Raw genomic sequence first — 62,092 nt, forward strand, 5'->3', positions numbered from 1 at the left:
AGTCGAACGGAAGGAGGCATCGGCACTTCCTATTCAAGTCGAACGGAATGAGGCATCGGCACTTCCGATTCAAGTCGAACGGAAGGAGGCATCGGCACTTCCGATTCAAATCGAACGAAAGGAAGCATCGACACTTCTGATTCAAATCGAACGGATAGATGTATCGTACTTTCGTTTCGAGTGTTCGTCTTTTCATCAAGAAGGTTGAAGAAGTCGGGAGAATATTGGAATATGAAGTCTGGAATACACAAGTATATTCTAGAATATGCAACGTGTGCATGTGCTCCTAATATGAGCATTGTGTGTGTGAGTGAGCTGTTGAAGTCTGTTATGATGGTCGGAGTCTGTTATGAATCTGTTATAGAGGTAGAGTAAACTTGAAGACACAGCTTCTATATAAGCTGGTTGTAATGCAATGTATTTCTTCAATGTTCAATAAAAGCTTCATTCTGTCATCTCTCTAAGTTTCCTCCTTCTTTATTTGTTATCTCAGTCCACCAGCTTTCATCACTCTCAGCCTCCATGGCAACATTCTCACATTCATGTACATGAACTAATGTCTCCGGAAACATGTTTGGTTTATAATTTTGAAGGCTATATCACACCCAAAGGAGCTTATGACCACTGGCTGAGCCAATAACTAATCTCAAGTTACTTTTAGAAATCAATACCATGGGAAAAGATTATTGCTTTCTTAATCATAGTTATGAATCTTAAAATATTCAGAGACATGGATGAAACTCTTGGAAGCTGAAGGCGTGGGTGGTGAAAAACTGGACAATGAATTGATCGTTAATTTGCTAATGGGGTTCTTTTTATCAGGTTATGAACCAGCTGCGCATACTGCATCACGGCTCACCATTAACCTCCACGATCATCCCCAAGTAGAAGAAAATTTTGAAGGCTACATCATACCCAAAGGATGGAAAATGTTGGTCTGGAACCGAGTTATTCATCTGAATCCCGAAACTTAATCGAATCCGATCGATTTCAATCCCTCGAGATGGGATGCAAGTAGAAGAAAACACATGACACCAATTTTATTCAAAGCCTAGAACAGTGATTCTAACGCAGAAAGCTGCCTGGTTTTCACATTGAATGCAGAATCTTAAACCGAAAGCTGGGTCATTTATTCCATTATCAAGAAAATATGCATGGACTCCTGAAGCAACAATATCAAAAAAATATACATTATCATAATTTGATAAAAAAAAAAAGGGAATTAATCAAATTTGAATTCTGAAATATATATTTTTATTTCCAAATGAACAGGAATTAAAATTTTCCAATACTGAAATAGAAATTTGAAATCTAAATGAAACCTAATTCTTAATAATAACCTAAAAGTTGATTAATCTAACATTTCTTTGTTGAACTATGAGATACCAATTCCGGATATATACGAGTTGCAGAGGGACTAGTTTGGTTAATTTTTTCAATAGAGGGACCAAATTACAATTCACCACCTAGTACAGGGACTTCCGTGGCACTTTTACCTAAACATGGTATAACATGTAAAATAGAGCAAATTGACCAACATGGTTTGAGGCAATTACTTTTACCTAAGCAGTTCTGTTGTTTTTACTTTTATTTTAAATAAATCACTCATATTCGATTTATTGATCGACTAATCGGATTTTGTTGAGATTCATTAATCCAATGAATGTAGTATCACTTGAATTCCATGTCCTGGCCTAAGACTGAGATGAACTTGTGGTGAGTGGACATAGGCAGGGGAGAGGCTAATGGTGTAGCGTTGCAGAATCATAGAGAGAGCAATCTTCGCCTCCGTGTATGCGAACGACATACCGACACAAGTCCGAGGTCCCAATCCGAAGGGGAAAAACACTGCCGCGTTGTTTCTCGTAACTTTTGCAATCCCCTCTGCGAATCTATCCGGTTTAAAGAGATGCGCATCGTCTCCCCATAGTTGAGTGTCATGGTGAACCGCAATCGTCGCTAGTCGAAGATCGATATCAGCCGGCAAGACTAGCTCCCCCAACCGAGCTTCCCTTTCGACTTTTCGCATCAGCGGACTCGGCTGACCGTACAATCTCTCGGTTTCGTGAATGATCATGGTGATCTGTATGCAGAACGCGAACAAATCATAATCTATCACAATAACATCTATTATACCGCAAGAGGATCAATTTGCTTACGATTTTGAGCTTGGCAATGCCGTTGGAATCAGGGTTTCGATCGCCGAAGATCTCGATCACCTCCATTCTTGCTTTCTCTTGCCAGTCTTGGTGGATTGATAAAACCATGATCGCCCACGCAATCAAGGAATTAACAGTTGCCTGTGCAGCTAAGAAGAATAATTTGCATTCATCCACCAAATCGTCCATTGAAAGCCTGTTTTTATCGTTCGAATCACGATAAGCACTTACAAGAATTCCCAGAAAATCATCGCCGAAGCTATCGGCTTCACCGTTCACAACTTTCTCTTCTCTTATCTTAACAATCTCCATCACACAATCTTCTATAGCTTTCACAAGTTGTTCAGACTCAACAAAATCAGCACTTTTCCAAATTTTGCTGTAAAAACAAACCAGGAGAAGATAAAATCTGCATTCAAAAAGTGGGATCTGTTAAGCTTAGAGGAAACGTACTCGATTAGGGGAATCTTCTTCTTCATTGCAACCCGACCAACTATTGCCGACAACTTATTCAACATGTCAAACATCTTCTCCCCTTGCAAGTAACTGGTACCGAAAGCTGATCTCGATATCATCTCTGAAGTCAAAACTCGAATTTCTTCGAACACGTCCATCTCTTTGTCTTCTCGTCCTTTCCACTTTTCCAGCATTGCATCAACGCTAGCAATAAATCCCGGTATCATGTTCTGCTCAAACAATGTAAGATTTAGCCAGCAATGTCTTGATCTTTTAGAAGAGTCCCACATTTTTTTGGGTTTACTACACGTTTAATATCTCAAATATCACGGTCACAGACCGCTATTTAAATCCCTTGCTCAAACACCGTAAGATTTCAACATATGTAAAAGGTTTTACTTTTACCTGTAAGCTTTCCCATGAAGAGCATAATTCACCAGCTTCCGACGCCTCGCCCATCGTTCGCCCTCCAAGACCGTAAGCCCATTCCCCTGTAACTTTCTACTAAAAACCGAAGGCTCCCTCTTCGGAAAACCCTTTTCACTGTTTTTTAGAACCTCTTGGATCAGCCTAGGTTCTGAAATCACAAGCTGAGCTCTACCTCCATCCCATGAAACATAATTCTTACCATATTTGTTGATCCAAGTGTAAATATGCGGCTGCACGTAAGGAAACATATTGTCCGTCAAACCCAGAGTTTTGCTCATTGCTTCCCTTTTCATTTTGGCAACTTCTTTGCTGTTTCCATGGATGAATCTGTAAGGAGGTCCTTTGATTCCCTGTGCGTTCAGCATTTGCTGTATACGGAGAGGCTTCCATAAGTAATCATGAAGGAACTTTATTATTGCTATGAAGAAGAAAGAAGATGGGATGAGAATTACGAGCTGCATCAAGACACTCGTTTTAATTCTCTTGACGATGAATTGGAATTCTCGGTTAATATTTTATCAGAGCAAGAGATCTGTACGACTTTTTTTGTATTATTTTTCTGACTTTGACATCTATATAACTATTTTTTTCACAACAAATATTGTATTTTTGATGAATGTTATAAATCGATAATATTTGTTTGTTAAATCTTCGATCTTATGAATTTATTGTTGCTGATTTGGTTGTGTTATGCTTATTTTCGTGCAGGATCTTACTTTCCATAATTAGCAGTAAAACGGGCGCATTCTGCATTTTTTTTATTATTTGGTCACGGCTGGAGACATGGGAACGACTATGGGCATGACACGGTCTGATGTGGCAATTTCTAGAAGGTCCAGTCAGCAACAATCTTCTAGAAGATCTAGTCAGCGACTTCTAGAAGGTGGACGGACAGAGATATCTTAGGAGATTTATTTTTAAATTTTAAGTTTGAATTTAGAAAACATTTGGAATTATCTTTAGGATTTTTTTTTGATAGAAGTTGAAGGTCTCATTAAAAACTCCCTTCATATTCTTCCACATACTTAGAAGTATGTTGAAGAACATTGAAAGGGAGAAAAGAGTGTCTCATATTTTATTGAATATAATACTAAGTACATGAGGTAACACCAAACACACATACGGGAATAAATACCAATACAAACCATATCACCTAGAAATCTTACATCATCAACCAAAAAACCCCTAAATCACCTCAAGATGTAAGATAACATAGCAAAAAAACCAACAATTACAACCACAAACTTAAAAACACCTCTGAATACAGCTGCTTAACAATCACAATCCAATTGGAGGATCAAGTTCTAAAGAAATATCGCAATCTTCAGGAACCCAAGAATTAGGTTTGAATGAAGGATAAACTTCATGCACCAAGATTTTGAATAAATGATCCCCGACCTTCAACTCCAACAACTCATTAATTCTCACTTGAGCGTTTGTGAGTATTTGGATTTTAGCCCGATCAAAAGACGAAGGGAACTCACAACTGTTATCGATTGCTATTAATTTGCCCCACTTAGTAGCTATGTTCTTGAAAGTATCCCAATTCCAAGCGTGAAAAGGAATACCTTCGCAAACTAGCCAAACGCGTTGGCTTTCCACCACAAGGCTCTCAGACCAAGTTTCCACTATGGAAAACCATTCTGCAAGAGTCTCTAACTTTTCATCCTTCACGTATCTCAACGAATTAGAATCTTCAAAAACCATTAGAATTACATTTCCAGCAGCTCTCATAAGCGTGAAACCCGCTAGTCCTTTGACTTGTATTTGGTTAGCAAGATTACCAATCTTGATAAAGTTCTTGCACCACCCCACAAGACAGTTAGACAACACATGAAGTTTATCTTTGTCCACAACACCCTCAACTTCACAGTGTTTAATCGTCGAAAAAACTTTCATCCTCGACTTACTATGAACAACTTTCGAGGACTTTCGCCAGTAAGACTATCGGGGTTTATGTTTAGCCAAAGAGACTCTAATTTTGTTGTCGTAAATATGATAAATTCATCTTAGAAATCGTTGTCTTTGCTTCTTCAATTGTAGCAAAGCGAATAAACCCAAAGCGAACCCCATTCGAGTTTTGTTTTTTGGGAATGAGGACATCAATAACTTGACCATGTGAGCCAAATATGGATCCAAGTTTCTTCCAATGGATCTTCTCTGGAAGGTTCTCGATAAAAATCGTGTAACAATCCTTTCTGGACCCATTGCGGAAATCTGGTTGGCCTTTTTTCGACCGATTATAAAACCCATTTCTTCTTCTTCCCACCACTTCGAAAAATTTTGCATCGGAATACCCTTTCGAATAGATCTCCTTGGCACCACCATGATCAACATTAGCGACTGGAAGCGTTGGTGTTGCGTGAACAAAAGACAACTTTTCGTTCCTATGTTTCCCTTCTTGTGAGCATTTCTTCAAAGGACTAGATGATAGTGGACTTTCACCCGACCTGACCGAAAATGATCCCGAATTTTGCTGATTTTGGGTTGAAGGAGAGTGTATGTAAGTGGTGTCGTCGAGCTCAATTATCCAACCCGCCTCACGTGCCAAGGCTGCCAAAACATCGTTCTTAGCAGCATTCGGTGGAATAGGGAAGTTACCAAGCTACCTCAGTCCGTCCAGCAAGCGTCTGGTAAAAACTCGTCTTTGTGGTTTTCGTAAATTTGTCCTCTCATTTTCATTCTCAATTTTACGATTGTCCTTACCGGAGTAAGATGAAGAGGCTGCACCAGCGGATCCAGAATTCTTGAGAAGACTGCCTCGTGGAACTGCATTTTCCTTCATTTTTAAATCGTTAACCCGCTTATTCAACTCTGTCGCTAATGCTTTAAGAGCCTTCACTTTCGCTTCTAATTCCTTGGCAGACTCCAGGGGGAAATCACCAGCTGCAACACTGCAATCTGGTTCAAACGGGAGATGTGAACTCCTAGACGATGAAGGAGGAACAATAGGAGGCCTCACGGAGGAAGCAGCCACCGCACCAGCTGAGTCAAACCCTCGAAGTTGGCTGGGTTGAGACGTGGGTTGGGGTTCCATGATGAATACTCAGTTGTACACCACTTCTCGACACAAGAGAAGTCGGGATTAGGTCACGTTTAGGCACTGCGTTTGGTGGAGTGGCAGAGGCGAACTCGGACGGCTGGAGGCTTCGAAAATCTGCAGAGGACGAGTGTAGATCTGCGACTAAAGACAGTGTTTTTTGCAAATGCAAGTCCAGATCTGTGTTCACCGTGAGCATACGACCATCATAGGAAAAAGCGGCGTCAAACGGTAGTCAGAGTATGGCGGTGGACGGCAGTGGCGGCAGTGGCCAGCAGGCAACTGACGATGGAGACAACACTTTTAAATTTAAAAACACATGGGCCCTAGAGAGAAGCGGGAGCGAATTATCTTTAGGATTATTTTTATTTTAATTTCTATGTTTATCTCTAGGGTTTTAGAGGGTATAAATATCCTCTTGGGTAAGCCTAAACTCACAATTCATATTTTAATCTTCTTCTTAATTCTAGTTTTATAAAGTTCTTTATTTTATTCTCTTTTCAAGTTTTCATTTTTATTTTAAGTTTTTTTAAATGCTAAGTATGATTTCTATCATACTTAGCTAAGTTTTCCATAGCCAAATGCTAAAGCGATGACTCGATTCTGAATCGTGAGAATCGAAAAGCACCTCATACCCTCTCGGGTTAAATTCTCAATTTTCTGAAAACTAGATTGGCGGATAGTATTTCTTAAAATCAAAACGCTTCCACTTCAAAAATAGATTTTGGCTTGGATGATGTTATGGTTTACCGTTGGGATTATAGAATTAATTGATTTGAATTCCCTTGAACACACTTAGCGAATGGTATGCTAAGGGAAATTGGGATCGAGTTCGACTTTTATAGATAAAACATAATTCGAGTTGGGTTTTTTCCAAGCGCTTTTAAACTGTTTTGAGTTAACAACGAGAAGTTAATCTGAACAAGGATTGTGATTCCTAAAATAGATTTGGGAAAGCCAATCACCAAAGAGGAAAATGAGCTACAAGGATTGAACCTTGCAGACTCAAACCGACATTTAACTGGAGGAAAAATCATATTCAATGATCGATTGGAATTTGAGGCACGCGAAAGGCTAAGGCTAATTTCATCGTATTAGTTTTTAATTTTACTTTCTTCGATTCTTTATCTTCCTTTGAATCATTTTTGCTTATTCAATTTCTCAACAAACCCCCTTTTTACTTTACTTGCAATTTTTTCGCCTAGATCAAAGATCAAGAACAATCGTTTCAGCATCTTCCTTAGTCCATGTGGATCGACCCTTACTCTCTTTATACTATTATATTTATTTTTAATGAGATTAAGGATAAATTTATTTGACAGTAAAAACGACGCGTTATCAATTTTATTAAAAAAAAGATCAGGTACTGTGGATATAAAAGGATTCCAAATAAATGCATACAAGGTCCACACCTAACTATCACTTTTGTTATGTTTTGATCACCTAACTATTTTTTTTTTCAAAATCATATCTAATATTATGTTTTAGTTTCATTTTGGTCACCTGACATTAAGAAAAATAACAAAACTACTAGCATGACATTTTTTTATTTTTAAGGATAAATTACACGTTTAGTAATTAAACTATCAGTTTTGTTTGTTTTAGTACCTAAAATTTTATTATTTTTTTCAAAATCATACATAACATTTAGTTTTTGTTTCATTTTAGTACCTCACCATTAATAACTTAACGAACGAGCTCATCGGCTGCAGCGTCTACAATTGTCAATCGCCGTATCCGTCAGCTGATGAAACCCAAACTTTCTAGCCTAAATCTTTTAAACCCCCTGAATGTGATTTCAGCCTCCATTTCACAAAAATATCTCAATCTTCCCAAATCAACGATGGACTCTTGGACTTATTCATCTTTCGATCTCCGTCGTCAATCATGTGATGGGGTTGAAATTGGACTATATTGGTCGACTCATCATTCTCTCATAGTTCACCATTCATATTGGTCATTCGTCCACTAAAACTATGTCTCGTCAATCTGTCCGTTAAGTTTTTAACAGAAGGGTACTAAAATGAAACAAAAACTAAACGTTAGGTATGGTTTTGAAAAAACTTGAAAGTTTAGATACTAAAATGGACCAAAACTGATAGTTTATGTACTAAAAGTGTAATTTACCCATTTTTAATGGTGACAGTGAATTACCTTATAGTGACACATCATCATCACCACTAATTTTTTAACGTCGGATAACCAAAATTGAAGCAAAACGTGACGTTATGTATGATTTTGAAACAAAAAATAATTGGAGGACCAAAGTTGAATAAAAGTGATAGTTGGCATACTAAACATATAGTTTACCCTAATATAACTTTGTGTACTTTGCTCTTACTTTAATTGGCTGTCTTAAACTTATCAAAAAAATAATATTTGGCTGTCTCAAAAAATTGATATAATTAACAAAAGATACAAAATATAATAAATGAGTAATTGGCAAATGAAAGAGAAAACATTATTATAATACGCAACAGACAATATAATAATGGGATATCAATATCTGTTCAGTTACAAAACGTGGTAGGGCCTTTCCCCCGCCTGTCACATAGCTATGTCCCAAAGACTATAGTAAAGGAGGTTGATGTTATAAAATTTGAGATATTTTTTAAGAAAATAGAAAATTATTTTAGATAACACTTAAGTCGTTTGTAATATTAAACTTTTAATTTTGTCAATTATAATATTAAATTTTAGTTTTATATTTAATTTTATTATTCTGTCGTTAAATCAATAATAAGATAATCATATGATTAATTGTAACGGACATGGCTTGTCACACAAAAATGATGTCATTTTGATACAATTGTTATGATGTCTAAAACGACTAAACATTAAGGGTGTATCGATTTACTACTAAACTTTTAAACAATTTTCTTTTTTAGTATTATACTTTTTGGCGTCTTTGACGGTCAAACATCATCGGTCATCGATCATAGTTTGTGATAAGATCAGTATCAAAACATTCGTATTTCATTACTTATTCTTCTTATAAGATTATTTTTTAATGAAAGTCGTTCAAAATCGCTGAAATATGACCAAAATTTTTAACTCTGGGAAGTGGATAGATCCAATGAATAATATGATAAACTCAATGAGATCTTGTTCTATTATCATAAGCAGGTAAAAAATTTGATTTGAGGTGTCCAATTTAGAAAGGGGAAATTATAAGATTAGTCACTTTGATTAAAGTTTTATAAATTTTTTTCATTGAATTCAGAAAATATAATATTTGACTACTTTTATTTTTATTTAATTATATGAGGTCACTGAGAATTAACTGACGATATGTAACACCCCAATTTAGGGTCTAAAATTTAGAAATTATAAAGTGGTGGATTTAATTGGTAATTTGAAAGAAACAGTGGGTTAAATTGTAAAATTTTAAAGTTGACAGACCGTTTTATGAAGTGTAGGAAGTTCAGTGGCTAAACTCTTGGTTTAACCATTTTTAAATATGAGATGTTATAAACTCAATCCCCCGTATGTTTTCTGAAAATTTTCCAGTTTTCCCTCTCCCTCAACCCAACTTCCAACTCCGATCTACTCGCCGTCCAACCTCCGATCGATGAGCCGAAACCACCATCGTATTCGTTGTCAACCGAGGAACAAAACCCCTCAAACCTTTCGTCATGAATCATCACCGTTCGTCGTGAATTTCAGTCGGAAGTATCGTCGGTAATAACTCAATTTAGTTGGTTTTTCATCGATTCACGACGATCGGGTCATCCGTTTACGACACCTCCCGCACCATCGTGTTCCTTGAGCCGTTCCGAGTCCACCGGTGTCCTCCCTTTTCTCCGGCGGCGGCGGCGCGTGTGGAGGTGAAGCGGTTAAAGTTTCCAATTTGTTGAAATCGAGCTCTCCGCCGTTCAAAATTGTGAACCGAGCTTTGTAAGTATCTCGAAATCGCTCAAAATAATTTTTAGAAATTTTTCCGGGAATTTATCACTGTTCACGCTCCCCCACGCGCCGCCACTGCGCGTGGGGAAGAAAAAAATGACCGGTTTGACCGGTTTTGGTGCATAGTTGACCGGTTTGACCGGTCACAACCCGACCCGTTTACCCGACCCGACCCGTTTACCCGACCCGTTGACCCGACCCGTTGACCGTTGACCGGTGACCTGCGTTGACCACTGTTAACCAAAATTTTGACTAGCTTTGACCAGGCATTAAACGACCTTTGACTTTGACCGAGTATACCTATCCTGACATTTTTCGACGTTCCAAATCCGATTCCGCAGTCCGTTTCTCGAAATTCAAACCCGAAGGCCTCGAAATTGCCGGTCAAACCCGTTGACTTTGATTTTGACCGAAAATTCCAAATTTCCAAAGAGTCATATTTTATGCTTTCGACGTCCTGAATCCGAATCCGAAGTCCGTTTCACTATATTCGAACCCGGTAAGCCTTCTTTCACTGATTTATCACCCGATTCGATCCGTTTATCGTAATTAAGCTTCGTTTCTGATATAATTTATGTTGATATGTTTCTGAGGAATTATTGGAAGCTGAATTGAGGATCAAAGGCATTCGAATGGAATTTTTATGGTCGATCAGTATTGCACGGAAATCGAGGTAATAATTTACTACCTCTTTATGCTTATGGAACATGTTTATATTGATAAATGCATGAACAAGATAATGTTGGACACTTTGGTGGAGTTGAATAATTTATACACTCGATATGATGTGGTAGAAATTCTGTAACTGATTACGGATTGAATGACTAATATAAGAGATTGAGGAATTGTTAGATTAAATTACAAGTTTGTGATTAGTAATAAAGAAATCAGCCCTGTATCTGTAATTTATAATTTATTTCATCAAAGGTTAAATGTTAAAAAGTACTTGGATGAGAAATTGTGAGAATAATCTGGTAGGGTAAAATTACGAAAATACCCTTATGTTGTAAGATGATAAGAATTATCCCTGGAAGTTGGTTAATAACTCTGAAAAGACATATTGATCTGGTAAAAACTATTGATGTGCATAAGAAATGCTAGTTTTGATTAGGAAATGCGGATAACCGGTTTTTAGTCTTATGAGGGTTTGTGAAGGATATTAGAAGTCTGTTAAGGAAACATTTCAAGATCAGAGAGTGTTCACGAAATCAATTAATCATAGGATCTCTAAATTATAATTATTTTCGTTAAGAGCTAATATCGAAATTATCTAGTTAAGAAATTACGGAAATGCCCTTAAGAGATAGAATAGTCTGAGTTGACTCTGAATGAGAAAATACTTAGGGGATTCGTACTTAACTCGATTAAGTACAGATTTAATTGTTAAGATCATGACTTTGTATAGAAAATTCAAGATTTCCGTTTGTAAAATATGAGAAGACACTTGACTCGAAAATATCCGAATAATGAGCAAATACTTGAAGAATAATTTATAGGGGGTATTCTGCTGTCAGAATTATTCGAAAGGACTAAAGTAAATGATAAGATTGAATTAAATAATAAGACCGGATGGAAGTAAAAGATTGAAATACCGTAGATCTGTAAAATGACCAAAATACCCTTGTAATGGAAATGACCCAAGAATATCACCAAGCTCAGGAATGTTTGGATATCCTCGAGCTCTGAAATGAATGGAATAAAACTGGACATCAAGATTACCAAAATACCCTTTTGGCCTAAATTAAGTAAATGTCTTGGATTAATTAAGGAATCCAAGTAAGCATAAGTATTGGACTACCTTTAAAGGTAATGGAAAACAATTTAAGTGAATAGATCAACCTTATAGCTATGTCAATACCTGAATGACATAGATATTTCTAGAACATGTATTCGTCTTCTCAAGTTTGGCTCGATGACAAATTTTGGAAGTATTCAATTCAGCTAAGATCTAGATCGTATTCAGTACTAAGAATTGGACGTTTGTTCGACAAATCAACCACGAAGACCAAATTGAATGGAATGGAAGTACAACATGTATCTGAAATTCAGGAACGTTTAAATTATTCGGGAAAATCCCGAAGTAACTGGATTGGACTTGAATGTTAAATGAACTAAGTAACCTCAATGACTGAGGATTAAGTAAGAGATTGGAATAAGTTTGGAAACTCGGATGAACTTATATGATATATCATCCCTATGGATTTTGAACCACAAATCAAGTACGTCAGCATTTCATGGTATAGTTGAAACATGGAAATAAAATAAAGACCATTAGAATATTTGTTTGTCTCCTTAAGATCTATTCAGTGATGACTCAGATGATGATTTGTGGATAAGAATATTTGGTATTAAAGAGTAAATACCCTGAAAGGTTAATGAATTGACAAGTTGGTAAGTATTGGTTCTAGAAGCTATTCATCTGGAGTTGTTCGATAATCAGATTAATCGTCATAGATTGTAAAGATTCTGAATACCTTCAAATTTCGTAGAGCTTCAGAAAAGTGTACGAATAAGATGATCCCGATGAATCATATCCTAAATAACTGATGATTCTGTCAGTTATTGAACTTTTCCAATAGTATTTCTAATGTCCGGTATTTTATCGGTATACTAAAAATCCGTGTTTCTCTGCCTGCTAAGATTATTTAGCATCTCTGAATAATATCTGTAAACTCTGGTGTGTTCCCTAATCATATAAATATTTTATCTGATTTCCGACTTGAATTCTGTTCTGATAAATGACCTGAATTCTGTTCTGATTTCTGATCTGGATTCTGTTCTGATATCTGTTCTGAATTCTGTTTTGATTTCTGATATCTTCGTTTAATGACGGAAAAATGTTTTAATTGGGGGGTATTGTTGAAGGAAGAATTTCCGCAGGTACCTCGGCTTTGTGCTCAGGGCCTTATATGTTGTGTTGGGTTGGGTGTATGGTTCTGGGGAACCTACACATTATGTTGTGATGGGATGGGGGTATATATATATGTTTTAAAAAGATCTGAAAAGTTACAAGGTTTTTGGGAACACACTAGAAAACCTATTCTGATCTCCTGAACTCAGTCATCCTAAATATTTCTCTGAACTGAAAGCTCATTGTTCGTTACCACCTGAAATATCAGTAGGATCTTTGCTCAGCATAAAAATCTGTACATGTTTGGAAACAATAAGGAAATATATATTTATCTGTGTCTGAACGTTCATCAGTATCATCTGGTAGTTCTGTATTACTGAGCTTTTCGAAGCTCATTCTATTACTCACATTTTCAGGTTAAAAGAATTGTACCAGTGCATCTATCGACTTCAGTAAGGGAGTTCTTTCGGCGTTGTTGCAGAGTATGGTACATGTGATTAGGGGGCATGTAATTGTATTTTGATTTATATATGAGTCTGAAAATCTGTTTTATTTTTAAATAGCGACAAATGATTTTATAAGTTTGCATGTTCTGATAAAAAGTTTTAAATTTTCCACTATTTTTACAGTGGGTCGCTCCGGTGGCCCTAATGTGACACCCCGGATCGGATAGGGCTACCCTTATCGGTATGTGGGGGTTACATTTAGTGGTATCAGAGCTATGGTTTGAGTCAAGATTTTTCAAGTTAGACCGGCCGGTCGAATGTCAAAATATGTCTGATCAATACATGCCCCTAGACTACAATCGTACTTCTCTGAGCCGAAACTCCAGGGCTGAGTCCCTATCTGTAACGAATAAACCGAAGTTTCTATCCGTTAAGGCTATACTTGTACAAAAAGGAATACCAGTAACATCTGTCTTAACGCAGTAAAGTACCTTAGCCATGTGAGAGTTATTCATCTGAGAAATTCTGACTGACTCCAGAAATAAAATTGAGATATGTTGCTGCTCTACGAGCCTATTCACGTAACCAAGGCTGAATTGATTTCACAAGGATAAAGTTGTTTTGATTATTTACTTGGACTGAGGGAGAATTCTGAAGAGATTGATTACTCGAGAAAATTTTCGTTCAGATTCTTTTATTAAAATGAGGAAAAGTTATGATAAGAATGTATGCTCAGCTAGTTAAGGATTAGTGAAGGATTCGTATTTCTATAAGAGCTACATGGAAGATATAAAAGAACTGATAGAAGTTTCATTTCTATAATTATGTGACATAAATGAATTTCGAGGACGAAATTCTTTTAAGGATGGGAGAATTGTAACACCCCAATTTAGGGTCTAAAATTTAGAAATTATAAAGTAGTAGATTTAATTGGTAATTTGAAAGAAACAATGGGTTAAATTGTAAAATTTTAAAGTTGGCAGACCATTTTATGAAGTGTAGGAAGTTAGTGGCTAAACTCTTGGTTTAACCATTTTTAAATATGAGATGTTATAAACCCAATCCCCCGTATGTTTTCTGGAAATTTTCCAGTTTTCCCTCTCCCTCAACCCAACTTCCAACTCCGATCTACTCGCCGTCCGACCTCCGATCGATGAGTCGAAACCACCATCGTATTCGTTGTCAACCGAGGAACAAAACCCCTCAAACCTTTCGTCGTGAATCATCACCGTTCGTCATGAATTTTAGTCGGAAGTATCGTCGGTAATAACTCGATTTTAGTTGGTTTTTCATCGATTCACGACGATCGGGTCATCCGTTTACGACACCTCCCGCACCATCGTGTTCCTTGAGCCGTTCCGAGTCCACCGGTGTCCTCCCTTTTCTCCGGCGGTGGCGGCGCGTGTGGATGTGAAGCGGTTAAAGTTTCCGATTTGTTGAAATCGAGCTCTCTGCCGTTCAAAATTGTGAACCGAGCTTTGTAAGTATCTCGAAATCGCTCAAAATAATTTTTAGAAATTTTTCCGGGATTTTATCACTGTTCACGCTCCCCCACGCGCCGCCACTTCGCGTGGGTAAGAAAAAAATGACCGGTTTGACCGATTTTGGTGTATAGTTGACCGGTTTGACCGGTCACAACCCGACCCGACCCGTTTACCCGACCCGACCCGTTTACCCGACCCGTTGACCCGACCCGTTGACCGTTGACCCGTTGACCGTTGACCGGTGTTGACCACTGTTGACCAAAACTTTGACTGGCTTTGACCGGGCATTAAACGACCTTTGACTTTGACCGAGTATACGTATCCTGACATTTTTCGACGTTCCAAATCCGATTCCACAGTTCGTTTCTCGAAATTCAGACCCGAAGGCCTCGAAATTGCCGGTCAAACCCGTTGACTTTGATTTTGACCGAAAATTCCAAATTTCCGAAGAGTCATATTTTATGCTTTCGACATCCTGAATCCGAATCTGAAGTCTGTTTCACCAAATTCGAACCCGGTAAGCCTTCTTTCACTGATTTATCACCCGATTCGATCCGTTTATCGTAATTAAGCTTCGTTTCTGATATAATTTATGTTGATATGTATCTGAGGAATTATTGGAAGCTGATTTGAGGATCAAAGGCATTCGAATGGAATTTTTATGGTCGATCAGTATTGCACGGAAATCGAGGTAATACTTTACTACCTCTTTATGCTTATGGAACATGTTTATATTGATAAATGCATGAACAAGATAATGTTGGACACTTTGGTGGAGTTGAATAATTTATACACTCGATATGATGTGGTAGAAATTCTGTAACTGATTACGGATTGAATGACTAATATAAGAGATTGAGGAATTGTTAGATTAAATTACAAGTTTGTGATTAGTGATAAAGAAATCAGCCGTGTATCTGCAATTTATAATTTATTTCATCAAATGTTAAATGTTAAAAAGTACTTGGATGAGAAATTGTGAGAATAATCTGGTAGGGTAAAATTACGAAAATACCCTTATGTTGTAAGATGATAAGAATTATCCCTGGAAGTTGGTTAATAACTCTGAAAAGATATATTGATCTGGTAAAAACTATTGATGTGCATAAGAAATGCTAGTTTTGATTAGGAAATGCGGATAACCGGTTTTTAGTCTTATGAGGGTTTGTGAAGGATATTAGAAGTCTGTTAAGGAAATCATTTCAAGATCAGAGTGTTCACGAAATCAATTAATCATAGGATCTCTAAATTATAATTATTTTGTTAAGAGCTAATATCGAAATTATCTGGTTAAGAAATTACGGAAATGCCCTTAAGAGATAGAATAGTCTGAGTTGACTCTGAATGAGAAAATACTTAGGGGATTCGTACTTAACTCGATTAAGTACAGATTTAATTGTTAAGATCATGACTTTGTATAGAAAATTCATGATTTCCGTTTGTAAATATGAGAAGACACTTGACTCGAAAATATTCGAATAATGAGCAAATACTTGAAGAATAATTTATAGGGGGTATTCTGCTGTCAGAATTATTCGAAAGGACTAAAGTAAATGATAAGATTGAATTAAATAATAAGACCGGATGGAAGGAAAAGATTGAAATACCGTAGATCTGTAAAATGACCAAAATACCCCTGTAATGGAAATGACCCAAGAATATCACTAAGCTCAGGAATGATTGGATATCCTCGAGCTCTGAAATAAATGGAATAAAACTGGACATCAAGATTACCAAAATACCCTTTTGGCCTAAATTAAGTAAATGTCTTGGATTAATTAAGGAATCCAAGTAAGCATAAGTATTGGACTACCTTTAAAGGTAATGGAAAACAATTTAAGTGAATAGATCAACCTTAAAGCTATGTCAATACCTGAATGACATAGATATTTCTAGAACATGTGTTCGTCTTCTCAAGTTTGGCTCGATGACAAATTTTGGAAGTATTCAGTTCAGCTAAGATCTAGATCGTATTCAGTACTAAGAATTGGACGTTTGTTCGACAAATCAACCACGAAGACCAAATTGAATGGAATGGAAGTACAACATGTATCTGAAATTCAGGAACGTTTAAATTATTCGGGAAAATCCCGAAGTAACTGGATTGGACTTGAATGTTAAATGAACTAAGTAACCTCAATGACTGAGGATTAAGTAAGAGATTGGAATAAGTTTGGAAACTCGGATGAACTTATATGATATATCATCCCTATGGATTTTGAACCACAAATCAAGTACGTCAGCATTTCATGGTATAGTTGAAACATGGAAATAAAATAAAGACCATTAGAATATTTGTTTGTCTCCTTAAGATCTATTCAGTGATGACTCAGATGATGATTTGTGGATAAGAATATTTGGTATTAAAGAGTAAATACCCTGAAAGGTTAATGAATTGACAAGTTGGTAAGTATTGGTTCTAGAAGCTATTCATCTGGAGTTGTTCGATAATCAGATTAATCGTCATAGATTGTAAAGATTCTGAATACCTTCAAATTTCGTAGAGCTTCAGAAAAGTGTACGACTAAGATGATCCCGATGAATCATATCCTAAATAACTGATGATTCTGTCAGTTATTGAACTTTTCCAATAGTATTTCTAACGTCCGGTATTTTATCGGTATACTAAAAATCCGTGTTTCTCTGCCTGCTAAGATTATTTAGCATCTCTGAATAATATCTGTAAACTCTGGTGTGTTCCCTAATCATATAAATATTTTATCTGATTTCCGACTTGAATTCTGTTCTGATAAATGACCTGAATTCTGTTCTGATTTCTGATCTGGATTCTGTTCTGATATCTGTTCTGAATTCTGTTTTAATTTCTGATATCTTCGTTTAATGACGGAAAAATGTTTTAATTGGGGGGTATTGTTGAAGGAAGAATTTCCGCAGATACCTCGGCTTTGTGCTCAGGGCCTTATATGTTGTGTTGGGTTGGGTGTATGGTTCTGGGGAACCTACACATTATGTTGTGATGGGATGGGGGTATATATATATATATGTTTTAAAAAGATCTGAAAAGTTACATGGTTTTTGGGAACACACTAGAAAACCTATTCTGATCTCCTGAACTCAGTCATCCTAAATATTTCTCTGAACTGAAAGCTCATTGTTCGTTACCACCTGAAATATCAGTAGGATCTTTTCTCAGCATAAAAATATGTACATGTTCGGAAACAATAAGGAAATATATATTTATCTGTGTCTGTACGTTCATCAGTATCATCTGGTAGTTCTGTATTACTGAGCTTTTCGAAGCTCATTCTATTACTCACATTTTCAGGTTAAAAGAATTGTACCAGTGCATCTATCGACTTCAGTAAGGGAGTTCTTTCGGCGTTGTTGCAGAGTATGGTACATGTGATTAGGGGGCATGTAATTGTATTTTGATTTATATATGAGTCTGAAAATCTGTTTTATTTTTAAATAGCGACAAATGATTTTATAAGTTTGCATGTTCTGATAAAAAGTTTTAAATTTTCTGCTATTTTTATAGTGGGTCGCTCCGGTGGCCCTAATGTGACACCCCGAATCGGATAGGGCTACCCTTATCGGTCTGTGGGGGTTACACGATAGATCTTTAACAGATTACTGACGTGACATAATAAATTTATAAAAATAAAAAAGGTAAACAACACAAATAGTAACTAATGTTTGAGCACGTTTTTGTTTTCTCCACTAAAGTTTCAAAAGTAAAATAATTGGTCGGTAAAATATCAAATAGGTCCTTGAACAATTGTTTAATATCTAATTTACCCTAATAGTTTTCTATTTTTTCAAATATTTATATATATAATTTTTAAAATTTAAAAATAAAACTTAGAAATTAACTTTTTTGGACATGAAGCAATAAAATATTTTGAATTATAAACAAAAAATTAGAAAGATTTTAGAATAAGCTAAACATACTCGAACAAAATACCCTAATCTTTATCATCGGAGTTGATTCAAGTGGTAAACAACTTGATATCGTTGAAGTAGATATTGAGTTCGAGTCTTTGTGTATACAAAAAATCTCTACTGAGAAATTCATTCACATAATAGAAGATATTCTCAATAAATGAGTAGTTAAAGAATTAAGCTTAGTATTTACAATCTTACGTATATTGGTTGTCACACGGGCACGGAATTTTATGTTAGGATCGAATTTATAAAAATTTAAAAGGATTGATTTATAAAAATTTAGGGTCGAAAACAGATTATCAATAAACAAATACACAAAAAATATAAAATATAAAAGAATTTGAAATTTTCGTAGGGCACCAGATAAGATTTAGTATGATTCTATCTTATCTACCTTCAACGATGAGAAGAACAATAATTTATTATAAACTTAAAGATCACAAAGAGTATAAATGTGTTATATCTCATTATCCCCAAACCAGACAAAACATGATGAATCCTAACACACTCTCACAACTTAGGGTGCTTATTGAGTTGAGCAGCTCATGAGTTGTTCGAACTTGACTCCATCAACACTAGACTCGGGTTGATTTGACTGGTCATCGAACTTGCTCGAGATCTTAACGAGTTGAGTTGAGCAATGTCCAATTCGACTCAACACGTTTGCAACCATAATAATATAAATTTATAAATTAACATGTCACACGGATCATCATATAAAGCACAACTAATATCGCATATTTTACAACAAAAATTATTATGTCATGTTGTGTTATCAAGAACAAAAATTAAATATCAATATCAATATAAAATCAACAATAAATTGAAATTCTAAAGTAACACAAATATTTTAAAGATTACAACTCAATTCTTTAGAAAACTTAAGCTAAACATACTCGAACAAAATACCCTAATCATTATCGATCAGAGTTTGTTCAAGTGGTAAGTAATTTGACATCGTTGAAGTAGGTATTGAGTTTAAATTTTTATGTATACAAAAAATCTTCACTGAGAGATTTATCTACTAAAATTAAATGTATGATCTGAATCTATTCGAATTAATTAAAATAAAATCTTAAAAAAGGAACGACAACCAGAAAAAAGCCATTTCGGGCCACCACTACAATCATTAATGACAACTTGTTGAACAGGTCAAAAATACAATTATTGACAACTTGTTCAATGTGTCAAAAGTACAACTATTGACGTGGCCTGGACGGTATTCTAAAGGAAGATGACGCCGTACAACTATTTGATCTTTAACACTTTTTCATTCAAAGATAAGATGTTTTTGTCCATAGGATTTTGATAAGCTTTTTAGGGTGCTTTTAGTTTATGGAATTTAGTATTATTTTCATTAGAATATAATATTATATGATATATTACCGGAAATATTATATTGTTGTGTTGGGTTTGTTTAAAAAAATATAAGATTATAATGTTTGGTTAAAGAAATAATTTTTTTTTAGAATTTATATTTTATCAAATTGTTTTTGTTATATATATTTTTTAACAAGTTGAATTTTAAATATTCAAATGAAAATATTTGTATAAAAGAACATAGAAAATATATAGTTTTATTATTTTTCATTTATATATTTTCTTTATAAAATTTAAATTCATTAAATTTATATAATTTTTTACAAAATTTAAATGATAAATGGGTTTAATGAAAGCGTTTAATTTTGTTTTAACTCTTGAATTTCATATAGAATTCTAATTGTAGATTTTTTTGTTTGTAAATCTAAAACAGTTTAAGGATAAATTTGTAATTTACACTTCAAAGAAATTTTTTTATTCAACGATTAGGAGAATGATATTTTTGAAAAAAATATTTTAAGGGCATTTTAGTCCAAACTCATGGGGAATGATAAATACCTAAGGAATTGAGGATTAACATTTCTGATAAAACACCTTCAAAATGTCACTGTTGGAAATGACTTATTACCCCATATTATGAATCTTTACAATCCGAACATATTCCGGGAAAAACTTTCCCCTAGATAATCATTGTTTTCCCCATCCAAACAACCTCTTAAATCTTACTCTTATGAGAATTCAAATGTGAAAATTTATAAATAAATAAATAAATAAATAAAATTTAAATAATTTAAATCTGATTAAACAAAAGTAAAATATAAAAATATTTAAATTTAAATTAGTTTAGCCTACAAATATTTAAATTCAAAATAATATAAACTTACGTACAAAAATCTTAGTTCAAAAACGTAAAATGAATACATAATTTCCCAATTTACTACTTAAAATAATAATAACTAAAATAATTTATCTATTTCAATACTTTTTTTTTGGTAAATATTTTGTATCTTACCTTACTGAAAACAACGTCGTTCTGGTGCAACATCCAAGCCCATAACCACCAGTCATGTCATCTCGTTGCAATCGAATTAACGATCTAATGAAATAATTGAAATACAAATTAAAATTCAATGTTATAATTAAATAATTTCAAAATTTATAATATAAATAATATAATATCTAAAATTCAATGATATATGATATAGTTTATCCTTACTTAAAACACACAAATTCTTTTTTTGTAAATAGGCTTTAAAACACAAATTCTTTTTTTGTAAATAGGCTTAAATACACTATTGCCTCATGAAATATATCATTTGTACCGATTTGCCCCCAAAATATTTTTCGAGACGTTTTACTCCCTCAACTATAAATCGTTACCCCATTTGTCTCAAACCGTTGACACCGTTTAAATAAAATATTAGTGACCAATCAGAACATGTTACACAATCCTTTAGTTTTAATTTTTATTATCTGAATAAATGAAATTTTAAAATATGAATAAAAATAAGTAGTATGACAAATATACCCCTTTTCCCCACCTCCACCTTAGCACTTCCTTCCCGTTCCAGTTTCCCCAACCCAACACCCCTCTTTCTTGAGACCGACACATTCCTCGGAGCTTGGGTGGTGTAATAGCAGCTCTTGTGGAACAAAACCACCATAGATCAACCGGTCATGTAGCCGGAAGTGGAGTGGCCGGGTGGATCGAACCAGTTGGAGCAAACGAGGTTCTTGGCTTAGTTAGCTAAGATATCGAAATACAATAAACTTGTGATTGCCTTCTTCCTTGGAACAAAAAATGGTGTAACGTTCAGCAATGGGTTCAGCAATATTTGCAGCCTGTTTACCTTTGTCTCAACGTTCTTCATTTTTAAAATGATATTTCCTACTATATCTTAAAACCAGAAACTGAAAGCAATGGCCAACAACAACCTTAACATTCATTTTATCTAAGATATCGAAAAACAATAAACTTGTGGCTGCCTTCTTCCTTGGAACAAAAATGGTGTAACGTTCAGCAATGGGTTCGATGGCGCAAAGTGCTTTAATGGCGCTGACCCTAGCACTCAACCAATTCGCTTCTTCAAACGTGCATGCCGTTGATAGGAAACAAGGGAAATCTCCATCCGCCGCTTCTAAACCAAAAACAATTACAGCCGCCATAATCGCAAGGAGGGGCCTCGTTTTATCCGTCGGGGCTTACAATCCCCAGCTTAGTGATTCCGGCACCCAGCTTCTCAGAAGTACGGTAACCCATATCTTGTTATTGCTTGTAGTCTTTTTTTTGGGGTAAATTATGACGATAGTCCCTTCTGTTATCGGTCTGACCGACTTTGGTCATCGAAAAAAATTAAGGGAAATGATACTTTACGTTATCGGTCCATTCGGTTTAAGTCTCTATGCTATTAATTTTGTTTAACCCCTTTTATTTTAAGTCTCTTTTGTTGAAGTCATTAACATGATTGAGGGACTAAAATCGAACGAACCGATAACGTTAGAGATTGAAATTGGATGGACCGATAATCTTAGAACTTAAATCGGACGGACCGATGACGTTAGTGATCATTTCCCCTTCATTTTTTTCTGTGACCGAAGTAGGTCAGATCGAAAACATAAGAAACTAACGGCATAGTTTACCATTTTCTTTGAAAATTAAAAAAAATGGAGTTAATGTGACAGGGTATTTGAAGAAATCAGAGGAAAACAAAGCCAAGAACGACAAAGAGGTAGGCTTATGAATTCTGGTATTTTTTTTAAGTAAAGATTTTATCATTTAATGTCATAGGGTTTAGAGAATGGATAACTATTACATGTGAAATTACAAGATATATTTTTTTATTGGAACTTATCATTCTAACATAAAAAATTTTATTAAAAATATATTTTATTGAGACTCGTCACATCAAAACAAAGAGTTTGAATACAAAATTATTATTTAGGCAAACTCGTCATGTGAGTGTTACGAGTTTTCATTTGTCGTAGATCCAAAATTAACTTTGGAGATGACGTAATAGTTCAAATTTTTATCCACATAATCTATTGGGCCAATTTTGCATTCAAATTCAATCTTAAACTGGACTCTAAACCCAATGAACAGAGACCAAAATAATTGGATAGGAACATTTAAGAATAATGGATTATCATGGGCGTTGAACCCATCAGTTTCAAGCCCAAGAGTTCTTAAAATGAATTCATTTGATGACCCAAGAACCAGATAAAAGAACCCAGATAAAACTTTAACCTAACAATGCTGAAAGTAGTGTTAATTTCTCCTGAACTGGAGAATCCAGGAGATTCAGTTCAGATAGGGATGTAAATGGCACGGAAAAGATCGGAATTATTCGAGGTTGACTAAGTCAATGTTCGATCAACACTTAATTTGAGTGGATTTAATTTGAGCTTGAACTCAATTCGAGTTCCTAATGAGTCGAAATTAGCTAAATGATGTCTGAATCGGTCAAAGCTTGGTCAACACTCGATTTGAATGGATTTGATTCGAGCTTGAACTAGAATCGAGCTTTTAAAGAGTTGAAACTAACTACTTGATATCCGAATCGAAAAGCTCGCAAGTAACCTGAAATATATATATATAATAACTTTTAAAATTAGATTATTAAGGCTTAATTATAAAATAAAGGCCAAAATATACTGCTTTTCATAAATAGGTGTCTAAACTATTTTTTGAACCATCTAGGTGTCTAACGTTACGAACGTTACCATTTCAAGTGTTCGGTATGTAACGGCCGTTAAAAAACACCGTAACACGTGTCACACTCCGATAATTTTGAAATTTTAAAAAAATTGTTAAATTTATAAAAAAACCTTATTTTTCTAAAATTATAAAAAAAAACTTCAAATCCCTAAAAAAAATCCAAACTCCTAACCCTAACCTCTTTTGTCGGCCACAACCGTCGTTGCCGACGCCATCCTTGCAATCTCCATTGTCAATCGTCCTTGCCCATGCCATTGTGGTTGCCGTTAGAACTGTCGGGATGCTTTGATTTCGTGATTTTGGTTTAGAGTTCACCTGGTTTAAATCATCGATTTGGATGGCTTTAGGTGGTTTTGTCGTCAGGTGGTTGTGTCATCGGTGGCGGTTTGGTCGGCTGGAGGTTCGTCGACGTCGACGGCGACGAACGGGGGTCGTCGACATGAGTATAGGGATTGAAATAAAGGTTTTCAAAGTTTGGGGTTTTTTTTAAGATTTTCAAAAGTTTTGAGTTTTTTTAAAAAATACAATTATATTTTTAAGTTTTTAATTTTAAATAAAAATTTCAAAATTGCCATAGCATGACACGTGTCACTTAACGAAGAAAATTAACAGCGTTTACGACTCAAACACTTAAAGTGGTAACGTTTGTAACGTTAGTCGCCTGAATCATTCAAAAAAACTTGGGCACCTAACTATAAAAAGTGTTATAGTTTGAACATTTATTTTATAATCAAGCCAATTATTAATAATATTAACATTTATATGTTATTTTCTATTAAAAAATATCGTATAAGATTTTCATGTACTTAAGGTTCAGGTTCAGGTTCAGGTTCAAGCTTGAATTTAAGTTTCAATTGAGCTAAGTCTGAGAATATTTTGAGTTTAAGTTTTTTCGAGCTCGAGTCGAGTTTCAATTTTTTTATTTCGAATTCGAGTCAAGTTTGATAATTTTAAGCTCACGAACATTCAAATCGAGTCAAACTCAACTTCAATTTTTTTAGTTAATTTGAACTCAACAGTACTTAAACTCGACTCATCTGATTTACAATCCTACCCTTGGATCCCGTAAATAATTCAATAAGAATCCAATACTTGTTCTAGGAATATTACAATATATTTTCTCTTTCCTTTCTCTCTTCATACTCTTTTCCCCTTGATTTCTCTATTGATTTACCAACTTAACTCTATGGCAATGTCAATCTCAAAACTGGTCTTTACGACTGGATGTTTGCTCATTTCATCATGGTTTTGCAGGTTAATGAAGACTTGCATGTACCCATCTTCTCAAAATAACGATGGATTTAAATTGCGGTTACGATTGTATCTTTTTGTTGTATTGTATTCATCATGATTGCAGTAATAGTGAGTGCTATTATAGTCATTACGGTCGTAAAATAACTGTTTCGGACAACACCTTTACTGTTATATAACAACCGCTATTCCAATAGTAGACCGCTATCCAAAATTTCTTATATGCATAAGTATGTAAGTGAGAATAACAGATCGCGGGCTACTCGAGTTCGATTCGATAAATGTTATGTGAATATTCAAATTGAATGGACTTGACTCGAGTTCTCAAGGATCCAAACCCAATTGCTTGATATTCAAGTCAAAAACAAATATATTATTTTTTTTTATTTTTTGAATTAAAATATTAATAATATTAGCATTTTTATGTTGTTTTTTTAATATAAAATACAATTTAATATTTCATGTACTTACTCAAATTCGAGTTTGAATCGAACTTGAATTTGAGCTTCAATTGAATTAAGTCTGAAAATCAAGTTTTTTTTTTTTGAATTCGAGAATAACTTGAATTACTGGTAAATAGTAGTACTGATATATTCCTTCGATTCTCTGCATGTTGTGATTGAATATATGCACGACACGTGTTTCTCTGCATGTTATCTTGACATCTAACTGTTCATTTTTTTTTCAAATTTCCTCACGCAGTCGTCACTTTTGTTTCTTTTAAACCATTGGATTAATGTAGTTCATATTGCTTAACATGTTGCTCTATGGTACTTGTCCCTTAACATGTTGCTCTATGGTACTTGTCTCTGGGGTCAGGGTCACGAACCAACCCGAATGTACCAACGACGACTACGATTAACAGCCGAGATGGCGGTATTGGACTAAATAACCTGCACTGAGATAATGTCACATTGGTTTTGGTTGATCTAGAGATCGCATTAAGATCTGCCGGAGCTAAGACACGACGAAAGGTCTCTCGGTGTATGTTCGCACGGTACCGGAGTTGAAGTCTTTCACATGATCGTATTTAAAACGCAAGCATGTATCATTCATTATTGTTAACAAATGGGATCATTAAGTCTCAGACTTTGAGTTTAATCATCTCAGGTTCAACAAGGCATTTATCAGGTTGCCTCACAATATAAACCACATCACCGACGGTCCCGTAAGCGTCTTGATTCCGGTGCCATGTCCACAAAGCATGAGTCTCATTCTTCACCTGCAAATTATTCACTTGTTAATTCATCTGTTATGCAAGTTTCTTTATGTAAAAGCATTCAATTTTGTCCATACCTCTAGGATTCCATGGCCAAAGCTGCTTTCTCTGTATGCACTATAATCAGGCTGCCTGTCCCAACAGAATTTGCCGGTTGCCGGACCCGATGTGAAGTTAAACGCACAAAACCCGCCCATAAACTTATCCGGAGTCGTCGATGGGCCCGGACAATTTCCGGGTTCGTCGGCGTGTGTGATCGCAATTTTCTCTCGGTTGCCGCCATCTCCGATTGTGATATGAACAAGACCGCAGGGATCCAAGTTGTAATTATACACCGGGTTCGACCTCTCGTAGGCATGAACCTATTGATCATTGCCAAAAGTACACACAATAATGATCAGTTCTACAAGTGCATGTAATTTGTATTTGACAAAACAACTTACATGTCCATTGAAGACAATGTCAACTCCATATTTGTACAACAAATCCTCCATTGCTACTCTCATGCATTCTGCTTCTCTGTAATGTGCAGTGTACGTGCTGTACCATGGAGGATGCCATGTCGCCACCAACCACGGCGTCACTTTTCGATCGACTTTTTCGAGGTCCATCTTCAACCACCGGTATTGATCCCCTGTTAAACGAACATACAGATTAGCTCCCACGGCACTCGGTTTCACGGGTGTGCTTGATACATGATACCTGATCTGTTGTAGTCGGCATAGCCGCCGAGCATCACGAAATGAATGCCACCGGCATTGAAAGAATAGTACATCGTCGACGACGATCCACTCTCTTCCGATGGAAACGCGAATCGAGCACTATAAGCCGTGAATGTCTTGTTCTCGATCTGTTCTTCGAGTTCATGGTTCCCCTCGATCATCATCAAGGGAACTTTAGACACCAGAGGTTGCATAAATCTGATACATCAAGCAGACACCACGGATTTAAATTAAAAATGATCGTTACATTACGTCGCGACTGTTATTTAAACTCGCAAAAGAATCACTGAACTCACCTTCCCCAGTAATCCCAACGAGGCTGATAAGTTTCGTGGATAGGGGTATCAGGAAAAGAGCAAGAGTAGCAATCGGCACCGGTGCCGTTGGTGAGATACAAGTTTGCGTAGCTCGCATCGCCGATTAACAACACGAGGTCGGGATTGTTGCTCGTCAGGTGATCGATTGTTGAAGTTGTATTATACGTGAGCCCCAAGTCTCCGATGATTGCGATTCTTGCCGGATAACTCCTCGGACCAGAGGCTGGCATTGTCCTAAAATAATGTACATCGCTCATTGCGGGGATTGAAGGGTCTCCACATTGATAGTAGTAAGGTATTGGGTTTCAAACCTGTAGAGTTCATGTAACAAAATAAGATGACCAAAATGTAATTAAAATACAATACAATGTGAAAAAATAGGAGTAAATGATTTATTTTAATACAAGACTACTGTATATTATCTGAGTATGATATTTTTTTATAATTTAATATTTGAATTTAAATTTTTAATTCGTTTAATGATGTAAAACTTTAAACTATATCATATTATCATAAAAAGAAGGGTAAATGACTTGAGTGGTTGCCACCCTATTTCTTCATTTTTTATTTTGGTCACAAACTAATATCCATTTGACAAAAGCATCACTGATATTACTTTTTTTTACCCTATTTTGATTAGGGATGGTCATGGGTCGGGTTTCTGGTCCACCTGACCTGACCAAAGAATAAGAGAGCCTCCATCCGAGACCCGACCCGACCCGAATATATAACATAGAAACCCGACCCGACCTGAAATAATAAAAAAAAATTATTTTTATTGAATAAAAACAGTGACTTAATTGAAAAAAGTATATATAGAGGGTATTATTGTAATTATCCTTAAATATAGAGTAAAATTATATATTTTTTCAGGGCCGGGTCGGATTTTTTACCCTAAACCCAAAATCGACCCGACCCGAACAACACATAAAAAAAACCCGACCGAACCTAATTTTTTTTTATAAAAACCCGACCCATCGGTCGGGTCGAAACCCGTCAGTTTCAGGTCACATGCCCATCCTAATTTCGATCACCATTCGTAAAATATTTAACGATGACCGTAATGAATATTTTTTTATTTTAATATTATTTTCTATCTTTTAATCAGGAACGACATGTTAATAATTTTATTTGAACCAATTAGAGAGTAACACATGTCAATTGATTCGAATAAAATAAAAAAAATAAATTGATCATATTCAAGGGGTCCCTGGTTTGATTCTATTCCTCCCCAAATATACAAATTTATTTTCTTTGATTTTTTGGATTAATTAGATATTGACAGTGTTGTCATCTAATAAAAATGGCCCGGTCCAATACTAATATGGAAAGAAAAATGACATGGAAAATTAAAAAAAATCAACATTAACGTCATAATTAAATATTTAACTTTAATAAAAAAATGATATTGGTGATGCTTTTTATAAAAGAAATAATTTGATAATTAAAATGAAAAAATATATTGATGACAACATACTATATTTTGCCCTAAAAAAGAAAATGATTATCACTTTAATTTCCACTGAAAATGGGTACCCAAAGTAAAGCAAACCAATTTGGGACATCATATAGTTCAAGATAATATATAAAAGTTGGTGCCACAATTTTAATAAAAAAAGTAAATATTGCCATTTGGTCACTTTATTCTATTGTAATTTTCTTTCATATATGTTAAGTTTTTTGAAAAATATATTTATAAAAACAATCAAATATTATTATTTATAATTATAATTAAACTAATAATTAAAATATATTTAAATTTAGACTATATAAAACCCGAATATGGATAGATTAAAAGAGTATCGCGACGATTATATTTCTCAAAAAATTTAAATTTAAATATGCAATAAATACGAACCAGTTAGTCTAGCGTGATGACAATCCCGGAAGTATAATTTTGGAGGCCTTTGAATGGATAAGTTGGCTATAAATCAAAGAGTGTCCTATTGCTTTCCTTGTCATTGCAAATCTCCATTCCCATATCTTATTGACTCTATTGGCTGTTAAAAGTTGCAAAATTGTCACTGACTATTCATTATATTTCAAATTCATCATTTTTTGTTAAAAATTAACGGTCATCTGAGTTGAACGTTAACTTGTTGACTGAGATATGATAGTTGTTTGAGATTATGAGATCAGATTTTATCATATCTCAATCAGCAGGTTAACGTACAAGTCAGATTGACATCAAATTTTTAACAGAAATGACGAGTTTAGAACATGATGAATAATCGGGTGATCATTTTGTAACTTTTAATCGTCAATTGACTAAACAAAGTAACTTACTATAGTTAGAGGACCATTTTGTAACTTTTAATAATTGAGGGACTTAGTAAAATAATATCTTATAGTCATAGTATATTTATGCACTTTATCCTATAATAAACTCAATCATATATATAGATTAGATATATAGTTTAATGACCAGCAATTAAGAGCTAATGTGAATTGACTACAAAAAAAAAAAATTAAAGATTCTCAAGACTTTCAAAAGAATCAACTAAATCTGTACGAAACTTTTTTTTAATTAAATCATAATCATTAAAATATTAACTTCAACTCACATGACTCTATGTAGGGATGGTAGACTGGTATAATTTCATAGGTTTCACATTATATCCGCTTTAATTGGGATGGGGACATATATTTAGGGAGTAGTGGGCGGGTGTGGATGTAAAATGTCATACCCACAGTGGGTAGTGGGTAGTAGGTAGCTGATGGTTTGAGACCTTACCCGCCCTGCATCCACTTACCCTACATCCGCCCGACCACTAACTACTCACCATATAAATATTAAACCATTATAAATTTAGATATAATTTTAGAGACTATTATGTAAATCTTAAGATTTTATAGGACATTACTTGTAATATAACCTAATATTAGGGTATAAACATTTTTAGAATTGAAGACGGTTGTTTTAATTGAAATTATTAATAATCTAGTAATTTTTAATTTAATAATATTTTTTTGATGATTTAATAATTTAATAATAATTCTTAAATATTGACATTTTTTAAAATTACTTGAATTTGGATAAATTTAATAGAACGTGTAGGTTTTAGGACAAATTATTATTATTATTATTTCATATCACGTCATCATTTTTATTAAGTCAACTTCTAAACTTAACGACTAGTATCAAAATAAAAAATACAACGTTAGATAAGACTTTAAAAAATAATTAGGTAACTAAAACAACAAGATGATAGTAGGGTACCAAATAAGTAGTTTACCTAAATTTTATAAAATCCGTTAAATTGTAAAACAAATACGAAAAATATAAAATATTTTTAAAAATTTAATAATTAAGTATTTAATTTAAATTCACGTGCTTTAATTTTTGAAAATATATTACATATTATTGTGATATGCATGCATTATCCACATGCAACTTTTTCAATGGGGGTGGTGATCGTTTCAACTTTTTAAAGTGATAAAATATGCATCCCAAATTTGATCATTGAATATTCGATTAAATATATAAAATAAAAAATGAAAGAAAAAAAAGAGAAATGAAGAAATAACCTGTAATCCAAGAAATCCAGGCAGAGTCATGGCTTGAAGAAAGAGACACCGAGATTTGCTCAGGCTCCCAGCCCGTGACAGTCCTCTGAATCCGAGGATCGTCGTCGGGTAAATCGACGGAGTGTCCTCGGAAACTCTCATCGAGAGGGACTGTCACGGGCTTGAAAGGTCCATCAACTGTACTCGGGATCGCTTTCCCATTAACAAAGCTTATGCTTTGCATTACAACCGAAACAAATACTGCAACGATGAATAAAGGAACCAACCCCATATCTCAAACCTCAAGAAACAAAGGAAGGAGGTGACAACTATATATAATATATATTATATATGTTAAGATTAAGAAAGGAAAATAATCGGAGCGAAATCAACGTGACAATATACGGTGCAATGAAGCTGCAAGTTTCCTGTGGCTGTATATATAGGAGCGTTTTGGAGCTCATCATATGGAAAATACGTAGTGCCGTTGAAAAGGAAGGCAAAGGATGCTGAAAAGGAAACTGTTTTTGCATTGAGTAACCAAGATTAATGGATTAATATTGGATTAAACCTAGGGATGCTCAAAATATTATAACCCTACGGGTTTCGATCCGACCTGATCCTATAGAGATAATTTTTTTATAGTTCGGGGCTCGAGCGAGGCTGACTATATGATATAAAATTTCGGGATTAGGCGAGGATAGGTTTAAGGTGAAAAATATGGACCCGACCCGGCCTGATTAATTTATATATTATATTTAAAAAAAATTAAAAATTATTACAAAATATATTAATTTAACCATTTAAAATATAATAATAATTATAAATATATTTATTTTAATTATTTAAAATATTAATAAATTCAGATCGAGGTGGGTCGGGGTTTTAGTCTAAAAACCAGGACAGGTCCGGGGCGGGAGAAAACCTAAAATTCATCGGGGTGGGGTGGCCAAAAAATCGGCCCGTTTTAATAATTACGATAATAAAGGTAATATCTTTTCTGAATCTTTATAAATTATTGATAACATATAATATACAGATATAGTTGTTTAAAAATCGAAGACCTCTAAAATAATAATACTCCTTCTAACCATTCAACGAGATTATAATCTAATTTTTTAAAATAATATTTGGAGTTGGATTTCAAATGATTAGTTTTTCTTACGTAACGGAACTACCTTTCTTTATCGAAAAGGGGAGTGAGATGCGCATCTTTTCCAGGTATAATGCTTTTTATATCTTGTTCAGCATTAATCAGTTTATTGAATTTCGTCCTTTACTTTGAAGTATTAGACAAACAACTCACTGTCTTGACTTTCGATTCTCCTTTGGCTTATTGTTATGATTCCTTCTCACAAGCAATCTAGCATTTCATCAAAGAAACGACATTGGAATTGTAGGTGATATTACTCTTAGTAAGCTAATTGACAATTTAATCAAAGAAATGACATGTACAAATAAAACAAATGTTTGACACCTCAATGTTTTAATCAATAGACATGTCCGATAAAATCAACCAAGGCTTGACACGTCAATGTTTTAATCAAAATATGGTTTAGTGGGATGATATTATTGTCGTAATCGTCATTCGGGTGGGTCTGGAATCGGGCTTCGACTTAATTTTGATGTGTTAGAGCCGCCACCGATTATTTGAGATTAGGTTGACTGGATACCTTGACTTACCATTTACCTGATATGCGTTTTGCCAGAAATTAATCGGATTCGGGAGTCGATTACAGTCAAGGAATGATTAGCACCCTTGTATTACCCTTTCGGTACCAATTAAATTTTCAGTTGTCTTAATTGCGAAAATTAAAAGTCAAATTAAAATTTAAAAATTTGATCCGAATTACTTACTTTTGGCAGATTTAAAATTGTCCTAAAAAAAAAAACCAAGTTAACATTAGATAATAGAATAAAATACAATAAAATAAAAATTCAATAAATAAAAGAAGAAAATTTTAAATTAAAAGGATTAAATTGCAAGAAAATAAAAAATCAAGGGTTAAATTGATATAAATTGAAAGCTGTAACGGAAAAAAGAAAAAAAAAAATGAAGGGGTTAGATTTACAAAAAATAAAAATATAGAGAATTAGCTGCTCATCAAACCATGCCTCTGAAATATAGAGAATTAGCCGCTCAGGGTTTTCTCCATCAACGTGATCAATCTCATGCTTGTGCTTAAGGAACCGCACCTCCTGTTCGTAATCTCTTATTCCCCTAGCAAACTCACCGCGCAAGTTCTCCAACAGAAACCGTGCTTTTCTCTCCCTTTCAAGTTCTTTCAAAGCATTAGCAAAAGATGATCTCACCTCCAGTTATCGAGCTAGCTTTCGGTGCATGCTTTCCGAGCGCTTTCTTAACCTCCTCTCCTTTCCAAGCGTTGAAATTCCAGTGGTATTACCGAAACGAGGAGTGGTCTGAGCAGTAGAAAACTTAAATTCCTTGTCAGCGGAACGCCATTCGAAATCATGAACATTTTTGTGATTTGGTGTGGATGATCGAACAGCACACGGAAGAAGCGATGATGTTGTCTGGTATGGCAATTCATCCCCGCATTTTGATAATGCATTGAGGTTGAACCTACGCGACCTTGATCTTGTCTTCAATGTATCGACTTCGACAATTTTGGGGCTGTCATCACATGCATTGGTTTCCATTGATGCAAACAGTCTATTGCTGTGAATTTCACTTCTTGGTTCATCAAATCGTTCCTGAAAACGAAAAAGAACATCAATATAACCAAATATTGAGTGACGAAAACAGATCGACAAGTGGTGCTTGCAAAGGATTCACGTTCCTGTTTTCGAGACAATACAAGTTCTCCTTGTTGAAGGAGCGACGAATCCGCTGAGAACGAACTGATGTTTGTGCTCTTAGAAGAGCATGCATACTGTGCAAAGTTGCGATAGCCCTCTTTCTTACAAGATAGCCTCTAACCAGAACTTGTAATCGAATCAGCCCTCTCAAAGCTATAAGTGCTTTCCGAGACTGAGAACAATAGGATGGGTTTGTAACTACAGTTTTTTTACTCCCTATGTATATATTGCTTGGGTTTTTGTATTTGATTAAATTTTTGTTGAAGAAGAAGAGTTGAGGGAGGTACATGCCACGTCAGCCCTAACTAACAAAAGGTAACACCATGGATCTTACTGAAAACGAACTAAAAATTCGATGATTGTGTTGTAAATTTTAAAAGTTGGCTGACCAAAATGCAAAAGCTCTAAAAGTTTAGGGACTATTTATAAATTTACCCTTATAATTAAAACTTCATCACTTTAAAATAACTTAAAATTGTTTTAATCTGTTGATTACATGACAATTAAACGTCTTTTTTAATTCTATTATTGAATTAAAAATATGAAATGCCAAAATGAAAATATTCATTTCCCCATTGGTCCTTCACCTCCACTCTATCACGGCTCTGTCACTCTAGTTTTCGTTTCCTCCTCCACTCTCCACGAAGCCCTCGAAACTCAAAACGTTCTTCGACTTTAAACAAATCCCTATTTTATTCACAAATTTCTCGAATTTTAAATAAATAAATTCATTGATTTTGATTTCCCGAAGATCAATCTTGATTCCAATCTTGAAATGGTGAGGAAGCGAGTACCTGATTGGCTCAACAGTTCGCTCTGGTCCGCGACTCCCGCCGACGATCGCCTCAACCGCTACTCTCCTTCTCCCACCACCGCTTCCGGCGCCTTTTCCGAGTCAACTCTTCAGCCTCCGGCGCCAGTGGCACCTCCTCCCGCCGCAGCCGCAGCCTCGAAACCTCAGTCCACGCCTACTCCGAAATCCGAAACCAGAGATCCAGTTAATCAAAATAGTGACACCAATAGCGGTGGTAATGATCAAAACGGCGGCTCTTCTGGCGCTTCTCCCGATGATATCTCCCGTCAGGCTCAGCTCTTATCCGAGGTTTTTAACTTATCCTCCTTTGCTAACTGATTCTCTTCTTTTTGCTCTTATTTTTGTCCTTTTTTGTTTCTAATTTCCAATTTATTTCCAGTTGTCTAAGAAGGTTATGAATATGTGGGAATTGCGGAGGATTGCGTCGCAGGGGTTTCCTGATGGTGCAGGAATTAGATCTACTGTGTGGAAGGTAGGGTTTTTTTTCCCATTTCCCTTTTTTTTCTGTTTGCTTGCTGAGAAATCTGAAAAATGCAGAAATTACATGGAAAATGTGATTATCTTCTCGATTAATAGTGAATACGAGTTGTTTTGTTATTGTGGCAGTTATTGTTAGGGTATTTACCACCTGAACGTGGGCAATGGTCGTCTGAATTAGCTAAGAAAAGGTCTCAGTACAGTCATTTTAAGGAAGAACTCTTGATGAATCCTGTAAGTCATTTTCTTTAATTTTTGTTTGATAAAATAGTGTATATGACCAAGTATCAAACCATGACATTCATTTTGTGGCTGTCTAGTGCCAGTAATATGATATTATTAGTTGCTTTGATTAATTCTAATGTAAATTTCAACAGCATCTATAATGAAGTGGGTAAGAAATTAAAAGAAAAAATGATATAAGCAGAGAGCTAGAACATGCAACTGAATATTTTAATGAGAAAGTGAAGTTTAGCCATCTCTTGCTGGCTGTTGTTTTCTCTCCTAATAATGAATGGCTTTGCTCTAGTTAATTTATCATCCTGAAAAGTAGTGTTATCTTTTGCGGTCATCGTCTTTCACTTCCTTCTTTTCTGTAAGAATTTTGGAGTTTCTGAATGTTTCTGTGGCTAGTCAGTCAGAAATCACAAGGAGGCTGGGGAAGTCTGTGACGTGTGACAATGACGAATCAAAATCTGAGAGCAGGGGTCTGCTATCAAGATCACAAATAACTCATGGAGAGCATCCTTTGAGCCTTGGGAAAAGCAGTGTCTGGAATCAATTCTTCCAAGTACGTTCTTAGACTCGTTGGAATGATGAGTTTCTGGAAGCCATACTTCATCTCATATTTTCAAACTTCTAATCTTGAATGTGTTAAATGTAAACAATATATAAAATTGTTTATTCTTGTTTGAATTAATTAAGTTTTAGAACATGAGCCAGTGTTTCTTTCTTTCTTTTTTAGGCCAGAAAACATGAGCCAGTCTAGTAGTCTTCATGTTAGCTACTTCTGAGCCATTTTGCACAACAGGCAGCCTTGGAGAAATTTAGCTTTGCAGTATCTATCATGTACCTTTAGTTTTTAGTTTACCAATAATAACTTCTATGGCACTAGAATTTGGATCTTTCAATTATTTTTAACGACTGGGATTTAGTATTCATATTGTTAATGTTGTTTAGCAATGTAGTAGGAAAGACAACAGCATGTAAACTTCCTATTGATGGAAGCCCTAACCTAAGTTAAATGAGGGGGAGGGGATAGCACAATCCATGCTAGGGGCGAGTAAAACTCGATTCAACTAAAAAATGGTTTTTTCCTTCAAATTTCGAGTTATTCGAGTCAACTCAAATTTTGAGTTGAGTTATTCGAGTCAACTCAAATTTCGAGTTTGAATCGTAAAATAGGACTCGTCAACTCGACCAAATTCTCGCCCCTAGTCCATGCAACTGAACCAACTCTGTTTCCATCATTTGCTTAGTTGAGCATACTATAGCTGAGTATTATTTCAAATGTTCTTATTCTAGAGTATATGTGACAGCAATGTAAAGGAGTTCAAATTTTCAGTTGTTAGTAGAGTCTATGAAGGGAGATTTTATTGATCTCAAACTTTCTTAATTTTTATTTCCGGGGCGGGGGTATTTGTAGGACTCGGAAATCATAGAACAGATTGACAGAGATGTGATGCGCACTCATCCAGACATGCTCTTTTTCTCTGGGGACTCACAGCTTGCAAAATCTAACCAGGTAAGCATCTTATTTTCTTTTACTCTTTCGTGTGAATTTATTGTTTCGCTCTTTTTTCTTAAGTTTGGATATGAAAAGAAATAATTTTTTACTTATATGCATCTTGCTTATTCAGGATGCATTGAGAAACATATTAATTGTTTTTGCCAAGTTAAATCCGGGTATAAGATATGTTCAAGGGATGAATGAAATCTTGGCACCTCTATTTTATGTATTCAAGAATGACCCTGATGCGGAAATGGCTGTAAGATCTTACCATCCCTACCCAGTTCTTTTATGTTAAATCTCTAACATGCTTGTGTTTGTCTTTATCTGTATCCCAGGTTTTGTAAAAAAATTACATACTAAAGTATAAAGAATACGATTAAGCGTCTGTTTGGTGTCATTCCCATTTAAACCTTTGTTCATATGCAAATCCATCCATTTTATTGCCTCAAGCAACCCAAAGGCTCTGCGTGGTATTGAAAAGCTTGAAGATGAAAAATTTATTAATCTAATGGTGAAGCATCAAAATATACCAAGCAGAGCCAAAAAAATTGTAACAAATAAAACTTTCAAATAGATTGCAGCCTTTTGGAAACAATATGGTGATGTTCTTATATCATTATTATTATCAACTTCGCGGACACATATATGTCATATGCACCAAAATGTATAGTACATATGCCAATAGATAGCCATAGAGAATAACATAGATAAATTTCTTTGTTATTATGATTTATGATCGAAGTATCGGTTAAGTATTTTCTTCAACATTTTCCATATTCTAAGTCTTGCAGGCTGCTGCCGAAGCCGACACTTTCTTTTGTTTTGTTGAGTTATTGAGTGGATTCCGTGATCATTTCTGCCAGCAACTTGACAACAGCATTGTGGGAATTCGTTCCACAATCTCTAGGTTGTCACAACTTCTGAAGGAACATGATGAAGAGCTTTGGCGGCATCTAGAGGTCACAACTAAAGTAAGATATCAGTGCAAAATTCAAACCAGCTTCTTTAGCTAATGGATACTTTCTTTGCATATCGTCCTCGTCATCTTTTATTTCTCGACTCACGCTTTCCTCTTACCAGCAAGCTGCTACAACCCCTTCAGCTTTGTAATTTTCTGCTTCTTGTCATAGTAATTAGTATGGCTTAAATGTAACCGTTGTGTACGCATATCACAGGTCAATCCCCAGTTTTACGCATTCCGATGGATCACTCTGCTCTTGACACAGGAATTCAATTTTGCGGATAGCCTTCACATATGGGACACGCTTCTTAGTGACCCTGAAGGTCCTCTGGTATGATTACAAATTTAACCTCTCTTACCTCTAGAATTTGTGCTCAAATCTTGTCCGTTTGCTGGCTCAATTATTCCAATTATTATATAATTATGTGCCTAAAAAATCCTTAACGATATAACTTGTAAATAAATACTTTAACCTTTAACGTACACCCGAAGCTTTAATTTATACTTGAGCAACACCTTAACATAAATCAACATTTCTCTTGAAAATTAAGGTTTGCTTGGGTTCGCATCTAGGGATAGGTATAAGAAAGAACATAAACAAAGCTGTTAGATTAAGTAGCTTTTTTAATAGTCTCAATTGACAAATAGGTGTCGAAACTAAACCTCTTTTTGCTCTAAGTCTAATGTTTCATTTTGTTATCATGTTAAGGTAGAACCATTAACATCTGTTAAAAATCTGTCACCCAATGATTGTATGACATGTGGCCTAGTTTTTTATTTTCTTTATTTTTTTAAGAACCCTAGAATCCTTAATTTTCAAAATACCTAGAATCCCTAAATTTTTACAAAACCCTAGAATACCTAAATTTCGTCTGCCACTGTGGAATCAACTATCACCGTCCACGGTGTCCACCCTTTATGTCATTGGACTCCCACTCCCCACTCTTCTGTCGCTGTAAATTGACTAATGAGGTGACACAAATTAATGAAGAACGATGGTAGGTGCCATGAAGGACAAATGCGGCGGAAGGATGAGAGGTGTTGTGAACTGGGCTTTGCATTTAGAGGAGACTTCATTGCTGCGGCAGTGGCCTGAAGTTTGGCGGCGGTAGATGGGATCTTAGGGATTTTTTCAGAAATTATAAATTTTAGGATTTTTTATTTTGAAGAGATAAAAGGTAATTAAATTGTCATGTGTCAAGTAATAATTGGGTGTTGGGTTTTTAACGGATTTTAACGATTCGATCTTAAAATGATAACATAATGAAATCTAAGCATCTACTCTGAACAGGGAAAAAAACTTGAGGCATTATATATCGAAAAAGAGATATAGTTGATGCACTATTTTATCATTTAAGCCTTTTTAATATTATACTTTCAAAACTAACAGTTGATTTTGCACTGTTTTAGATTGGATTTGGATTTATTCAACATCAAACATGCATATGTATTTGCAGGAGACATTGCTTCGGGTATGCTGTGCAATGTTGATTCTCATACGCAAGCGCTTGCTAGCGGGCGATTTCACTTCCAATCTTAAGCTTCTCCAAAACTATCCCTCGGCAAACATCGGTCACTTGTTGTATGTTGCGAACAAGTTGCGGTCACAAGCCATTGGCTAAAAAGCTTTCAGTAGCCACGTATTCATGTCGTTTTTCTTTTAAATCATCGGTACCTCGCCTCGAACCCTTTTGTTCTTTGATCTGAGAGAGAAAAGGAAAAGAATCGATGCTTGTAAAGTAAATTGGTGGGTGTAAATCGGCTGGGAGTAAGAGCTAACACGCAGGCAGAGGAGGATAACATTTATGTTTATGCTCCATTGGAGTTGTATTGAAGTGGAAAGAGTTATGTAGCATTTGTTTTCTTGTGGTGGATTGAATTTTACAGATTTAGGTTTTGCTTGCATAACATTGCACACCCCTTTTATCATTGCTAACGAAATAAGTGTTGGTGTAAAAATTTAAGGGTTAAAATGACTGAACTAAGTCGAGCGGCGGAATAGGTCATTCTGGCTTTTCTTTTACATTTGTAACATTGCTAATCGATTTGAAAGTTTAACAAGGAAGGCTGGTCGTATACAACTCGATAAATATTTGGCATACAAGGAAATAAAACGAATAAGCATCATCATCGTAATTCTAAAGATATCAGACATCATACAATACCTAAGGTTCTTTCATTTTTAGGGGGGCAGTTCAGTCGTTTAACAAATAACATCTCAGTGGTAGGACTTACCTTCCCAATTAAAAGCTAGGGTCGTGCTCCAAACCAATTTGTTCTAGTGATCTTTCAGCATCTCCTACAAAATGTTCAGAAATCTAATTATATATATATATATATATAACAATTCCTACCTAGGGGAGGGGAAGGGGAATTTTTACTCTTAATGAATATTGATCGCATTTGCAATTGCAGGTTTTGATATGTCGAAATGAGGCCGAGAAATGCTTACTAGAAACATCTATCAATTCACTACGGGTAAGCCTCAAGGTGAAAATAAATAATCTTCCCCTGGATGTTTCTTTTGCCTGGTAGTGATAATTGCTGTGAAGAGGGTCTGAATGTTTTTCCTGCTTTGAGATTAAATAAACAGCATCACATGCACGATGAACTTAAAAATATAGTAGCTAAAAAGTTTCTTAGATTTTTGTCAATGAGGGCAGAAGCATTTCAAGTTTTGAGAAGAAAACCAGTACATGTACATACATTTTGATCTCGTAGTCGACACTTGATTTGTCGTCTAAGTTATGTTGCTTGACAACTTGACGTGATTAAGCAACTAACTTGCCTTGAGGAATGATTATGTGTGCAACATTTTTTGCAAAAGCAATCATGGCAATCACTACATTTTGCCACTTGTGGGTAAATACTTTTAATTCTTTCCTTTTAATACACACTAACCTCTTAAACCTGTTTAGCATTGGTGTCTCTTTACTCCCTGATTATATCTGCACATGGCTCTTAAGTTTTGATTTCATTCATGAACTGTGGCTGCCTTATGTATAACTTGATTTCCTTTTCTTTATTATTGTTTTGACACTTATTCCGGAAACACTTTAAGTTCAGTTATAATCAACGTTTGTTAATTGCGCGAAACAGCGAGCAGAGTAAATAGTATCGTGATGAACTGTTTTGTTAAGTTGGTAAAGCATGTTCTGGGATTATGACACAGGCTTATTGTAAATGTAAACAAAAATTTCTTCTATTTCTTCATAGTTTAAAGTGCTAGTGAATTTTCAAGGCGATTTTCGTTTCTTTTTCAATCGATTGCTTCATTAAGCAGGGCTATGACATCAGTTTCCTTATCACAAACTACCACTGTGAAGATATGCAGAAACAAAAGCTCATCGATTTTATCGTGCAATTCATGGAGGTAAGATATACTTATACTCCAGAGTTTGCAAATTCATTATCTTCTCCACTGTTAGATATACTTGATCTAGGGATGGGCATGGGTCGGGTTGAGTCGGGTTTTTGGTCCACCCGACCCGAGAACAAGGAATCCTCCACCCGAGACCCGACCCGACCAAAACAAGATTTCACCCGACCCGACCTGATACATAACTTAAAAACCCGACCCGACCCGAAATAATAAAAAAATATTATTTTTATTCAATAAAACTAGTGACTTAATTGAAAAAACTATAGAGGGATATTATTGTAATAATTATAAAATATATAAGCTAAAATTATATTTTTTTCGGATCGGGTATTTTTCACCCTAAACCCGAACCCGACCTGAACATCACATAAAAAAAACTCGACCCGACCCGAACCTGAATTTTTTTAAAAACCCAACTCGATCGGGTCAAATCAAAACCCGTCAGGTTGGAGTCCCATGTCCATCCCTAACTTGATCAAACGAAGACAATTGTGATCCCTTATGTTCACATATTTTGTGTGTGTTCTGTTAATAGACTTGCGGGATAAGCTTAAAGTTCATCTTATACCACGCACCTATATTTATCGAAATAGGTCGAAATACAATTAATTACAAGCAAGATTTGCAGCAAAATAAACTTGTCATTTTAAAAAAATTAACGATTGTTTGTACTAGACATTAACATGTTGATTGAGATATGATATTTGTTGAGATTATGAGATCAGATTCTATCATATCTCAATCAAAGTGTTAACTTCCAGCTTAAACGACCGTTAATTTTTTAACACAAAAGGACGAGCTTGAAACATAATGAATAGTTGGGTGACAATTTTGTAACTTTTAATATTCGAGGAACTCAATAAAGCAACACCCTATAGTCAAAGGATCATTTTTTAATATTTAATAGTCAGGAGACTTAATAAGATAATATTTATAGTTAAAGGACCATTTGTGTACTTTACCCTTCTTAATATTACACATACATACACATAATTGTTTATTATATTAAAATACAAATTTAAAGTTAATATATTATTATAATAAATTAAACAAACATAATATGACAATACTAACAATCAGGGTTTCAAATCACGATTTGAAAATATAATTTCGTCCGCGAAATAATAGTTTCGTCACCGTCCGAGTTATCCGCTACACCTACAATAGCGCCCAATAGCACCCGTAACGATCGCAATAGCGCCCAATAGCACCCGCGACGACCGTAATAACACTCACGACGGCTACAATCACGATTAATCTAAAATGATCGAAAACGAGACAACGACTGCTATTTGAAACCTGTTAACGATACAAACTTTTTCTATTAAAATTCAATAAATTAAAATTTTAGAAAAGGTTATAGTATAAATAATCAAAACTAAATTCAACTATCCATATATTAAGAATGCTTAAGGCAGCCCAAATCCAACCCGGACTACATACACCACTCTGGTGTCTGCTCCACCAACTTCAAAGGAAGTAGGGTTTTGGAGGGTTTCTTCATCCCCCTTTTTTTTTCTCATTTTAATTCCTTTTTATTTTAAATTTCTGGGTTTTAAGCCTTTCTTTCTTCTCATTTCTCCTTATTCACATCACTTACTTTCACATCAATGAAGATTTGAGGTACTAATTTTGCTTTATTGAATCTTTGGGTGCAGCTAAGCTTGTTATATAAACTGGTTGCTAAAATGCAAAATCTTCGCCTCCTGATATCCCGTCTCTCGTCCGCGAAGAAACCCATATCCCTTCAAATCGACCCGTTTCGAGCATTGGGTTCACGCGCCTTTTGTTTAAAATCCGATGATTCCGATGATCTGGGTTGGGGCACTGCTTCCTCGTGGTCCAGTCGCTTGACCAAGGACCATTTTGATGGAACCATTAGTCCCCAAGAGAGTAGTGGAGTTGCCGAGCAATCCGCACCGGTTTCGGATCTTGAGAATGTATACGGCGCTGTTAAACAGATGAATGAAGATAACAGGACGTTCAAGCGGTTCGTCGATGGATGGGATCAGCGATTCCTCGAAACGAGCGTTTTGTTGAAGCAAGTGCTTGAGCCTGGCGCTAGAGGAGCTTATCTTAAGAACTCTGAAAAGGATGAAATGTACCGCTTGCATAAGGAGAATCCCGAGGTTTATACTGTTGAGAAATTGGCTAAGGATTATAGGATTATGCGACAGAGAGTGGAAGCTATTCTTTGGCTTAAGAAAGATGAGGAGGAAATGGAAGAGAAATGCTCTTCCTCTTGATGACTCTGTCGAGGTGCTTCTTGACAGTTGCCCTGAGTAATTTCCTCTGTTCTTGTCTCTTTTTCCGTTTTATCGTCTCCCCGGTGTTCAAAAATTCTATTATGGTTTCGTGTTTGAAGGCATTTGTTTGATGAGTCTAAGGTGATAAAAATGGTTGTTTGATGCACTGAACTGTAGAACCTTATACTGCTAGAATTGTGGTCTGCTCAGTGATAATGATAGGTGTTTAGAATGAGAGGAAGTGTAACATTGGTGCATCCTATATCATTTTACTTCTAGGTTGTCGGGTTTCATTTTTTGTTATAGCTTGTTCTGTTACATTGTTAAGCTAATCTTGATAGGTGTAGAAAGTAATCGTGTCCACTGTTTCTTGCTGCTTTGCTCTAGGGTATGTTAGTTAGACTCTGATGTTAGTGTTGGAAATGGATATATGTCTTGCACGGGTATGTTCAACTTGTCTGAGTTTATCTTTTATTTGGAGGGTGCTGGAGAGTTATTTCCATATACATGTCCGGGTGTGTTTCAAGAAAATGAGGCAGAACAATATAATTAGGCTCTGGCTTCAGTGTTGTTTGGTCTCTTGGTGAAGATTGCTTCTGATTGTTGAAATTACTTGGTCATAGATGTCCGTGCTTGATAATTTTGATACAGTGTGAGAATATAGTAGAACCTTTAAAAGGATTAGGATTTCTTTTGCCTGATTCCAGTGTAGTTGAAATTATTCGGTTATGTACTCATGCTAACTAATATTCTTGAAATTTCGGGATGTCGTTTTTCAATCTGTCATCTTGCACACATACAGTTGTTCTCTTCTCTGTCCCCCCTCTGTATGTATGTGTGTGTGTGTGTGTATTTGTTCATTCTTTTCATGTGATTGGGTAGTTCCCCCTTTCTGTGACAATTTCTATAATATCCTGTATTTATATATGCTGTGTTTTTGCACTTGAAAATAGTTCTTGTAGGTATAAAGAGTGTATAAATAACTAAAAAGTGGTGATATCATAGTTATGAATGTAAGTGTATTTCCTGCTGCAGACTTTTAAATGCCCATGATCGGGAATTCCATGTAGCAACCCTTCGATACAAACCGGAGTACAAGGTTATGCCCGAGGGTTGGGATGGCACCACCAAGGATCCGGATGAATATCATTATGAGATCTCCAAGAAAGAGGATGATATGCTTTATGAAGAATTTGTTCAGAGGTTTAACTTCAATAAAATGAAGGTATGATGCTGCTGTACTCCCTTCCTCTATTTTGCAACACAAATTGTCACTTGCCATTTTCCGTGTTGCAACATTTTTATTTTGCAACTTTTTTTATTGTCACATTCTCTCTCTCTCTCTCAACGGAACTAATTGATAAAATTTGTGTGAAACCTTTTCTCTCACAACGGTTCTCTTCTCTCCGAGTAGCTATCTTAACTACCAATTGAACAAATGTTCACCACCTTCCCTACTTTTATTCAAATGGTAACAATTTGGCTTCGGATTAAGCCCATCCATCTTCGTGTGAGAGATTGCCTTCCTTCCTAGGACATTCCCAAAACCAGGAGCTGTTTTTTCAATGGCTAGGTTAACTTTTTTCCTTCCCTTGGCCAAAGGTGATATATGGATCCACCCAGAGAACCGTGTTTTCAGTAACATATAGGGATACACATATAACACAGGCCGGTAGGGCAAAGGATGATATTTGCATTTCTCTATCTATGTTTACTTCACTTGACATACGGAATTAGACTGTCTAGCTTTCTGTTAATCCTGTTTTGTAGTCTATATTAATGCCAATCTGGTCTTGTTTATATATAGATCGCTGGTCAAGTAAAGCGACACAAATATAGTCGGAGGCGTCCAACCGAAGGTTGGTATTTCACAGTGGAGAAAATGGGTGCAAAAGGAAAACGTGGAGGTGGCGGTGGGTGGAAGTTTGTAAGTTTACCAGACGGATCAAGTCGACCACTCAATGAGATGGAGAAAATTTATGTAAGACGAGAGACACCCCGCCGAAGACGCAGAATTCTTCCATGATGATCGTTTTCCACCATATACAGATCGTGCTTGTCCTCGACATGTTCTGCGTGTATGATTTAGAGTCCGAGCTGGTGTCATTTTTATATCGGAAAGGTGAGCATCTTCTAGGAACAAACATATACAGGGACCATTAGCACTTTATGCTAATTTTGAAGTTCAATTTGAGGTTAAAGTTTGAACCTTTACATCATTTCAAGTAATTGTTAAAATTGGAACTTTAGGCCATGTTGGAATTTGAAAGTTGATTAGCACTTGCGAGATTCTTGCATCAAGGCATGCGCCCTGGCCAATCTCCTACGGATGGAATAACAAAACAAATCGAAGTTGAATCAGAACCGATTGATTGAACCGATCTTATAGGAAGTCGAGTCAGCTCAAACCTCTAAATAAGGTGTTAAGCTCCGACCTAGTAATTTATTTATTACATCAAATTTCTAATCAGTCGATTAGAGGGGTAAATGAATAAAATGTGATGAATTATTCGCAAATTGTTTGTTTATGTTTCTTATTAAGTTAAACGTGTATGAGTAAAATGTTTTTGACTATTTAATAAAAGAACGGATAAGAATAGAGGTGTGTTATGTTCGTTTATGTTCACGAACCAATTATTCTATCGACTTATTTATAAACTCGTTTTCTTGATTCTCTTTTTTCTTATATTTTCTTTTATGACTAAGTTGAATACAATGTGAACATTAGAGTTTAAATTGTGAAATTTAAGGGAGTTTTAGGACTAGTGATAAAATTTCACCATCTTTCTTAACACGTTAACAAACAACCAAATGAATATGTTTGTCAACGTTAGACAAATATGATGTAAAAAGTACGAACTACATATGGAAACTTTAGATATAGAAAGTAACGTAATTATAATTTTATACATTTAAATTCAATTCATTTACGTCCCTACACTTTCCTTTTTTATTTCGGAAATGGTCACTCACATTGAGAAGGATATATGAATATTAAATACTAATCCATACATTAAGTGTCACGGTATTACCTGCACAAATCCCAAAGCAAAAAGAACTGCTTATTGAAGAGGCCATGCATCGCCAAACCCTTTACACAAAAAGGAAATCCTAAACCCCAAAAGGCAATCTTGCGGCTCATTACTACCCTACAAAAGCAACGTAGTCGTATCCCTTTAGGCTTTAGTCTTCCTTCTATATTCCCCTATTCTAAACCTATATATACTAACACGCCTTATATATATATATATATAATCGTAATTTGAATATCAAATAGCACTTTGATTTCTCTTGAACCTCAAATCCCAAAGTTTATTGCTTAATATGTCAACTTCTTGTTGCCTCATTTCTGTGTCATTTTGAGTATCTATTATTGGTGTTGTCGGCGCCCCTAGAAACGTATGTCAGGTATTACACGAAATTGATCTGCCTGATGATGCATGCGATGGTGAAAAAATAAAAATTAAATTTTTAGATGAAAATTTTACGAACCTATCCTAGAATGCGGAGAATGAAGTGAATGAGATAAATATAAATGTTTTTATTTATGAATATTTATGAATATTTCAATTTATTTATTTATTTTTTTTGGAAATTAAGTAGTTATTTTATTTTATTAATTTTTTTGAACTTTTCTACTGGCTCTTTTGGACTTTTATGCAATGCATTAATGTATTCCGACACTCCAAGTCGATTGTTCAAATCGACGACATTTGCTTATATGGTCGATACACACAAATAATATTATTGACAGTTGCACAATGTGACAATAGAAAAATTATTCTTATCGCCTTCGCAATTATAGAAAAAAAGATATAAACTCTTGGAAATTCTTCCTTACTAACTTAGAAACATACTTTCTATCACATGTGATGTAGGATATAGATGATGGGATTTGTCTTATTTCTGACAGAGGAGCTGATATCAAATATGCACTCCAGCGTATGGGCTCGTCTTGCTAACTTCCAATATTTATCACTGTCATTATTTACGACATATTACCGACATATTGCCGCAAACTATTTGCAGAAGTTCAACAAGTTAAGATGAACGTCCATTGGTGCTTCGAATGAGTGACGTATGCTTCTCTCGCGAAATGTCATTATTTCATGTATCAGAATTTGCGAGGCCATTGGAAGGCATACAACACAATGCATATGTGGTTAATTTACGAGAAAAAACATGCGAGTGTGGATTCTTCCAAACTTTCAAATACTCATGTGCGCACACCATTGTTGTTGCTTCTTCTGTTCGAATACCCTACATGAGAATCATTGATCAAGTTTACTTACTTGAAAATATATTCAAGGTTTATGAATACGAGTTCCCTCCCATTGAAAATGAATAGGATCCAGATGAAGCTGATGATGAACCTACAATAGGGCCAGATTATACACTACGACCAAAAAACCGGTCGTCCACGGTCAACTTTGATTTTTTGTGACAAGCATTTGGTCGAACATCAAGAAAGAACCGGACAACCAAAATTATGCTCTATATATAGGAATCTCATACACACGAAGAACAAATGTCCCAATCGTTCAGGCTCACGTATCAATTAAACGGACATTTTGCATTATTTCTTTTTTAATTAATAACACATACTACTTAGTTTTCAATCCCTTTTGATTTCTTCATGCACCAAATCATGCATTCCAACATTTTCCAACACGATTTTTACCCCCATTAAAATATCTCGTATGTGGCCAAATTAGCATTAATATAAATATAAGTTGCAATATTATACCTCTAAGCATCTAAATTCTGAAATCACTCATATTTACAAGTCATAAATAACACTCAAATATGTCTATCAAACCATTTTTTTTCTTCATTCACAAAACCATAATTTCTAACCATTTTCAATTTCATTTTACCCCGCTTAAAATGTCTTATATATATGATAATATTATAGTCACCTTAAAGATAAATTACAACACTACGCGCCTATAATTAAAAAATTAAAAAGATTTCAGTTTCCCACCCGAAAATAGTATCCGAACAAGGCTATGGACACTAAAGGGAGGGTAGAGAATCTATTGTCCTTACGCTTTGTAGGCCGCGAGATCCCCATAAATCTAGCGATATTTTGGATTATAAAGACTATCTCGCGCTTCGCAATGCGCAAAGTCATTTTATCCAATTGTTTTATTGGCTTACCTGAAAAGTGCACCCAAGTCAGATATATCTCACGTGTTAGAGGGTGTGAATATTTAACAGGCTGTTTGTAGGCCGCGAGATTATTCGATGTGTACGATTTGAGAGTTATTCTTTCAAATAATTTCTAAATGACCTTATTTATTTAAATAATTATTTATTTAGGGTTTTTAATATAAAATTGCCCTCTCCTCACACTATATATTTATTAAATATTATTTTAATAAATAATATTAATTTAATATAATGGCATCAAATAATTAACTTCGATGACTCATATTTCCACTTTAATTTCTCTTGCCATTAGTCAACTCATACTATCATTTATATAAACATTTTTGACGGATGGAAAATTTTCCAACCCTTAAATAACATAATCAAAATCATTTCGATATGGACTGCCTTAATTAAGAAAAACATTTTCCATTTAAATTTAATTATAAAAATATATTGTAAATAGTAAATATTAAATCTATAAAAAATAATGTTGTTTATTTTTTCTCGTACAAAGATCGATTTTTTTATTTAATGGTAGAGAAAATAATTTAAACCAATCCCCATAGTAGGAAAAACTCAATTGATTCATTTAATAATTAAGGACTAATTTATTCAAAAAAATTATTCAGGACTAATTTATTCAAAAAAATTATTCAGGACTAATTTAATCAAGTTCCTGTTATAGAAGGACCTAATAAAAATTTGATAAATTGTCTTTTTAGATTTTTTTTATTGTTTTAGGATCTACTAACTTTTAGAGAGAATAACACTCTCATTAGTCACTCAAATCGTTTGATGATTTTATTGGGATTTTCTCCCCCGACTGGGGCTGTCAAGAAAAATTATTGGTTCGTATACTGTCTCACCGGATTCATTTCCCCAAATGGTTTAAATGTTACAGTGATGGGGAAGACGCCGGAAACATAATGATTCTTCCCCGTTCTTTTTCATTTTTCACGCACTTTAATTGCCATACTTATTATAAAAACAAAGCAGAAGACGCACTATGGTTGTTGCGTTTTGTCAGAGACGCATTGTGATCTGACATCTTTCGATGAACATTATAACATTCATACTAAATCACAAAATAATTCCGGAGAGACAACATACAAACCAATTTTTTTTCACATCCCTACGCCAACCATTTCCCCATTTTATTAGTATTTGAACTTAATTAAAAATTAATAATGTCTGTTTTTTATCCAACTATACTAGGTACTTGAAAATTGTAAGGGGGTATTATGTAAGTAATTGGATGGTTTAATTTTGTATTTAGTTAATTTTCAGTCAATTTTCTAGGTAATTAAATATTGTAAAAGGGGCAAATATGGTAAGGTAGATTTAGATACAAGAGTTTCTCTTTCCACTTTCATTTGGTTGGATGAAAATCCACTCATATCATCCCTATTTTATGATATTTTTTATATCTAAAATATTATAAGTTTATATAAAAAATTAACTTTTAAAATAATTCGATTAGTGTAATAATATAGATTAATGCATCAAATATTACTCTTTAATAACCAATTATTTAACAAAACAATATATATATATATATATATATTACATAAATAACTTGTGCTAAAATAAGGGACGGAGCTCCTTAGGGCCCAAGGGGGGCTCCGACCCCTGTTAAAATTTAAATATTTGATATAATTTTAGTTTAATAGTATTTTGGTTCATGTAAAAATAAATATTTAAATTTAAAAAATATAAAAATTATTAAATATTTAATCAAGTAGGGTCGAACTAAAGAATGATAAGTCTGTGTTTTCAATTTTTGGTCTAAATACAATTTAAATCATTGTAAGTTTAAATATTAGACAAATTAGAAGTTGTCCTTTGAGTTTTGAGTTTTTTTTTTAAATTTAGGGTGAATACAATATAATATATGTACAAAGACTTTTAACTATTTGACAATGAACGCTCATACCCCTACATACGTGCTTGAACCCAGGACCTCAAGGATAACAACAATCCCTTAATCATTAAAGTCATTTAGTTCATGCTGAATTTCGAGTTTAAACATCTAATAATCTCTATTTTTCTTAGATAGTCTAATATTTTGGCCTCTGTCAATATTTAATTATAGTTCCGTCCCTGGCTAAATCTAAAACCAAAAGTGGGTTACTTAAATAAATAAATAAATAATCAAAAGGAAGGGGTTGTCTAGGCAAATGTGCTTTAGCAAATTGATATCAATTCTTACTAGACAACCACCAACTTCATGAACTTTCATGGCCATAAAATCATAGTTTATAAATTGGTTTCTTAAATACAAATTAATGTAAATTATTATCTCACCTTATCACCTAAATGCCAACCATTTATATGCTTTATTTTTGGGTTACTAGAAAAAAAATTAATACTATTAGTATTTGATTAATTGGTTTTTTATGAATCTTGGGTAAGTACAAAATAATATATTTCAAAGACAACTCTCAATCATTTGATATTGAACGCTCACACTTCTAGTGCTCGAACTTGGGACCTCAAAGAATGCAACAAATCCTTTAACTTAGGCTCAAGATTATTACCAATTAGATCACAGATGTCCTTCAACTTATCATCAAAAGCCTAAAGATCGCAAATTCTTTGAGTTAAATCGATTGGGTTTGATTTCAGCCAAAAATATTGTATTCTCTTGAATTTAGATCGAGTTATGTAAAATCTCACTATAAAAACGATACTTTTAATCTAATTTTTTCATTAAAAATGCATATACTCAAACCCTTAACATTTATTTATCTTTTATTTGTCACTAGTGAATCTTGTACCCTTTAATAGTATTGAATATCGTTGAAACCAAGCAATAAAAGGGAACCACAATTCTAGCAAGCACAACCTTCAGGAAAACTATTCCATAAGACGAACGCCTTTGGTCTCCCATATCTATGATAACTTTAGGCATGACATCAACAATGTAAATTAATATATAAGCCTCGTGTAATATTGGAAGAGAGATCAACCCTTTTGAACTATTCGTCTACTTTCTCACTCTTCCTCGACTTAACATCTTTCACACTCTCCTAAAATATCAGTTGAGACTCTTCGTCCAAATCAAAATGGGTAAATAGCCTACGGCTGTCACAACCTCATTGTTCACATCAACAATCATGTGTTCATTTCTCAAGCCCTTAAAAAACACTAGAGTCAATGATACGTAAATAAAAGGATCAAAATATAATGATATTGATAGTTTGAGGATTAATATAGAATTTTTTAAATTTCAATGACCAATATAAAACAAAAGTCATGGTTTAGGGACCAACATAAGAAATTTTAAATTTTAAATACTAGTTTAGGAACCTCCACCTCTAGAATCAACTCAATTAATTAAAATATTAATATCCGAAATATATTTAATTTTTCTTCTTTAATGATTCGAGTTCAAACAACATAATCTACATATGTGTGTGAGTTTAAATCTAGATCTTTTTTTTAAAAAAATAATAATATTTTTATATAACCAACAATATCCGATTTCTTAGTTGATTAATTCGAACAAGTACGACAGAGACGAAGACGATCCTCTCAACATAATTTACTCTATTTACAAATATTAAAATTCAAACTAATAATCTTACTTAAAAGATTTGACGCTTTATCCGTTAAATCAACTAATTGTTAGCTTTTTAGAAAACAATATACTATAACTTATAAATTCAAATTTTCAAGATCTTAACCTTCACTAATTGAACTAAAGCCTCCTTCGTTTAATCCCATAAATTAATTATACTATTTAATCTACGATCTGGCGTAATATTTTACGTTAAAGGAGCGAATCTGAATTTTTAAAATTTTAATGGTGAACTTGAACTTATAAAAGTTATGGGGCAAAAATAAATTTTCAATTGAAAATACATAAAATAATCTAAAATATATGATAATTTTAAACATTCAAGGGATAATTTTCCCCACTTATTCTTTCGGTCCATCCTAATTCAAATAAGATATCATAAATCAACTAAAAATATTAATTTAAATTAAACATTCAGAAATTTATTATGGAGACCATTTTTCTAATTCGATTTGTTAGATTAATATTGTTACGATTTGAACTTTTAATATTACGTTTGATTTATTGATTGGGTAATTTGGATCGATTATTACAAATATTTATTATAGAGATGATTTTTTAAAATTTGATTTATTCTATTAACAATGTCATGATTGATTGATTAACAATACTATTAACAATGTCGTGAGGTAATTCTCTCAATGAAATTTATTTTATTCATAACGTATGATCTAAACCCTTTCCTTACTCCAACAACTTAATATTTCATCCACCAGTTAATTTTTTTAATTGCCCTCTCGGTTACAAGACTTCGTCTTGATTAATCCGGATCGACTCACGTCGCACACCTGTTTTTATCCAGCAATTAATTTTTAATAAACTTTATATTTTATTTTAAAAAAATAATATTCCAACAAAAATATTTTAACATGACACAATGAAAATAATTACTATATTTATAATTTCAGTATATTATTAATTAAATATTTATAAAACTATTTATATGAAAAAACACGACACGTGTATCCAGAATAAATATATAGTGACAATCTATATTTGTATTTTTGTACAAATTTCAACCTTTACCAATTGATTAAAATTGATAATTTCTAAAAGGTAATATAAAATGGAAATAGTTATTTCTTTTATTCTTGAACTTCTATAACCTAATTACATTTTTTTCTTCAAAATAGTAGTATTTTATTTAAAATGATCTAATTCGATTTGATTCGATCCGAAAAGTTGTAATGAAAAATATGTTTCAAAATTTGATTTTCAAAATAATTTTTCGAATCGAATCATATAAAATTTCGTTAATTTCATGTTTTTTTGTCCTAAATTTTAATAATAACTCAAGCTATAAAATAAATTCGAATTAAATCTAAATTACACCAAACATATGAACAAATCTAATATAATTTAGGGTAAATTTATATTTTTGCACCTCAACTATCATTTTTGTTCCATTTTGGTCATTGAACTATTTTTTAATCATTCCAAACGTTGTGTTGTGGTTCCACTTTACTCATCCGTTGTTAAAAAATTAATGGTGATACTAATGTGTCTCCATAAGATAATGTCACATCATCATTGAAAAATAAAAATTTACCACATCAATAGTTCTGTTAATTTTTAATAGTGGATGATCAAAATAAAATCACAACATAATATTGGGTATGATTTTAAAAACTAATTGAGTAACCAAAACTGAATAAAAATGATATTTAGAATATTAAACTTGTAGTTTCCTATAATTTATAATAGGAGAAACTATATATTTAGTATCTAAACTATCAATTTTGGTTCGTTTTAGTACCTAAACTTTTAATTTTTCAAAATCATGCTTAAAGTTTAGTTTTCATTTCATTTTAGTACCCACAGTTAAAAACTTAACACATTTAGTACTTAAACTATCGGTTTTTATCCGTTTTAGTACATAAACTTTCAATCTTTTCAAAACTTGATGTTCAATTTTGAAAGAGGTACTAAAATAAAACAAAAACTAAAATTTAAAAGTCGAGATACTAAAATAAAACAAAAATTAAACTTTAGGTATGATTTAAAAAAATAAATTTTAAATACGAAAAGAGATTAAAATTAATAATTTAGATACTAAATACGTAATTTAACCTTTATAATAATATTTTCATTTTTATTTCAATAATTGCTTTAAAAGTGGGGTCCAATTCCAAAAAAAAAAACCAACTGTCACGTCTTCTGTTCCTAACTATCGACGACTTCCTTTGTCTTTGGCCAACAATCTTTGTAATGTTAAACTTCTCTTTCTCTTCCACTATCACTCTCTCTGATTTCTTTTTCATTTTTATTATTTCCATTTCTCCTCTTTTCAAACATTTCTCTGCTCTTTTTTTCTTTGTTTTCTCCTGATTTTCCCAGTCCATAATGCCTGCCAATTCCCAGTTTTCTTCATGAAAAATTCAAGGGTCGGTGCCAGCTAAAAGCCATTATTTTCTTCCTGTTTTTTGGTTGTCAAAACATGCCGCCATCACCACCCACAGATTCTTCTTCTTCTTCTTCTCTTCTCCTCTCTTTTGATCACTGTTATTTCTTATATTGCATGTTTTAATTTTTTTACTCTGTTTTTTTTGTCTGTCTGTGGGAAAGCTTGGTGCTACATGCTAGCTTCTGAGGTTGAAGAATTGAAGGGGAAATTTCCTTGAAAAAGAAAAAGAAATCAGATTTGATTTGTTTTTCATTAGGTTTTTTCAACAAAATACTGATTTGGGTGTTCATGGAAAGCTTGGTTCTTGGCTGCTTGTCAATGGAAGAAGTGAGAATTTGTTTGTTTCAAGTAATTTGAGATATGGCATTCAAGAAGAGTTCTTTTTTCTCTTTTATTGGAAATAACAAAAAAGAGAAACTACCCAGTTTTTGAAGCACTTCAAGTATGCTAATTGTACAAAAACAGTATGATTCTGGCCTTTTTTAATCTATGGGAATTCAGCTTTAGGCCATGCAAAAAAGGCAGAGTCTTCAAGGAGTTCACTCTATCAAAGACTTTGATCACTTCCCCAAGTTGATGATTTTGCTAGTCTTTTTGTTCATTTCAAGATCTCATCAATCTGTAATCTTCAGTTTCAATTGATGTTTCCATTGAAGTAAAGATCCAAGAAAAAGGGAGGGAAAAAGAAGTTAACCGTTTCCTTGAGGCACTGGTTTTTCACTGGTTTTAAGGCAAAAAGAAAGGTAGTTTAATGATATATACCTTGGCATCCAAAGGAAGTTTTTGCCCTTTGAAGCTTGTGGTTTACTCCCCTTTGGGGAAACTTGAGTTGTTGAAATTGGAATTTTTTTAATCTTTTATGGTAATAACATGTCAGCTGCATTTTCTGTGCCTGTTGCTCTCTTCTAGTTCTTTCTGGTTTGGGGGTCTTATTTTTCTTCCTTCTCTTATCAAATCAATCGCTTATCTGATTCTACATTTTTTTTAGAGTTTATGTGACATTATTGGACTATGATTTAGGTGCTGCATGAAGGAAATTAGGGTCATATTTGTGTAAGAAAAGGGCTTACAAGGAAAGGGTTTAGCATTGTTTAGGGAAAGTTATGAATTGATGTCTCTAAAACCTGATATGTACAAGGAATTCTCTGGTTTTTTTTTGACTGATCAATGTCTGGTCTCCTTGTGGTGATGGTCTCTTCTCCAGTTTCTTGCAGATCAGTCATGTGATTCGTCTGTTGTGAATGATGAATTTGTCTGCAATTTCATGAATTCTGACATGATCAATTTCCAATTTCTGGTTTGAACGTGTAGCAAATTATGTGATCAAGATGTGCCCTTTTGTCTCCTTTGTTCTTGTGTTGCAGCTCTTTGTTATGTCCTAATTGTTGATTCTATCTGTTTATCAGATTCGGAGTCGCCTCGGCAAACTTTCTTTTGATTCAGTGAGCATTATAATCTCGAATAAAGACTGTATTTATCATGGGGAAAAGATCGAATAGTCGCCCTCTTCAATACGAGAAGGATCAGTTGGGTTGTATATGGGGATTGATCACTATGTTCGATTTCTGCCATGGTCGAATGACTCAGAGACTGCTTTCAACTAGAAGACGCGACGATATCGATGCAGTTGGTAAGTTCTGTAAGGAATTTTGAAGCATTTTCCAATGCAAGTGGATTTTTACTTTGTTTGAAGTTGCGAAAGTGATTTATAAACGGCCTTTCGGATTGTTCTTATAGCATTCATAGATTTTTTGGCTTGTTCGTATCTTTATGTCCGAAATCCTTTTTTTAATATGTAGTTAGAAATTTGATTACTTGGATTAGTCGTGAATGTTAGATATGAATGCACATTGCTCATGGCTATGTTCACATACCCATGTCCGAATGAGCGTTTTGTACAGGGTGCAAAATGAATAGTCGGAGGCTCGGATCAACATTGGTTCTAAGCACTCTTTTAAATTTGCAGGTATGGAAAATTCAGGAAATAAACTTGACATGTCAACTAGTTCGGGCGAAGAGAAGGCAATGGCGACGGATACATGTAAGCCTAGTGTGAAGAAACTCCTAGAAGAAGAAATGTCGAGAGAGCAAGTTACTAAGAAAGAAGCAAATAATACTGAACATGAAGCAAAAGAGTTTGGTTCGGGGGAAGTAGACAACAGAAGGAAGAACCGGAAAAGAAAAAACAAAACTCACAAGAAAAGTTCCGGTAACAGCCTGGATGTCGATGCTGCCAAGAACTTGGCATTGGAAGTATCTTGTCAGCATAAACCCGAGCAACAACCTACAAACAGTCTTGATGTAGACAATCTTGTGGAGGAGTTTTGTCAGGAAATCGATAAAAAACAAAATAACTATGTGAATCATGATCAGCCTGCCGAAGACAATTTGCAGCGAAGCCCCAAGAGTTCTGGTTTTGAAGAAAGATTGAGTGAGGCTGTCAAGTTCTTAATAAGACAGAAGCTTATTAACAGGAACCAACTTATGGAAGGTGGTGAACTCCAAGCCTCGAAAGAAGTCATGGATGCACTTCAAGTTTTGAGTTTAGACGGGGAATTGTTTTTGAAACTTCTTCGAGATCCGAACTCATTTCTGGTGAAATATGTTAAAGACTTGCCGGATGCTGGAGATGAAGAGTCTAAGCCTCTTTCCGGATCCAACTTTCCAGAGAAGGAGCCTGTTGGTTTAAAACAATCAAATGAACCTGTTAATAGAAAACAGCGGAATTTCTTTAGAAGAAGGTCCAATTCTCAGGGAAGAGACTCATCGGATGGAAATAAGATTTCCGAAGGTTCCACTAGAATTGTAGTTTTGAAGCCTGGGCCGACAAGCTCACAAACGCCTGAAACCGGAAGCAGCCGTGGCTCATTGCTGGAACCTAAGCACATCAGACATCAAGAGGCGAATGAGAAAGTTGGTTCCCACTTTTTTCTGGCTGAAATAAAAAGAAAGTGGAAACATGCTATGGGAAGAGAGCAACATAGAATCCCCATCAATGAAATATCCAAAAGGGTTCCGAGTAAGCGGAGAAATCCGGGGGACACCGGAGGATATAAGGAATATATTACAATGAATTCTCCAACTAAAGACCATTTCTTTATAGAAAGAGTTGCCAAACCTTCCAGTGTCAAAAAAGGGGAGAGGGCAAGAAAGCTAAAGGACACTGAAACAAGTATAGATTGTGAGACTAATTTTTCCAGGCATTCGAACTTCTATATCGAGGCAAAGAAACATCTCTCCGAGATGCTAACAAATGGAGGAAACAGCGTGGATCTTTCAAGCAGACAGGTCCCGAAAACCTTGGGGAGGATTCTCCGTCTCCCTGATTATAACTCCTCCCCTGTAGGCAGCCCTAGGAGGAGTTCGGAGCCTAGTTTTATAACTCCACCGACGAGATTTGCTGGCTCTGACAAATTCCTGAAACTGGATGAAAACAATGAACTCAACAACGTCTGTCATACAACTCAAGCAGCTGAGGAACTGGAGATCCAGCTTTGCATTTCGGATAACAAAACCGGTGATGAAGTCCAAGGTGATGATATAGTTTCAGATAAACTCGGCACTTTTGTGAATGACGACGGAGGGGATCAAAATGATCATTTTACTAAACATGAAACAAGTTGCGGAGGTATCATATTAAATCTATTGAATTTATGATGCAATCATGAATATTGAGGTTTATTAATAGTTCAACTTCATAAACAATTATACAGGTGCTGTGAGTATTGTTAAAGAAACTGAATCGATGGTTCAGGAAGAAACTAAGCTCTCGGACACTTCTTATGGGACAAGTAACTCTTCAATTACTAGAGATGACAAAATTGTTGGTGTATCTGAAGTTCATGATGAAAAACAATATCCGGAATGTTCGAAACAGGTAGAGTAATGCTAGTCGCTCGTGTAGATATATTTATAAAGTAGCTCATAGTGACGAGTATTCACAATGCTCGAAAAATAGAGGCTCTTCTAATTATCTTGCATTGTTCCATTTTGTTGTATGAACTGTATATGTTTTATCTTGCCCTACTGGTTTTCGTTTTCTATCTCCAGGAGTTGTCTGAAGAGGACCAACAGTCATTTTCTCCGTTAGCATCTCCATCAAACTCGTCAGTCGCCAAAAAGGTTGAAGGTCAAGAGAGTGTTAGTGATATACAGGAGCGGCCAAGTCCCGTATCAGTTCTTGAGCCAATATTCGCAGATGACTTTATCAGCCCTGCTAGCATCAGATCAATTTCTGGTAGGCATTCGAGAATAGCCTTATGTTCTATTTCATATTCTGAATTTGTTTTCAACTTTGTTGCACAACATTTCGGATAATGCCAAGTTTTTCACCAATCCTCAGGTGAAACATCCTTACAACCGTTAAGAATTCGATTCGAAGAACATGGTTCTTCAGCAAACCACAGTAGTCGTTTTAAAACTTGTATGGATGACAAGGAATCGGTATTTGAGCATGTAAAGGCAGTGCTACAAGCCTCAAGTTTCGACTGGGACGAACTCTACATCAGGTCACTTTCTTCGGACCAGCTTCTTGACCCTTTGTTGCTCGATGAGGTAGAATACTTACCCAACCAACTCTGTCATGACAAAAAACTGCTCCTTGACTGCATTAACGAAGTTCTCGTGGAGGTATGTGGGTATTATTTCGGTTCCCCCGGCGTGTCATTTGTTAAAACTAACATCCGGCATCTCCCGAACATGAAAAATACCATAGAAGAGATCTGGCAAAGAGTTTATTGGCACGTGCTCCCGATGCCACTGCCTCGTAGTTTGGACCAGGTAGTCAGAAAAGACTTGTCCAAGACGGGAACATGGATGGATCTTCGACTCGATGCAGATTTTATCAGTGTTGAGCTTGCTGAAGATATCCTGGACGACTTAGTTGAAGACACTATCACAACCTACATAAATGTAAGTCCTGAATGTGAATATCATGGTGGAGGACTAGAAGAGTGACATGAACTTTTACAAGACAACTGACTCGGTTTTGTTCATACTTCATACGAATAATGCCTCTCTCCGAAGGGCAGAGTGGGAGAAAAGCAAGCTAATCAAGTCCCAACAAGCGAGAAGGGATTGATGCAACTCTTCCTTCCATGTGTTTTATCAGATGCATCGACTACGTTTTTGTAATGTCGGATAACCATCAACCCGGATATCTTACTAGCGACTTCGAAGCTTCGTGTTTCATGTGCAGAGATCCATTGCAAAGCCAACACCTGACTTCAGAGGCCTTTCTTGGTTTAGTTTAATCAGTAACTACACTGCAGTGTCATTTCGGAAACTGCTATATCTTAGTGATAGAGTTTATGGAGTTTAGTGTGCATTTGCTTGTGTGGATTGTGTGTTCTTTGATTGATTTCATCCATTCCTAGGGTTGTCAACTGGTTTTCTTCCTTTGAGTGTGTATGTGTGGAATGATCGACTACTTTGATAGATTTCATAATATATGTGCGTGTATGTATGCATGCATGTATGCACATGTAGAAGCTATGATTGCTGAAAATAATAACACTGAACATCTTGTAAAAAAAAACAAGGGTAAATTATGTGTTTAGTACTAAACTATCAGTTTTAGTCCGTTTTAAAATCTAAACTTATAATTTTTTTTAAAACTATACCTAAAATTTAGTTTTTTATTTATTTTATTACCTGTCATTAAAAACTTTAGTTTTTGTTTTATTTTAGTACTAAAATGAAATGAAAACTAAACGTTAGATTTGGTTTTGAAAAAAAATTGAAAATTTAGATACTAAATGAATCAAAACTAATAGTTTAGGTAGTAAAGAGTAGCTTCCCAAAAAAAAAAAAAACAAATATGAGGTTAAGAACATAACTATAACTCAGCTCTTTTATCCTTTTATTACCTAAATAAGTCTGAATTTTGATATGTTACCTAATTCATCACCATGCCATCATGCCCACGTTGACAACTAAAATGTTGTCAAATGCCATGGAAAAGCATGGTCCTATCAGAGAAGTACAACCCATGAATTTATTACGAAATGTAAACAACTAAACCCATAAAATTCAAGCCACTAATGGAAAAAAGCGACAGCTGAAACGTTTTTCAAACAGAACCATTCATTTGGAACTCAATAAAGAACACCATTGAATTACCTAGGAGAAGCCAGGTCAAATTTCACTTAATGCCCTGCTCTAGTGAAGAAACCCACCCCCACCCCACATAAGGGCATTTTCCCGAAAAAGAGGACAAAGGGAAACACAAGGACCATTATAATGTAATTTCTCAAAAGAATCTTGCATATACTAATACATTGATCTAAAGAACAAAAGCTTCAAAATTTCTTTCACATTTCCATTTGGGAGAAGTGTTTACAAAGTCATTAAATACACTACAAAGTACATAGCATTTTGCTACATTCAGGCACTTGAAGACAATCAGTTACTTCAGTTTTTTCTTTACCTGTAATTGTGAAGTCGGAGGAACGGCTCTCTTCCTAGAAAATGCACTGCTTCTGCTATCTAAATCCTCGGCACCATCATCTTCTTCGATCAGGTCTCTATCAGAAGGGGTAGTGGAGTCCTGGTTCTTGGACGCTTTTCTTTTTCCAGCACCCAACTTGGCAGATAGTTTTCTCGCGCAACCGGGTCATTAAGGAGTCCGACTTTCGATTGGCGCAGAACATTTGCTCCGAGTCCAAGACTGTTAAAAGCCTATGAGAATGGTGGATGAGTACATGATATGGCTATGATAGAAGATAGTCACACTGACCTTTCTGGCCGAGCTTCTGGTTCTACTTCCAATACTTCGGCATGTGCAGGTCCATTCATTTTATTTATCCATTGTTCAGCCTGTAAATCACTCGTGTCAAATGTCAATAATAAACCAATAAACCAGTTGATTGTTCCCGAAAAGAAAGAATAACTGTGACTCCTGGATTCCAACATAACCAGAACTGCCAAGAGCACTATGAACTCGAGACACTAGAGCTTGTATACGGCATGAGACACAAGGTACAGAAAGAGCAGTCACTCGAGTGTAGCACAGTATGTTTATTCAAGTGTTTTTGCATGCAAGTCTATGCATACACATGGAATAAGATTAAGGTGAACAATCATGATAATAAACTATAAATAGTGAGCCAATTAAATCTCACAAAACATGCCAAAATTTTCATTTGTTGGCCAATAATATATGCATGATTGTATTATGAGAATTAAAGAATTCGATATTATCTCCTTTCTTACTAGTAAAAGCACAATTATGAAAAACAAAAATGCAACATATAAAATTATCTACTTTCTTCCCATATACCTATCATCCTAGAGAATGATTGCATGATCAAATGTACCTGCTCGAGAAGGCGAGTGCAATGCCTAACTACGTCTACTAGGTGCATTAACAACATTGATCATGGCACAATTATAACCAAAACTTTCTTCTTTTTCATTATGTTGATATCTACGAGTAGAAACTATGATCATATTCACAGAATCCTCAATAAATCCAGTAAATTATTACATTCAGTATCCAATTGGAAAAATAAAATCAACCAGTACATGGGTTGAAGTAATCTAAAAAACAGTGTAGGACTTAAACACATAGCTTAAAGACTCCAAGGTTTCCTTCAGACATCAACAATATAACCAAATCTCGACATCTGCATCTCATGCATCAGTAACGAAGCACTATATTTTCCTTGAGTACCATACAATTCCAGCTGTTCAGACTTAAAAACTAAAAAAAAATAAAAAAATTCTAGTAAGCTAATCATCGAAGACAAATTAATCATTGATGAATAAGACTTCAACATAGTTAAAAGTTGTAAC

General features: G+C 34.7%; 5 protein-coding genes and 1 pseudogene across 6 annotated transcripts; 3 read left to right on the forward strand and 3 right to left on the reverse strand.

The window, feature by feature from the left end:
* Nucleotides 1–1,371: 1,371 nt before the first annotated feature.
* On the reverse strand, nt 1,372–3,224 carry LOC120115092 (cytochrome P450 CYP749A22-like). Its single transcript, XM_039135841.1, has 4 exons — nt 3,021–3,224; nt 2,613–2,845; nt 2,160–2,538; nt 1,372–2,083 (listed from the first exon to the last, which is right to left on the reverse strand). Exons 1-4 carry the CDS (start codon nt 3,072–3,074, stop codon nt 1,652–1,654), a joined length of 1,098 nt encoding a protein of 365 aa, XP_038991772.1. The 5' UTR covers nt 3,075–3,224; the 3' UTR covers nt 1,372–1,651.
* Nucleotides 3,225–25,761: 22,537 nt separating this feature from the next.
* LOC120115080 lies at nt 25,762–31,099 on the reverse strand (annotated as a pseudogene).
* Nucleotides 31,100–33,047: 1,948 nt separating this feature from the next.
* Nucleotides 33,048–33,873, reverse strand: LOC120115165 (protein IQ-DOMAIN 14-like). The gene is made up of 3 exons (XM_039135936.1): nt 33,859–33,873; nt 33,526–33,720; nt 33,048–33,443 (listed from the first exon to the last, which is right to left on the reverse strand). The coding sequence occupies exons 1-3, from the start codon at nt 33,871–33,873 to the stop codon at nt 33,048–33,050; spliced, it is 606 nt and encodes a 201-aa protein (XP_038991867.1).
* Nucleotides 33,874–34,243: 370 nt separating this feature from the next.
* On the forward strand, nt 34,244–39,406 carry LOC120115095 (TBC1 domain family member 13-like). 2 transcript variants are annotated; one of them, XM_039135844.1, is made up of 10 exons: nt 34,244–34,650; nt 34,742–34,834; nt 34,969–35,073; nt 35,477–35,629; nt 36,485–36,583; nt 36,699–36,827; nt 37,363–37,542; nt 37,747–37,863; nt 38,990–39,189; nt 39,228–39,406. In XM_039135844.1, the coding sequence occupies exons 1-9, from the start codon at nt 34,324–34,326 to the stop codon at nt 39,152–39,154; spliced, it is 1,368 nt and encodes a 455-aa protein (XP_038991775.1). In that variant the 5' UTR covers nt 34,244–34,323; the 3' UTR covers nt 39,155–39,189; nt 39,228–39,406. The 2 variants fall into 2 exon arrangements, with proteins under 2 accessions (XP_038991775.1, XP_038991774.1); XM_039135843.1 differs by having other exon boundaries at nt 38,990–39,406.
* A 3,066-nt stretch (nt 39,407–42,472) lies between these two features.
* LOC120115096 (protein GAMETE CELL DEFECTIVE 1, mitochondrial-like) lies at nt 42,473–45,414 on the forward strand. The gene is given in 4 exon segments (XM_039135845.1): nt 42,473–43,150; nt 43,152–43,196; nt 44,196–44,385; nt 44,968–45,414. Coding segments are annotated over 4 exon segments (1,002 nt in total). The 5' UTR covers nt 42,473–42,602; the 3' UTR covers nt 45,187–45,414.
* Nucleotides 45,415–54,482: 9,068 nt separating this feature from the next.
* On the forward strand, nt 54,483–59,834 carry LOC120115097. Its single transcript, XM_039135846.1, has 6 exons — nt 54,483–55,041; nt 55,705–55,928; nt 56,265–57,926; nt 58,012–58,175; nt 58,349–58,535; nt 58,641–59,834. Exons 2-6 carry the CDS (start codon nt 55,778–55,780, stop codon nt 59,252–59,254), a joined length of 2,778 nt encoding a protein of 925 aa, XP_038991777.1. The 5' UTR covers nt 54,483–55,041; nt 55,705–55,777; the 3' UTR covers nt 59,255–59,834.
* Nucleotides 59,835–62,092: the final 2,258 nt, after the last annotated feature.

This window comes from Hibiscus syriacus, unplaced genomic scaffold (genome assembly GCF_006381635.1).
Source record: "Hibiscus syriacus cultivar Baekdansim isolate YM2019G1 unplaced genomic scaffold, ASM638163v2 tig00110258_pilon, whole genome shotgun sequence".
In the NCBI taxonomy this organism is placed as follows: domain Eukaryota; kingdom Viridiplantae; phylum Streptophyta; class Magnoliopsida; order Malvales; family Malvaceae; genus Hibiscus; species Hibiscus syriacus.

Coding starts and splice junctions, on each gene's coding strand:
- LOC120115097 (XM_039135846.1), top strand. CDS start 55,778: ATGGGGAAAAGATCGAATAGTCGCCCTCTTCAATACGAGAAGGATCAG. Junction 58,176..58,348: donor ATCCGGAATGTTCGAAACAG/GTAGAGTAATGC, acceptor TTCTATCTCCAG/GAGTTGTCTGAAGAGGACCA. Junction 58,536..58,640: donor TAGCATCAGATCAATTTCTG/GTAGGCATTCGA, acceptor ACCAATCCTCAG/GTGAAACATCCTTACAACCG.
- LOC120115092 (XM_039135841.1), bottom strand. CDS start 3,074: ATGGGCGAGGCGTCGGAAGCTGGTGAATTATGCTCTTCATGGGAAAGC. Junction 2,539..2,612: donor AAGAAGATTCCCCTAATCGA/GTACGTTTCCTC, acceptor TTGTTTTTACAG/CAAAATTTGGAAAAGTGCTG. Junction 2,084..2,159: donor GCATTGCCAAGCTCAAAATC/GTAAGCAAATTG, acceptor TTCTGCATACAG/ATCACCATGATCATTCACGA.
- LOC120115165 (XM_039135936.1), bottom strand. Junction 33,444..33,525: donor ATTGTCTCGAAAACAGGAAC/GTGAATCCTTTG, acceptor TTTCGTTTTCAG/GAACGATTTGATGAACCAAG.
- LOC120115095 (XM_039135843.1), top strand. CDS start 34,324: ATGGTGAGGAAGCGAGTACCTGATTGGCTCAACAGTTCGCTCTGGTCC. Junction 35,630..36,484: donor TCTGGAATCAATTCTTCCAA/GTACGTTCTTAG, acceptor GGGTATTTGTAG/GACTCGGAAATCATAGAACA. Junction 37,543..37,746: donor ATCTAGAGGTCACAACTAAA/GTAAGATATCAG, acceptor CGCATATCACAG/GTCAATCCCCAGTTTTACGC.